Raw genomic sequence first — 72,089 nt, forward strand, 5'->3', positions numbered from 1 at the left:
TGGTAACCGAAATCGAAATCGAAAAATACCGAAAAAGTTGGTTTGGTTTTGGTAAATACCGAATTTACCGAAATGCTAGGGTTATATATATATATATATAATTATGTAGTCATTTATTTTAATATGTATGAATATGATACATTGATATGGAAGATATATTTAATTTGACAAAGTATGTATTTAGTTTTATAATGAAAGATTGTAATCTGTTTTGTGATATTTTAATATCATATGATTTATTTAATTTGTCAGTTTTAATTTTAATAAACTACATTTCTTAATAAGATTTTTAATTTTTTAGTTAATTGAAATTAAATCATATACATTTTATTTATATTTTTAATTGATTTGGACGTTTATATCATTTTAAGTTACTGTGTTTCTAAGGGTAACAAAACTGCAATGATTTTTCTCCCCCAAATTTTCTACCCAGGTAAACGTATATTGATCCCATGAGAGGGTAGGGGTGAACCTTGTCCTTGGTAGGATTTGTGATAGATTGACTACTGGTATTTTAGTTGTAAAGGTAATAACGCCATTACAATTGACCATGTAGATCGAGGTTAATACGAAGATGAAATCGGCTTATATTTTTACCATAGGCGTATCTTATCCCCCCATTCTTTATATCCACCAGTCGGTTATCCAATGTATTGATTTTTTCACTTGTTGGTTTTGATAGGTATACATTTCTACATAACCGATGAATATGGTAGACAACACTAGTAGACATATAAACATTTCGTGCGAGCTGATAAATAAAAAAAGTCTGATGGTAAATATGACTTCATCCACGTATTCATAGCATAGTAATAGACATGATATGAAATAATCTGTCTCGTTTGTCGTCGTTTCGGTCTCGGTCAATGCAGTCAATCTTCTTTTATAGTCATTTACCAAAATATCCTTTTCGCAAATTTGGCCTTAATAATTCTTTCTCAAATCCGATTTTTGTGCCCTTTGAAACCACAGGCTCATACAGACGAGCTCCATCTACCAATGTGAAAAGTTGCAACTCAAAATCTTGTTTCAGTGTGGTTACCCTTTAAGAACTCTAATTAATAACTATATGGACAAAAACGACTATTGTTAGTGATCATATGGATTGAAGTCGAAATGAGGACGAAAATGATCAAATTTTTAACTGTATGTTTAAAATATTTAATCATCAAATCCAATCAACGTAGGAAATTAGCATAAATTAGCATTTTTAACTCTATATAGAAGACTAAATTAGCATTTTTGTACCTTGGAGGTAGCTTTTGTTTATATCAGAAAGAACCAGGGATGCTCATATTTAGAAAGAACTTAGTATCCTCATTTCAGCAGCAGAAGCTGATCCTTTTGTATTTTGGAAAGTAGAGTTGCACAAAGATCTCTAGCTATGTATTTAAGGACAATATCTTTTGTATATGTTAGTTATGAGACTCTAGATATAAGAGTGTTATTCAGTTTCGGTAAAGTCGTATTGTTTGATTCTAATTTATATTTTGAAAATATATTTGTTGTAAAGTTTGGTAATACCGAAAACCGAAATACCGAATTTGGTAAAAATAATTAATAACCGAAAGTTTTGGTTGGTAATTGGTAAGTCAATTTCAAAACCGAAAGCTTTGGTTTTGAAGTTGGTAATGCCCATAACCGATTCGAACCGACCGAGTGGCAGGCCTACGTCAGGCACAAAGCACCAATGCTTGTCTTCTTTTGGAAACCAACTTAATTGTATAGCTATTGCGTATAGTACACATATGTCAATATATAAAGAGATTCGCTCACCTACCTTATAGGCAATTGACAGGGCGTCATGCCGTCATCTATGACCACACACTTATACTACATATTCATGTCGTTCACTTTAGGCAGAGTCATTTAGAATCCAAGTATCCAACTATCCAAGCATGCCGCTTATTCTTCCAATAAGAATAAGTCAAGACTCTCATGAATGCTTCTGTCCCATGCTTAAATGATCTGTCTAATCCACTTTCCAATATTTGACATTCATAATACATGTCTATCCATGGGCTCCAATTAGGGCTGGCCTCGGGTAGGTGTTACCATTTCCACTTAAGGAATAGAAACCGAAACCGATTATTGCATCTCGGTTCGGGTTTGGCAATTTTCAGTTTTAGAACCGAGATGAAACCAAACTGAAACCGAAACAGATTATTGCATATCGGTTCGGATTTGGAAATTTTCAGTTTTAGAACCGAGATGAAACCGAACCGATTCCTCGGTTTCTCGGGTTAATTTTCTCATTTCCAGAACACCAGAAGCATAGTAGAACTGAGCTGGTTTCTGGGTTTCTTTCCTGCTTTCTGCAATCGCTAAATTAGTACAATACCAGCCTTCATGCTTTCCCAGACACAACAACTATCAAACTGATCAAATATGCACTAACAATCCACAAAATATTCTCAATGTTACCAATGAAACTAAAAACTGAAAATGAAAACTACATTACCCAGTACTTCATTGAACACAACATTTCAACACCAAAAATTATCAAACTGTCAATTGTCAAAGCATGAACTTTCCCAGCAACACCAACTCACAAACTGACCAAATAACACTAACAATCCACAAAATATTCACAGTGTTACCAATGAGACTAAAAACTTAAAATGAGAACTGCATTATGTATTACTACATTCAACACAACATTTCAACAAAAAACTGAAAATGAAAACTGCATTATGCATTAATGCATTCAACACAAAATTTCAACATTAAAAACTGTCAAACTCTCAAAGCATCAATCACAAAGCTTATTTCCAGCAATTCAGTCCAACTGATAGTGAAACAGAATAACAATATCTAAGCAATTAAATTTGGTCAAATATGGCAATCTTCCAGAACCACAACACCACAATTCAACCAAGTGTCAATTTAAATTAGAAAAACTAGAAGAAAAAAAAATAAAACAATTCCATCAGCAATGGCTCCAAGCCTCCATTGCAGCAATGAATGAACTGCATTAAATCAGCAAATCCATCCCCAAAGCTCAACTCCATCACCAAATCGGCAAATCTGTATTAAAAAAAAACAAAGCAATTCATGAACACTTGAATTCTATCAAAACAAAGCAAAGCTTTGAAACTGATCAGACCTTTCCAAAAGACCAAAACTCATTTTTTCTGTTTTCTCTATTTTTTCTTCTTGGATGTAGAAACTGTAGCAGCAGAAGCCTCAGAACTTTTGGTGGTTCGGGGACTTGGTGCAAAAATAGATGCAGTAGTAGCTTTGTTTCTGGCCTTCTCAGCTCTCTCTCTCTCTGTCCTCTTTTTCATGTTCTGCAAAAATCAAAAACACAACACAAAACTCAGATGGTATGATTTAAGGAACAAAAACACAAAAACACAACATAAAGTCACAAACCAAAAACAAAATTTTGAAAACACATACCAGCTTCAATGTTTTCATAGGACTCAATCTCCTCTATAGTAGGAATGTACTCCAACCCCATAATAGCATCATATTTCAACCAATTTTGAAGACATATAAGCTTTTCAACAGTTTTGGGATTTAAGGAGCTTCTATGTGGATCTATCACTCTTTTTCCGGTGCTGAAACTCGACTCACTTGCAACTATGGACACTTGTATGGCTAATACATCTCTAGCCAATGCTTGCAAGTTGGGATATTTACCTCCATTCAGCTTCCACCAATCCAAAATCTTCCAATCATCTTGTTGAAGTAGTTTTTCTATAGGGTCCAGTAAATACCTATCCACCTCATGTCCCACAACAGCTTCATTATTTTGTTCTAGCTGCCGGTTCCATTCTTCTTGCATAACTGCCCTCTTCCCACTGAGAGGTTTTGATCTACTTCTAGACTTGCTAGTTGCTGTATCACTATTTGGTGCACATTTAGACTTGTTCTGCCCACTGCTTGCACCATTTTGCTTACCATACAAGTCATAAAGATCGACAAAAAGTTGTTTCACTTCATCACATTTCTTCTTGATCTCCCAACTACTCAAATTCAACATTGTTTCACTCACATGAGCAATGTTTCTTAATTTATACCTAGGATCTAAGACTAAGGCAACTAGGAAAAGTTTATTTATTTCATCCAAGGAACCAAAATACTTTGAATACTTTGCCTTCATTTTAACTGCCATGTTGTACAACACTTTGTCTGCTTCGGTTGAATCAGGGCCTATACCACCAGAATTGAGTTCTTCAAGCTCTGCTTCGATGCCAACAATATCATAGTTAAGCTTTCAAGTGGACGTAGTCTCTTGCTAAGGCGGGAGACGAACCACTATACTGCTTGTGTCATGCTCTCTCTCTCTCCCTCTCTCTAAAGCTAACTAGAGCCTTCAGTTCTAACGTTAACATAGAGATACTCCTCTTTTCTGCAAAAAATCTTATGATATGACCTGCTCCCTTGAATTATAATGCAGTATTTAAAAGTGTTATTTCATTATCTGCATTTCTTCTTCTATTACTTTCTTAAACACCTCCCTTTCTTCAACTTTTCACTCATCACTTCATTCCATTTCACACATCTATCTTGTTTCTTCTTCTCCTCTTTCTTTTCTTTCATATATCTTTTTCTTTCTTTCTTATTCAGGTGTAACTCTTATTTCTTCTTCTAGTTCTTTTACATATTATTTACATGTGTTTAATTCATTTCGTCCGAGTCTATCTTTAGTTTCGATCAATCGAACAAATTCTTTTGTTCGCTGTAGTCCTCCTTTGATTTAGATCGATCATTTTTTTTTGTCGTATTTCTAGTCTGCCTTAGGTTTAGATCAATCAAAATTTCTTCTTTCATATATACCTCAAATATGGAATCGAATGAGGTGTTGATTTACCTTCGTCATAGTGTCGAGTACAAAGGTTTGATCTCAAATTTGCGTACCTACTATGGGTGTAATATATTCAGATGTCATTCATGTTTATATTCCTTTGGAGAAGGTAGAATAGTAATACTGAGAGAACGTAATATATTCTGCCGACCGCATAGATAATCTGACATCTTCCATTACTTAGTACAATAGTATGTCATCATGATTTTTGTTTTTGTTTTTTGTTTTCCATACGTTTCAGTTAGGAACAATAGAGCTTGATTCTAGATGGGTGTGTTGCTTGAATTTTCATGGTGGTTTCATTGTCTAAAGATTCATTAGATGTATGTCACTTGAATTTTTCTTGTTTTTATTAATAATTTGTTTTCTTCCTATGATATAGATATATTAAATTGTTTGAAATGATGAAAGCTTTCAAAATTGTTGACATTTGCCGAAGGTATGTTGTCTGTTATATTAGCTGCTTTATAGGGATTTAAAATTTAAAATTCAAAAAGTGCATAAGTTAATGGATTTTAATTTTTTTTTTCCCCTTATTTATCTCGATGGGCAAAATAGACAGACAAAAAAAAAAGTAATGCAATTAGCAAAGAAAATGTGAACGGACTGCATCAACTATTGATATATCAAAATGAACTTTGATCAAAATTTCTCAATATCCTTATAGCATGTATGTGGAGCATATACACTTTGTAGATGATCGATCTAAATATCCAGTCCAAAATTGCCAATGTGGTGAAGATGGAAAGGCCTAGCTAGTACACTATATAGAGTAACTGAGAGTTTACATTGCCCATACATCGATAATGTCTTTCTAGTAACTACATAAGCGAGATTAAGATATATACACTTGATTATTTCAATTTTCGAATAGTGCTTTGAGATTGTAAGGGGCAGTGGAATTGGGAGTTCCACTCCAGAATAGCCTAGCAAATTGCTGATTGACCCTTTCTGTTGGATGGGCAGAGTCAAAGAAGACATATTTACTTGCATTAGGGCACAAATAATACTCTTTGATACCTCTTTCGCCTCCGCAGCTTAAAATTCCTCTATATGGACCACTTCCACAACATGCCACCTTCCCCTCCTCAAAACCTTAATGTGCCAAAAAGAAGTACAGTGAGTTCAACCTCCTAAAAAAAAGAGGTCTAAAGACCTTTAATATGATGGTAATTAGATAGACACTAGACCCCAATAACTGTAAGTGTCAATATGCATATCAAAAACTTAACACACACACACACGCTGTGTAAATATGTAACCAAGAAAATGAAAATGTACCATATTTAGAAGGGTGATTCATCCTATCTCTCAGAAACTCATTATAGTCAGAAAGTGAATATCTGAATCCCTTGAGTTTAGTCTCTAGCTTCTGAAGGAGTTTTGGAAGTGCTTTGTTGTGGAGTTTTACATACGGCGTAATTTCTTCAAAGCATCCATGACCTTTTTGTTCCTGCTCAACAGCTCTTGCGAACGGTAAACAACCAAGAGGATCAAGGCTAAGAAACCCAAAATTTCTTCCTCCTTTCTTGTATATTTCCTGGTGCATTGAAATTATTGACTTTATTATTATCAATTATCATTAGCAAGTACCATATGTATAAAAAGAGAACCTAAGCTATTTATTTGGAGTACTAAAAGCTTACTTCGATTGCTGCAGTTATGTTGCCTAGAACTGTTCCTACAAATTCCCTATGAGAGTAGGTTCGAAGGATGCTGGAGTTTGTACCAAATATGTATGAGTAATCGTTGCCTCCGACACTAAACAAGTAAATAGCTCTTGATATCAGAGTCTTAGCTTCTTCATCCCCTAAATTCTTCCTCAATGACTTACGAACTTGCTCAAAATATGAAAGCTGGGAAGTAAGGTCTATCACCTGAAACAAGGTTCAGAGACCAAAGAAATAGTTTTTTAACAAGCTGAGTCGAGCATAGACAAGTCTTATCAAATTTTATATAGCCTTCTACACGTACGCATGGCTTTCTTAATGGCAATTAATTAAGATCATTTACATGATTATAGAACTAGTTAACTGGTGAACCAAATAAATAGGTGCAAAATCAGACGCCACATACCAAACCTTGGCTAGTTTCAACTAGAGCACCAGCTCCTGCAGATGCAAAGTTTGCACCATATGTAAATTGATGGTTGCCGGGTTGTAGATATGGTGGAATAATAGGTAGTTTTGCATACTCAGCTATAACAACAAAATATTAGGGTAAAGTTATTTTCAATTCCAATTGTATCCCTAAACTCTTATATGTAATTGTAAAGTATATTGATCTTACCTATAAAATCTGAAATTAAACGACCATTCGAAAATCTTCCCGTTGGATATTTAAAAAAGACATCACCATATGGCCGAAAATTTGCCCGCAAACTAGTGTTGATGTAGTTATTGTTTCCAGCATCAAATATTGAATCCCCGAAGATGAAAATAGGTGCATGTTCCTTCTTCGACGACCCACGCTCGCTGTGGCTAAGGGTTGTGATGATGAGAAGGCTTGTACAGAAACCAAAGATAAAGTTATGGAAGCTGGTGTTTGCCATTTTAGATGCAATGATCTTCACCAATAATATATAGTAGTTTCAGTTGCTATTTATAAAGGCATGCATTTGGGGGCAGGTGCAACAGAAACTAAAACAAATCAAGCAGATGAGCTTTTGGAAAGTCAAACAACCATTATCAAGCTGGTGTTTGCCAGTTTAGATGCAATGATCTTCACCAACTTCAGTTTCAGTTGCTATTTATAAAGACATGCATTTGTTGGCAGGTGCAACTGAAACAGATCAAGCATATGAGCTTTTGAAAAGTCAAACAACCATTATCAATAAAAAGTCCAAACCAAAACAATTGAACATCATGGTCTTTTATATTAATTTCATCGTTCATTAACTTGTTAGTGGATATTTAAGTGGCCATACATTTAATTATTCTTGAAAATTCTAATATTTTTACTTTTAATATTATTAAGATAAATATATATGAGTAGAATCTGGATTGCTTGTAACATTGAATGTGTTCGTGCGAATAAACTTTCACTAGTAGACACTTACATAATTGTAATGAAGTAACCTCTTCCAGAAGCAAAGACATATTCTTTTCGGCAAAGAGATGACCAAGTAATGGATGCTTAAGAATGAAAAGTTCAATATGCATGAGTTCAATCAAAATTAGAAAATCTATATTCTCCGACTTTAGAATATATAACCGCTGGATCATAATGTTGATTACTAATATAAAAGGCTCATAAAAGAATGTGCAAGAGCATCCTCCTCTTTTATTTAAAGATCAAAATTAGCTTCAAAGATGTGGCGAAGCTTCTATATACAGTGGTTCGCAATTTACCCTAGCCTCGACGGCACACGCAGATGTGTACCCATTCAACAACATGAAACTTGTTGTTGCATATATTTATATATAGACAGATCCATTGACGAATTCTGAATGTGGTTGACAATTTGTCGTTTCAATCCCTCTATTAGATAGGGTTTATTTTTGGAGTTGTACCAATCCTATCGTAACTTAATACTTGCTTTCGAACAGTGCTTTCAAATTGTAAGGTGCGGTGGAATTGGCAGGTACTCCGCTCCAGAATTGCTTGGCAAATTGCTGATAGAGCCTTTCTGTTGCATGACCTGAGTCAAAGAAGACATACTCGGTAACATTGTCACATAATTCATACTCAGTAACACCTCTTTTCCCTCCACAGCTTAGAATTCCTCGATAAGGACCGCTTCCACAGCATGGCACATACCCTTTCTCAAAACCTTTGCCAAAAAATAATGTATCAACAAAGAAGTGTAAAGTTAGTATGTGGAACTTATGAAGTGACACCCTGTTCAAAGTCATTAAGAATAAAGACGAAGATTGCACCAAGTATGCACACACCATATTTCGAAGGGTAGTCCATTCTTTCTATAAGAAAATCATGGAATTCTGAAAATGAGTATTTGAATCCCTGCAGTTCCTTCTCTAGATTTTCCAAGAGTTTTGGAAATGCTATGTTGTGTAGTGTGACATATGGTGTAATTTGATCCAAGAATGCACCACTTTGTCCCACTTTGAGTATTCTGGCGTAAGGTACACAAGCGAGGGCCCAAATGCTGAAAAACCCAAAATTTCTTCCTCCTTTTTTATATAATTCCCATCATATCAAAATTCACAAATCTGATTTGTTATCCATCGCATGACCAACTAATAATCGGCAAATGTTTATCCATAACCAACAATATATGGACTGGATAATCTGACATGTGAATATATACACTCGTTTGTTGTAAAAAAGAAGATAAAAGAATTTGAGAGAGAGAGAGAGAGAGTTTAGACGCAAAGAATGGAGTGTGTCTATTCATCTCACTATGACGTTTATATAGGGCAACATCTTGTGTACAAAGGTAAAACTTAATAGTTACACCAATCACTCATACGATTACGATTCTGTCAATTGCTAATTAGAAGTATGTCAATCACCAATCAATAGTGATCGCACACATCAAGCAATACCCATTGCATGAATAGCCATTATCATTTACAACACTCCCCCTTGGATATTCCATGTCAATAGTGTTGCCTATGCTGTGCGTTTCTAAGTTGCTTTGTCAAAAAACCTTGCCGAGTAATAAAAATCCTGTGGGAAAAAAACAACCTTGGTCGAAGGAGAAAAACAACACAACGCGCATGAGTGTGGAGTAGTTGTATCAGAACTTCAAAGATGGATGAAGTCTTGTCATTAGGATCATAAGTAGGTAGTGTGTCTATGAGAGGGATGCATTAGAGTTACGTACAGCACCAAAACCTTGCCCGATAAACCCAGTGGGAGAAACCCTTGGTCGAAAGGAAAAGATGAGCATATGCATATATGTCGAATCAAAACATCTTCAGAATGTACTATAATTGGGGTGACCATGCTAAAAATGTGCCTCGTTAAAACCTTGTCAGGTAACAAAACCCAATGGGACAAAATAACCCTAGATGAAGGATAAAAAGAGCACACGATGGTCAAGTGGGTATGCTTCAGGACACTCCCCCCGATTTCAACTCCCTCTGAAAATTACATGTTAGGTAATTCAAATAGTTTACATAGACCAATACCTTGGACATGCTTTTGGAATGTAGACTTTGGTAGTGACTTGGTGAAGAGGTCTACAAGATTGTCTTCATATCAAATCTGTTTATCTTCAATCTTCTGATGCTCCTGTTGTTGCTGGTTGAAGGAGAACTTCAGTGCAATCTGTTTGGTGTCGTCTCTTTTGATGAAACTCATCTTTATCTACTCTATGTAAGTAGCATTATCCTCGTAGATAATGGTTGGTTCATCAATGGTGGAATGCAGTCCATATGTGCTTCGAACATGCTTTTGTGATGGCTCTCAACCATATACATTCATGTACTGCTTGGTGAAGAGCTAGAGTTCCAGCATGATTCAAAGAGGTAGCAACAAGGGTATGTTTCATAGACCTCTAATGAATTGTAGTATTCCCAATGGTAAAGACATAACCAGTTTGGGAATACGCCTTGTGCGGGTTTGGTAGATAGCCCGTGTTAGCATATCAACAAGGCGAGCATCATTCTGAGGACCAATAAGGTTTGATCCATTCCTTGATGCATATGGATAGAATAAGCCCATATCCTTTGTAACCCTAAGGTAGCAAAAAATGTCTTTTATGTCATTCAGTGGCGGCGTGTTGGCGCAGAACTATATCTAGCGAACAAGTTCACATCGAATGAGATCTCTGGTCTAGGGCATTGAACCAAGTACAATAATGCATCCATTGCACTTAGATATGGGACTTCTGGCGCCAATATCTCTTTATTATCATCTGCAGGACGATACGGTTCTCTCTAGAATTCGGACGACCATGGGTGTGCTTGCTTTTATCCTCATTAAAGCATCTTAACATCTTCTGAATATAATTTATGGACCAAAAATTCATCTACACTATGCTCGGCCTCCAAGTCAAGACAATAATTTGTTCTCCCAAGGCCTTTCATTTCAAATTCTGACTTTAGATGCTTTACGGTTTCCTTGATCTCTTCAAGAGTATCTATCAAATTCATGTCATTGACAAAGACTGCCATAATTGTAAAATCGAAACTTGTTTCCTTAATAAACACTCATGGGCGTAGTTTATTATTCACATCTCTCATCCCGATCAAATATTCACTTAGACGGTTATACCACCTCCGTCTAGATTGTTTTAATCCATAAAGTGAATGCCTCAAAACTAATGAAGAGCGTGTTCCGTGGTCTAGAACTATTTGTATCGGGTATCTTATGTCCTTCAGAAACTTTCATGTATATCTCTATATCATGATCCCCATAGAGATAAGTTGTGACCACATTCATAAGCTGCATATTCAACTTTTTAGAAACTACCAAACTGATAAGGTAGCGGAACATTATTACGTCCATTATAGGATAATACGTCTCCTCGTAATCAATCATAGGGCGTTGAGAAAATCCTTACGCCACTAGACGAGGCTTGTACATCACAATTTCGTTTTTCTCATTACGTTTCCTTACAAATACCTATTTAAATCCTACAGGTTTAACATGGGGAGGTGTAGGAATAACAGACCCAAACACCTTTCTCTTTGTGAAGGAATCTAATTCGACTTAGATTGCTTATTTCCTTTTTGGCCAGTCGTCTCTTTGTTGATATTCATCAACAAAGCAAGGTTCGAGGTCATCACTTATTATAGTTTCAGTGGCCACCGCAAATACAAACATATCATCGATGATAATCTCATTCCGATTTCAAATCTCACTAAATTTACCTAGATTTCTCTATTCTCGAGAGTGGGTTCAAATGTTGGAACGTCCCCTAACATGGTCTCTTTTAAGATATACCCATAATCCGGATTTATCTCGTGAGCGCTGTAGATGAGGTCGAGCCTCAATTGTGTTGCCCGCCTATTTTTTTAGCCAAAACTTAAATTTCCCACTTTTTTTGTTTTTGTTTTTTGTTTGTATTTTTGTCCATTTATCCATTCAGTGTTCATGATCTCTTGAAGAGATTCTCTTCTCTCAGACACCAACACTTGCAGCTCCCCATCTCTCTCGCGAAATCTCCCTCTTTTTACCCACATGGCTAAAAGCACCAGTCGATGTCGAAGTGAAAGCCTATCCTCTAACAATTCAGATGGGTAGATACTTCTCTCTCATCTGCACACCAAATTGGGGTTTCTTTACATTTCACCTTTTAAGATTTCTTTCAGATTGGGGATGAACATGCTTCGCTTTGGTATGCCAATTCTATTATTGGGCTTTTGATATTCATAGTTTTCTAATGGTTATTGAGCAGCTCAGGCTGTCGATTTGAAGGAGCAGAATCCTGACACTCTCGCACCATCATCGATTGTTAGTTGGCTGCACAATCTGTAATTTCAAGCATGAACTGCTTATATTTACAGCGACATTCTACTCATGGCATCCAATGGTGTCCCAGGACTTCCAAGTATGTTTCTACTAGCTAGTTGTTGTTTCCACCAAACATTTAGCCTTGTTTCTATGGTGAAAAAAGTCTGATACTTTTATATGGGATTTGTTTTAACACTGACAAGTTTGTAGGGAAAAATCTAAGCAACCACGGGTTTGGGAAGATGTTCTTCACATAGATGGGTAAGTACCAGGATACGCGTTCAATGTAATTGATAGTTTGGTACAACAATGTTAAAATTTTTTCTTCAAATAGGTCCATGGATTTGTACTGTCCTGCAATATTAACGTATATGATAAAATGGATATAAAGTTCCATTGCTTTTGCTAGGTGAGGATCCTTTAGATTACGATGTTAAACTCTCACATAGATTTAATACTATTAGACTAATATTGAAGAAGGATGTTACTTCTCAGTATTAAACATTAACTAAGACTGCTGTGGTGAATTGAGACTCTAGTTTTTCTTTTCTTTCTATGCCTGTAGTTTACTTAATTACTTTGTATGCTGTGGTGATAGTACTAGAAAAATGCCCTCAGACATCGGCCAAAAACCGATGAAAAAAAGAATCTCGACCAATGTCTTAGTGGGTGATGAGAAAGATCCGGAAAATTCAGACATCAGTTTTTTGCCGATGTCTAGTAACATTATACACATCGGTTTCTCATTATAAATCGATGTAAATACGTTTAAATGATAATAAATTTGTATGTTTATATATTGTCAAACCCTCATTTTATTGCCTTTAATGATTAAAGAAATATAGATCCGGCCTACAGCATAACTATGCATTTTAACATCGTTATTCATTTAAAAAACGATGACTGATACTATTTCACACATCGGTTTTCTAGTCTTCATCGATGACAATACTTAAACTAGACATCGATCTCTATCTAAAACACGATGTGCACTAGTTTGTGGCACATCGGTTCCAACATAATAATTCGATCTCTTGTGGTTAATAGGACATCGATTTTCATTTTGAGATTGATGTATCTCAATGAACATCAGTCTTTATGGTTATAACTGATTTAAACTTTATGTATAGACATCATGTTCTTTAGATGAGGATGATGTCTGCAAATTTACGAAGCACAAGAAAGTACAACAGAAGATATATATATATATATATATATATCATCTATATATATATATATATATATATATGACTTCTTGTTTTGAAGGACTGGAGTATTCAGATTCCGTCACTTCCGATGAGGCAGTAGATGACATGGAACTGCTAGCAATTGCTCCATTGCTTATGCTCTTTGATGCTACTGCAGGGTTTCTTTGAGGATTGTTATCCGCAGTAGCTGCTGCCCCTTCATATGCTAATCTCTTTATCATGTTCATGATAGTTAGCACCAACTTGGTGGACGAAGAGAGAAGGTCTCGGAAGCTGTAGCCACATTAGCCAACAATTATTAGGGCAACTCTGGTAAAACATTTTACAATTTCTCATATTTGAGAACCTATAACCCGAGTCCATTCTCAAACAATTAACTAAATATCATTAAGCCAACTATTACGGTTAACTACTTCAGCATGATAAATTGGATCCATAGTGCTTTAAAGAGTAAAAAGCCAACGAAGATGACCAGCAGATATAAAGAAAGAGTAAAAAGCCAACAAAGATGACCAGCAGATACAAAGAAAGAGTAAAAAGCCAATGAAGATGACCAGCAGATACAAATGATTTCTGCCATTAAGATACAAAAATAGATAAGTACAGATAAACACCAACAACTTCATCTATCCTTGGTAAAAGAAAAGTATATACCTTCTTTTCATAAAAAAGAATCTCTTCTGAATTTCCACCCAAGGAATTCTCAACTTCCTTCTGCTCCTCTGCCAGCATTCTAGACTTGTCAGACTTTTATATGCAGACAATCAATGTAAGTCTGTAATCAAAAGAAAAAGATCACTGTATGCATTATAGCTAGGCAGCCACCTCAATGACAAGCGCTTGACCTTTAACAGAGTATAAAAAGAGATACATAAACTATTCATCAAAAAGTTGAATATAATCTGGACATCGAAAACCATAGAAAATTGCACAGTATAGCCAAAATTTACCTGGACGGAAGATGATTGACTTAAGCTACTCCCTGAAACAAAACAAATAGCCAAATTAAAGTAAGTTTTCAAATTTGAGTGATGCTAGATCATAATTCTCTTCAAAAATAGTCACCAGAAACCAATCAACAATTCCGTTCAAGAGAACAGAGAAAAAAAAAAGTTGCATTGGTATATGAGAACAACTCATCTCCAGATAAGTTTTATAATACCTCATAGCAAGGTTTAACTCCATCCCTCTAGAATATAATCATCTAGTTTAGGGAAAACTCATAAAAAGTACTTAGATGCAGAAGAGGCTTACCTAATTTCCTCTTCTTTTCTTTATCATTCAGCACTTGAGACAAAATGGAGTCTATTTCAAATTACTTCTTTAGGATGGTTTCCATCAATCTGTGTATTCAAGAGATAAAGTGCAAGCTGCTTTCACATATTCATATAGGAAAAATAAAAGGAAAAATGAGAACAGTAACTAAGTTACCCTTTTCATTATGTTTGAGTAAGTGGATAAGATCGCATCTGCATTTTTCTTTTATATTTCAAGACGTGACTTTACCTAGATGAAAAACGGAAATTGAATTACATGAACCAAATGTAAGAACTAATGATGGATTGATAATGAATTCGATTTTGCAATGAAGCCATACATATGCATATGAGAGAATGACCTATGACAACTTGTATAAAGAACATGAGAGTAAATGTAAGATGCCAAATTACTTTTTCCTCAGTGTTATCAGGCCGGGTAGTCAGTCTTGCTTTAATTTCCTCAGTCTCTGGTGGGAAATTTTTGACATGGAAATTTCCTCAGTCTAGCCTCCTTCCAACATATCTGTCGATTAGAATTTCATCAGGAACCTGAGTATTAAGAAATAACATCTGTGTAATTAAAGATCAACTCTTTCTGAAGCAATTTGGATGTAATCACAAAACTATGAAATGCTTATAGTTCTACCAGGATATACTTCTGTACAAAAGTTCTAATCTACTTCCCAAATGGAAATTTGGGTAGAACTGTAATACCAATTAGAAACCATAAATTTAATTCTCTTTAAAGGCACTATAAAAATATGTTCATTGTGTCTAAAGAAAGTCAGCCAAGTAGATAAAACTCACATACATCTAAGACAATTTAAACATCTGGTATGATCTTCAAACTCTGCAAACTTTGTGCTTGGCTAAAACTTCGCGGATATCCATCCAGAATCCACCCATTTTCTTTTGCATCTTCTCGTGATAATCGTGACGTCACCATCTACACAATAGATTATGTTACCAATTAGATAACGGAGTCGTGAAAAATGTAATATGAAATGTAAATGCATAGAATACATACAGCTGTGACGATTTCATCAGGAACCAACTTGCCAGCATTCATGAACTCTTTGGCTTTGTTTCCAATATCAGTCCCAGATGACACTTCAGCTCTTACAAGGTCCCCTGTTGATATGTGCACCAATCCAAACTGAAGAACCAAGATAAATGATGCATATATCAATCCTAGCAATGAAAATGTAAACTACTTAGTTCCCCAGTCTCCAATTACAATCCCTATGAAAATGGTTACCTTCTTGACAATCAATTCACACTGAGTTCCTTTCCCAGAAGCCAGTGCACCGAAAATCATAACCTTCAAAAACAGCATCAGCTTACAGAACAAAAGTTAACCCCGGAACTGAACCCAAAATTCATGTATTAGCTTATTTCCTGCAATCAAAATTCATTTGGATTCTAAAAACAAATCAGAATTCACAAACCCAAATCAAATTTCTCAAACTAGCTATATTAAACCAAGCTAACCAAACAACCAAGCGGAAGCAAATCCAATTCTGAGAAAACCCAGAAACAAGTTGGCTACAGCTCACAAGCCGATCCTGCTCTAAGGTGATAACTAGATACATCCAAAGATATACAGCCAACCCAACCAAGCCCACCAACAATTAATTCGATTCCAACAATGCTCTGGTGGATCAATCACAAACCCATTAACACAAATCAAATGTTGGAATCATTTGTTTATCTCGGATCTCAAAAAACCAGCCCCAGAGACCAAACAACAACCTAAATAATCTTTTTATAGCCCAATCACTCAAAAAAGGATCAATTCAATCTGAAATTCGTAAGATACTAAGTTTAAATGTTACCTCCGTGGTGAAATTGATCTTGAACGTGACCGGGCTGAGCTCCGGCGTTGTCGAGCTGAGCTCAGTCTGTCTATGACATGATATTTACTTGGTTTTTGGGGATCTGCAAAGTGGATATCGGAGATTTTGGAGGGAAGGACGGAGGAAAGTCGAGCTGAGCTTCCCGACAAGCCCAACAAACAGAAGAAGAAGAAGAAAACGATGAATTTGAGAAAAGATTAATTAGTGATTGTATTGGTGAAGAGAATAGAGAGAATGACCTCGAGGCGGCTCGGGTTGGAGAACAAGCTCGATACGGCTCAGGTCGGAGAATGAGCTCGAGGTCAGGTTGGAGAACGAGCTGGAGGAGGCGATGGTTGGAGAATGAGCTCAGGTCGGAGAATGAGCTGGAGGAGGCGATGGTCGGAGAAGGAGCTCAGGTCGGAGAACGACCTCGGGGCGGGTCAGGTTGGAGAACAAGGTCGCCAAGGTGAAGGAGGTGCTGAAGCCAAGAGCACGAGTTATTACGGTTCGAAAGCTTCAGACAAAGTGAAAAAAATAGAAGTGTTGGGGGAATGAAATAATTGGTCCCCGCGTTTCTTAAAAATTTCAAATTTAGTCCCTCCGCGTTTTTTCAAAATTTTTAAACGAGACTTTACACATCGGTTAATTTAACGACCGATGTTTATAATCATAATGGAAATCGATATTTCATAAACTGATGTTAGGATGTATTTTTTACATCGCGTGCAATTCTGACAGATTTAATAGTGGTGATGTCTGATGTCATAATTCTAGTAGTGTGAATTAAGACTGCTGTGTTTGAGGACTAATTTGATTAGATCCTAAAATACTCTCAGCTACAACTTCGTGCCACTATATGGTGCTCATGGAGACTCCTCCACAAGAGGTCATTTCCAAACAAGAAGTATTGAATACTATATTTAAACTGTTCAAAGAGTTTTGGGCAAGTGGGTATGCTTTAATTTTGTTTGCCACTGTGGAACTGCTTAGGCTCTCAAGCTTAATTAACTATGCTTCAATGTTGGTTTCTACAGTGAGAAGGATGCTCATATGTGTATAGATGATACTTTTTGGGATACTCATTTTGGCTTTTGCTGTGATGTTAATGATGGAACTTCCTAGAAGCTTGCACGTAAAATTCTATCATTTTTACCCATCTTCAGTTCAATTGCTTGTTGCTAGACACTAAATCTGTGGGTGTGCTATTTTGTGGTAGTCACAAATTGAGTGCTTCAGAGATTTTCTTGTTTGAACAGACGATGAAGTTTCTCTGAGATTTGGTTGTTCATTAATGTCAATGTTGAATTGCTGCTACTATGCTCCAGAAATGAACCATTTAGTTTGTTCTTTTATGCATGGTAATCTCTAAAGTTTCTTCAAAGTTCTCATCAGTATAAGTTGGAGTTAAAAAAGTTGAGACAAGAAATATTAATAGACAGTGATGGTGAAAATGAAAGTGACAATGTATAGATAGAAATTTGGTAGCTAGTGCAAGTCTTTTCTTGTTAGATTCTTATAGGGCCCCTTCAGTGTTTTGACTGCTATGTCTATATGAATGAATGGGAAGCTCTGACTCTGAAGACCAACACTTCACAGGCTCCAGCCCATTCTTTCAGGCCGTACCAGTTTTGGTTCTTTATGCCATTGAGATTTTATGTCATGATCATAATAATTCATACCACTCAGTTCTAAAATTTTCAATCACAAGATTCACAAATGAATAATGCAATGCATGCAAGTTCTCATTATGTTTGTGGGCCATTTGGATCTTGGCCACCCCAAATTATTTTGAATGATTTTCCAAGATCAATAGGGACACAATTTGTGAAGTCACCTCAAAAAGAATTACAGCTATTGTAGTTGGAGTATAGGTAAAACTACCAGATTAACTATAACTTATCACAAAATTTCAAACTAGTATTAACTGGTACATCTATCTCTTGTTTAGGTTTCAAATCATTCTATTGTTTACTAGTGCAGGTGTTCCTGGTGTTTTATCTCTTCAGCCAAACAAGAGTTATGACTCAGATAATAAAAACTATTGAGGTTTTACTCTTTCTTAGCTTGGATATTACAGTTCATTCGTTAAAACTGTCTAGTTATATTTGCAATTTTAGATGATTTTGTATCGTGTCATTGCTGGATCAGAACTTTGCTTCTCAATTTAAATACCTTTTGAACCCATTTGCACCTATATTTACCAACTTGATGTCATGGAATGTCTTTCTTTTGGGATATAAGTAATACTAGAGTAGCACTCTGTGTCTTGGTTTTGCATATCTCTGTCAGTGTCAGAGAGCAACTACACCATACCCTCCCAAGTAATTATGTTCATAGATTGAATACAATAAAAATTTTGCTGAAACAATTTTTAATGTATCATTGAACACTAGAGCAAGGAAGTAGAAGATAAGTGCAAAATGGTGACAGATGACTTTTTTCTCTGTCTACAATGTGAAGGGGAGTGTTAGGGTACTGGCCCTAACTAGAGAATTCTACAGAGAGTACTAAAGGAAGTCTAGAGAAAAAGAAAGAGATATTTCATTGCATAATTATCAAGTACAGAATGAGAGGCTAAATAGCACTGAGCTAGCTAGACACGTGTCTCAAAACTAGCGGTGACCCCAACAATTCTGACAGCTAAGAGATTCTTACTCGAGGCAGCGAAACGCTGCGTATTGGTTTCTCATCTAATTAAACGGTGCGTTCTACTATTCCTAAGTCAAACAAGAAAGTCATATCAGCTGACATCTTAACATCCCTCCTCCCTTCAAGACAAACTTGACCACAAGTTAATCTTCAGCCAACCACTACAGACTCACTGTCTTGAAACGTCAACCTCACTACTCCCATTACTCACATCAACATTGAAGCTGGGGTATCTCATTAGGATGTCTTCTGCATCCTCCCAGGTAGCTTCTTCTGGTGTAGTACCAAGCCAATGAATCAGCCACTGATTAGCAGCAGCAGTACCCCTTTTCTTGAGGATTCTTTTTTCCAATACAGCCATAGGTTCCCACTTTAGGTTCTCTGGATCCAAGATATGAGGTAGATTGGGTTCAATTGTGGTCGTGTTTCCCACTTTTTTCTTAAGCAAAGACACATGGAACACATTATGAATTCTTGCATAGATTGGAAGCTCCAACCTGTAAGCCACTTTTCCCACCTTCTCAATGATCTGAAATGGGCCGTAATACCTCTGTGAGAGTTTGTCAAACTCACTTTTGTGCGTTGAGTTCTGTGAGGATGGTAAGCTGAAGACTTACTAAGCTTGGTTCCTTGTAGCTGAAAGAAAGATTTCCAAAACAAGCTCAAAAACACTAGATCCCTGTCAGAGATTATTGTGTCTGGCATTCCATGCAACCTAAAAATTTCATGAACAAACAATTTGGCTACAGAAGCAGCTGAGTATGGGTGAGACATAGGTATGAACTGGCCAAACTTAGTGAATCTGTCCACCACAACCCAAATGACAGTTTTTCCCTCAAAATTAGGTAAACCATCTATAAAATCCATTGATATATCAGACCAAGCCCTTTCTGGTATGCTATTAGGTTGAAGTAACCCTGGAGGTTTCACTGTTTCATAATGGTTAACCTGGAAAGTGTGGCATTCAGCTATGAAATTTTTGATGTCTGTCAACATACCTGGCCAAGCAAAGGTTCTATTGATTCTTTTGTAAGTTCTCAACCAGCCAGCATGTCCACCTGTATACCCATCATGTAATTCAGTTATGATCTTCTTCCTCCAGTTGCTAATTTTTGGCACAAAGACCCTATCCTTGTAATATAGTTGTAAACTGACCAAGCTGTAGTGTTTCCAGTTTCCACTGCCTTGCTGCAAATCTTGTATCACCTTTGAGGCTTCAACATCTTTCAAACAATCCTGCTGCATATCCTCCACAAACTGGTGCACCGGCTGTGATGTCCCAGTTAACATAGATAGTTCAAGCTTCCTTGATAAACCATCAGGCACAACATTATTTTTCCTAGCTTTATAATGTATGGAATAACATACCGCATAAGTTTGATGAGCCACTTCTGCTGAGCTGGAGTAGTAATTCTCTGCTTCAAGAAATGCTATATGGTTCTATGATCAGTGAAGATCTTAAAATGATGACCAAGAAGATAGGTCCTCCAATGCTCCACTGCAAACACTATTGCCAACATTTCCTTATCATAAATAGATATAATAGAGTGTTTTGGAGCTAGGGCTTTGCTAAGAAAAGCAATTGGGTGACCTCCTTGAGACAACACAGCCCCAATTCCTCTATCTGATGCATCACATTCAACCAGGAATTCCTTGGTGAAATCCAGTGTAGCTAAGACTGGGCTAGTTACCATAGCCTCCTTGAGTTTTTCAAAAGCCAATTCTGATTCTTCACGCCATTTAAAACCCTCTTTCTTGAGCATGTCAGTTAGGGGCTTAGCAATAACCCCAAAATGCCTTACGTACTTCCTGTAATAACCAGCTAGTCCCAAGAACCCTCTAAGACCCTTAACAGTCTTTGGTTTTGGCCAATTTTTGATACTCTCAATTTTGGCAGGATCCACAGCAACTCCTTCTGCACTAATGACATGGCCTAGATACTCCACCCGCTTTACTTCAAAGTTGCATTTACTCTTTTTAACCTTGAGAGCATTTTGCTGTAACTTATCAAAAACCATCTGCAAATGTGTTAAGTGACTTTCCAAGTTGGCACTGTAGATGAGTATATCATCAAAGAAGACCAACACAAACTTTCTCAAATATTCTCTAAGCACATCATTCATAACTGATTGAAAGGTGGATGGGGCATTTGTCAAACCAAACGGCATTACCAGAAATTCATAATGTCCTGTGTGAGTTCGGTATGCAGTCTTATGAATATCACTCTCGTGCATCCTAATCTGATGGTAGCCAGCCCTGAGATCAGGTTTAGTGAATATAGTAGCTCCATCGACCTCATCAATTAGCTCATCCACTACAGGTATAGGGTACTTGTCCTTGATAGTGGTTGAGTTGAAGGATCTATAATCTACACACATCCTCCAGGTACCATCTTTTTTCTTGGCTAAAATTATTGGAGAAGAGAAGGGTGACACGCTTGGTCTGATTATTCCATTGTCCAACATTTCCTGCACTATCTTTTCAATCTCTGATTTTCTGAAAGTAGAGGTACCTGTAGGGTCTAACATTAATGGCAGGGGTGTTAGGCAACAGTTCAATTCTGTGGTCTTTAGGCCTTGCAGGTGGCAAAGTAGTTGGTGCACTACTAGAATTTTTGCCTTTTACATCGGCCAAAAACCGATGTTAAAAAAAAATCATCCGATGTCTTAGTGGGTGATGTTAAAGATCACGAACAAAAAGACATCGGTCAAAAACCGATGTCCAGATCCACAATAGACATCGAATAAGCTTATGGAACCGATGTAAAACAGTTATTATGATAACATATTAGTGTGTTTAGATATTGTTAAACCTTCATATTTTGGCATTTAATGCTTAATGAAGTATAGGTCCAATAGCATAAATATTCATTTTAACATCGTTACTCATATTAGAAACGATGTTTATTATGGTATCAGACATCAGATTATTTTCATTTTGCCTGCCGTTTATGAGGTTCACATATATTTTCCATATATCCTACTATTTAAGATTCAATCTACATTCCTTAATATATAATAAACGATGTGCATTATTATAATAAACATCGTTTCCTTTTATGCAGCGATGTCCACTTTACTATTAGACATCGTTTCCCAAATTGTAAATCGATGTCTAGATTGATTCTGCACATCGTTTCTCAAATTGTGAATCGATGTCCACATTGATTCCGGACATCATTTCCCAAATTGTGAATCGATGTCCGCATTGATTCCAGACATCGTTTCCGAAATTGTGAATCGATGTCCACATTAATTCCAGACATCGTTTCCTAAATTGTAAATCGATGTCAACATTGATTCCATACATCGTTCCCTGTAGTTTACATCGACGTCGATTAGTTTTTTAAACATCGCTTCTTACTCAATACGTCGTTATCCATGAAAAATGAGACATCGATTTTAGTTTCGAAACTGATGTATTATCTCTTTCTAGACATCGTTTTGTAGTTTAACACTGATTTGAAACAGGTGTATATACATCATATCTTTTATATGAGATGATGTCCAAGAAATTAATTATAGTTGCTAAAATGCTTGTAATCCACATTCAACAACATGACATTTTGAATTAATTGAATATGGGGCATTGCATTAATTTCTGTCGAACAGCATAATTGTTAATAGTTTCAAAAATAGGCAAAAACACCCCAACCTACATCAAGGCTAGCCCAAAATAGACCATTGCAATAACTATATGCAGTTTAGTTCACCTGCAACTGTACAACGTTCTACTTCAAAATGATTCTACAAAATCTAGCTAGCCTTACTCAAAATCACTTTGGTAGAGTCAGCATCTATAGCAAAGTCTGCAAATAGTCAGCTACTTCAATGCGGACCTCGTCAAGTTCATCTTGGGTGTATACTTTCCGAGTCTTCGCTGCCCACTACGAATATATTCAATAACTTAAGTCATAATCTGCCCACTATAAACGCACTACAAAATCTGCCCACTATAATGAAACCAAAGTTTCCATCAAACTATAATGCATATACCTTCCCGAACACATGTAAATAACTTGTTTCATGATTGTTGTGGCATAGCAATGCCTTCCCGAACACATATAGATAACTTCAAACATTTTGGCATTATCTCAAACTGCGATGAGTGATAAACTAAAGATATGTGGGAGGACAATCAGAAGCCTAACATGCCATTCATTAAATGTAATGACCACTTTCTCTTTGCACTTCTCATATAAATGCTTTGCATATGCAACCATAAGGAGTGCAAAAAGTGACTTTACCATCGCAAGCTCATACGCTCCAATTGGTCTGCCTTCCCGCCCACCGGAAGATGTTAGTATACCATAAGAAAAACCTTGAAATGGAAACATGTCAAAGCAAACATCTCAAGTTCAGTTGCATTAAATAAATAAACAAATAAAATAAAAGAAGAAGAAGAAGAAGCAGAAGCTGATTGGCTCATTCAACAATGGCATTATTTAATGCATACGTTGAAAGCACAGAAATAACTGCTTACATAATATAGGTTAAACTGGATTTGTTACTCTTAAAGTCTTGAACTTTACATCATTTTGATTTTTAACATACACTCTGCGAGGATCAATGCTTACAACCACAGCCTGAAACATACAATAAACGTAGAAAAAAATAAATCTAGTTTCCTGTAAAAATAGAGAGTTTGGCAGATTGAACATTTTAAGCCGTCCAGAAAAAGATAAAGATCACAAGCAATAGTAAAGTCTGAGATCCTCAATAAATGCTCATGAGTAAGAAAGTGAAAACACAAAAGTTGGAAATTTCAAGGCCACAGTTAAGCAAATAAAGATCTTTTTATTTTACTCTACTTTCCAAGTGATGTTACTAGAACTAGCATGAGATCTCAAAATAGTATAGCAACCAGAAGCCAGGTAACGATCAACGAGGAAACCAATGAATATAAATTGAACAAAAAATGAACTATTATGATTAATTGGAACCACCAAATGTTACCATGTTGTGAAAGTGTGCAGTTCATCTCAACAGAATATAAATGAACTGAAGCATTATGGGCAAGCATGCATTTACAACTAGACAGAGATATTACCTGATTTCCGTAAACTCTGGATATCTGCTCTAAGCTGCTTTTTCCACTTTTCACCTAAAAAAAATAGTTGAGAACTGTGAGTCGTCCCACAGATTTGTGGATACATGCAAATCTGAATATAAAAAGATGAAAAAGAAGAACAAACTTATAAAATCCATGTCCATACCAGTGTACCACGCTACATTTGACTGGTCATAAAAATTTTGAGTGGAAGCTAATCAAGCTATATAATTATCACCTGGAGAATTACAATGATAGATAGTTGCAAACATGTAAACCAAAACTGGTCAAACAAATTAGAGCATCCATGACAATTACCTGCCAGTTGCATCGGTAAAATCTCTAATGCCATCTCCAGTAGAAATTGAAAACTTTAGGTTAAACATTTACGAATATAAACCTATAGCATAGGCAAGTCACCCAAAGGGAAGTCCTGGAAACCGGTAATATTCAGATTAGCAAAAATAGGTTTGAATGCCTATCAAAGATTCTGATTAGCAAAAATAGGTTTGTGCTACATTCATGGCACAATGAATGACTTGAACCATATCAGACTATAACAGATGTCCAACAATGTGGACTGGGAAAATATATGTCAACATTTAAGACTATACTGTGTACACCAATGTAACTAATAAATTTCTAGTGTGTGGGATTTCTGGTTATTAAGCACCAATAGAATCGACAAAATAAAATTTTATTATCCCTAAAATAGAAATCCTTTTTTACATGGACATGAAAATGAAGGAATTATGATGACTTTCTACATCAGATGAGATTTGCTAATTAATGATGTAACTTGAAAGCACCTTTGTTTCTGCAAAGTTCAGACCCAAATAGAAAAACAGTAAATATAATATGCACACACACGAGTTATTAACAAAAATTACAGGGTAGGTAACTTGGGACTGAAATAATCAAATTTGAGGGAGAAAAATGTTCTAAAATAATTGAGCCGGTTAAAATAATTGAGCCGGTTGAAATTGTGATTACGAAAAACCTACCATTGATTAAAAAAAAAAATTGTTATTACAAAGACTGTTATGAACCTTCCCTTACAAATTGGATTAACCAATTGATGAGTGTAGATAGAAATCACAGAATACCCTTTAACCCAGCCCTTAACCTCTTAAGATAAAATATCAAGTCGACTATGAAAGCAACATGATACCAAAGAGCTAGAGATAGAGACACTCCAATCGAAATGAAATGAAAACAAAATGAAATTTAAAATCCTGTAGAAGGCTTTTTGCAGAAGTTGAAATATAGGGAGAGAAGCACACCCTAAAATAGAAGACTTCTTCCCCACTAAATGAAGAAACACAAAAATATCAGCATCGAAGAAGAAACACCTTGGTGCATTAATATAAAGATTTATGCCAAACTGGCTTTGGGTTTTCGATTTCATTTCACTGACAGGAAACTTGTCTTCAGGTTGCTTTCGCCACATATAATTTGCTGCTCTGCCATCTTCCACGGGTGATGATTATCAGCCTGGACTTTTGAAGGAATTATACGGCTGAACACAACTTTGCACCCCTTCAAGACTTCCTTCCTAACAGTTTTCAGAACCTACAAGAATACCGATATCCTATTAATATCATTGTCAGAACTGAAAGTAATAGAGGCAAAGCTCTCCAATAATATATATCAAACATAAGAAAGGAAGGAAAGAGGTGAAGTTTTAGTTAACGCAATATTCACCTGCCTTACGTCTCTATATAAAAGATTGCCTCCCAATTCCTACAAGATAGTTCACCAACAATGGATTAGTATACACAACAGCACCACATACTTTAATCAATATAGAGACAGCAAGATGTACTTACATAAAAGAAAATCTTGTGGATTCGCTTCAGAAGGTCAAGAACATTTGCAAGAGCTCCTTCAGGCTCACTCTCATCACTCTTCAACTCTGAAAGAGACTCACAAGTGAACCCAAATTGGGAACAACTAGATCTAAAAAAATGATATATTTCCATCAAAATTAGATTGTCCTTGTGCTTTATCCATGCCTACAATAACAGATAGCAACATTGAGAACCTATCAGAAGATTAACAAATTCACACATCATTAAACTGATAGCTAGTGTATCCAAAACATAATTTACTTGTATAAAATTCATTTTAACATATTCTATCATACGGCTCGAGAAAGAATTGTTTAAGATAAAACATGTAGAGATCATTAATTTGTGACTGTATCCAAACCTAAAATCTATCATAAGAAGTTTATTTTCTAAACATTTTTTTTTAAATATATATTGTTATAACTTTAAGCAGTTAAGCTATTTCAATGAGAGGTAATATGACTAGCTGGGCAACCCATGGGTGGAAGATGCTATTCTGACAATTTCAAACAAAGTTCTTCAAAGGAAATTCTGTTTAAACCACAAAAATTAGCTCTCCTTTAACAAGGTTAACTGGTTATGAATGCACTTTAAAATTTGCAGTATTAACAAGGAAAAACTTACATTTTCTGTATCATCCGGTATCAAAACAGCACTTTCTTGCCAAAGCATTCACTAAGAACCTAGCAGCAATTCAAGAAGATGAAGGAAAGGTGGAAAATGGGAATAATTATTTTCTTATAAAGGAGTCAAAAAAGGTTGGAGCAGCTGCAGCTGGGAAAAATGGAGACGTTAATCGAGTAAGGAAACAAGTCCAATCTTCAAACAAGCAACCCAAGAGAAAAGAGGGGACAAACTCAACTAACGAGAGCTCTCTCCAGACTCAAAAAAAGGTCACTGGCCTGCAAAAAATGGGTAAAATTGGGAAGTTTCTAGCACCTATGAAGCTGAAAGTGTATGCAAGGAAAAAACAGAAGAGTAAGAACAGCCTTGATAAAAAAGCCAACAAGGATTGGACAAATATGCAGTTGAATGTCATAGCTGAGATGGGAGAATCCAAGACGTTTAAATGAAGATTCTCAGTTGGAACGTAAGAGGATTGGGGAGTAAGAACAAAAGAAGGGTGATTAAAAATCTGTTGATTGGAAGTGGGGCTGATATAGTAATCTTACAGCATGCACGTAAAGAAAGAAAATCATATTTCGATAACAAAGCTGCCATGATATAAACATCATTAATATATATGTAGCTTTGTTGAAGCAACCAAAACTTTAGAAGGAGAGCAAGACTACCAATATGGTTTCTCATGTGCACCTTAAAATTTCCAGCAATCAAAAATCAAGAGCTAGTTTTGTAACAATGTAAATTAAAGACCAAGGAAAGTACATAATCAATTAGCAATAGCTCCTACTAGTTTGTAGGAATTACTGATCCTTCAAGATTACTTATTGAAAAGCAAGAAGTAATGGTCAAGGAGAGCAAACACTGGTCACTTTGGAAAAGCTGCAAACCTTGAATATATAAAAGATCAAGAAGGGAATGAAGAACAAAGCCATCAGCATATGTAAAATGATTCTTCAGTCCTCGGGCCTGTAGCCACCAAGAAACAAAATATAACAACAAAGCTACATAAACACAGCACAATAAAATCCACAAAGTAAATCTCCCCACTTGAAGACTACAATTATACCACACGCCCATCAAAATTAAAAATGACAGCATGATACTATAAGCACTTGACAACAATGCAAAAAGTTGTTTTAGATTTCCCACCAACAATAACAATCTGTATGGTTTAGCAATTTTATTACTTCAACAAGCTGAAATTTTTAGAACCATAAAGAGCAGCAGAGCTAGGTTCGTAAGATTTGTTCCATCCAAGTACATAGAAAACTAGCTTGAGCAAGTAGTATGAGCTAAACTTGGATTGACAATGGTACATAAATCAAAGAGAAAAACGAAAGGAATACATATGGCAAGAGAACCCATTTGAATGTAAGATATGAAATGAAAGACGAACCAATTTCTGAGCTTGATCTCCCGCCGACGGCCAACCCTCATTTTGACGAGCAAGGAAGATGGTTTGGTTTGGTCTATTAAGGAGTAAGAGTAGAAATAGCCGCCCATATCATCGTTCCTCCACAGTTCTTGATTTATTCTCCCCTACAGAACCACCAAGATCGACCACCGTATTAAAGAAACCACAACGAAACCCAGAAACTGGAGGACTCACCGATGAGATAGACAAAAGCACAGACGAGAGAAAGTAGATCTGGAAGACTCTCTCTCCTCCGTCATCGATCTCCGACCACCGGGGTGGACTCACCGCAGCCACCATCCTCTTTGCCTTTCTTCGACGGTGAGAGAAAGATAGAGAGAGAGAGAGAGAGAGAGAGAGAGAGAGAGAGGGGTGAGGTGAAGGACGAGAGGGATAGGGTATCGGGGAAGAGTAAGAGTATGCGTGTGAATGTTGGAGATAAAGTGAGTGAGGTAAAGTGGAAAATTTGGTTTCCCGCTTGTATGAAATTTTTTAACTTAGTATTTTCCGCGTTTTTGAAAATTTTAGAATCAAAATATAGACATCGGTCAACAGTAATAAACGATGTTAATTATATACATAGAAATCGGTTTTTCAGAAATCGATGTTAGAATATATTTTTCACATCACGTGTTTTCTGAACCGATTTAAATGACGTGATGTCTAAGGCCAAAATTCTAGTAGTGGTGGCTGGAATATGGCAGTGTATTGCTGAACCAGAGTGTTAATAGCAGGATGTGTCGCAGTCGTGGGACCCTGCAAGTTAACTGGACTGAGTTGGACCATAACTGCTTCTCTTTCTTTCAGTAGAAGTCTAGTCATTGCCTTACAGGTAATTACATCAGCTTGTGATTTAGTCTCACCTTGTAGGGTATACTTGATTTGCCCACTGTGGAATTGCATTTTCATGGTTTCAAAGTTCCAAGTAATGTCTCCTAATGTTTTCAACCAAGCAGCACCTAACAGCACTTCACAACCAGAAAGTGGCAGAATATAAAAATCAGTGGAGAAAATGTACTGTTGCAGTTGTATTTCAACACTTACCTGACCCCTGGTCTGCATTAAAGCCCCACTAGCAAGCCGGACCTTAAGTGGTTTAATGTTTACCACCTTGGTTCTCATCTTCCTCAACAAATGGGGGTGTATAAAATTGTGAGATGCTCCAGTATCAATCAAAACGTGTACTGTTTTGTTGTTTAGCAAGCGCTTTAATTGCATGGTATCAGTAGTGTTCTGTGCTCCCATAACATGTAACTGGATTTCAGGTTCTTCCACTTCATCTATGACCAAGGTTTCATCAGCTGCTTCATTGATCACAGGCCCTAGAAGTGTTTCTTCTTGTATCACTTCCATCACCATGACCTGCCCTTTTCTACAGTTATGGCCTGGTCTGAACAACTCATCACAAAATAAGCACTAATTTTTTGCCCTTCTTTCTTGGTACTCCGCCTGAGTAAGCCTCCTGCTCCCCGGAGTGTTATGAAGTGGTTGTGTTGCTGGTACCCTTGTGTTGAAGGTTGGAGGTCTAATTGCTTGGTTTCCAGTAGTAGCAGGAGGGTTCAACCTGCCAACAGCAAGTGTGTTATTCACAGGTTGGTTTCTTCCACTTGGCCAAGCCTTGTGTTGATTTCTGTATCCCATGTCCCTTTCCTTATAGATTTAAGGCCAGTTCACATGCTTCATAAATGGATTTTGGCTTTTGGGCTTTGACATCAGCTCGGATTTCACTCTTCAAGCCCCCCAAAAAACATGATAACAATACTTGCTGAGAAAACCCTAGAGCCCTCCTGGATAATTTGGTGAATTGCTCCATGTACTGTTGTACACTCCCAGTCTGGCTCATTCTAGCCAAAGCAGCCTGATAATCTACCACATTGTGACCACTAAATTCCCTCATTAGCAGATCGGCTAAGCCTAACCATGTAGGAGGAAATTCATGTTTAAACATGTACCATCGATCTAAGGCTTTGTCACTTAGATGCATGGTAGCAATGGCCAGTTTTTTATCTTCAGGTATTTGGTAAAACTCAAAGAACTGTTCTGCCTTGTTAAGCCACTCTACAGGATCTCCTCCACTAAACACCCCAAATTCCAGTCTCATTTGTCTCATTGTAGGTAAATTAGGATCTGTGGGACATTGATATGGGTGTGGAATAGTTGCATTGTAGAACTGAGGTGGTGTATTTGGTTGATAATACTGAGCTGGAGGATGCTGTAACACATGCTGAGTAGGGATGGCAGTATACATATAAGGTTGATGGTTCATGGTATGGTGATGTAATGGAAAGACATATCCCATTTGCGCTGTGACCTATGAATTAACATAAGTAGGCACTGCAAAGGGTACTGTAGGCTGCAACTATGATGCAAAGCTGATGGGAGGATGTGAATAGGGTCCAGAGTAACTCATAGTGAAAGGCCCAGTGTCACTTAGGTGAGAAGTAGGTGCACAGCCATAGAATGGTTGACCCTCACCATAACCATGAGCAACAAAAGGACTCGCAAAATAATTGAACGGTTGTGTCCCAAAATTAGAATGCTGGACAAATTGTGTTTTCCACTGATTTGAGGAGCTGTTTCCTTTGTTAGAGTCAACCTGTGCATTTTTCAAACCATCCCCAGACACAGAGCTAACAAGTATAACAGTAGTAAATTGCTCCACATCAGAGACTTGCATCATTATGGAATAAACTTCACTAGTAAACCCCAAGATCACATCATTATCACCTAGACTGAGGGGTGAACCATTTTGAGGGTTAGTAGAATTACCCATTTCCATCGTTTGAGCTGAAGACAGAGTTGCCCTCGTTGATTGACCAGAATCCTCCTTACTAGTACTAGAAGTCGTGCCCCTAGTTGGAATACTGGTAGAAGGGGGTAACGAGCCAAAACTAATAAGGGGTGGGGGTTGTGGTGCTTGAGCCTTGCTTGCCTCCAGAAGCATGGCACGCATCTGCTCCATCATTTTAGCACACATGGCTGTGAAAGAGTCTTGCAGCGTACCGATTTGAGCCTTCATTTCATCTTTGTGGATTTGGAGCTCAAATTCCACATGACTGAGCTAGCCGGAAGTGAGTGACGGCCCTCCACCGCCCTTCTGTTTGACCATCACATGGCGCTGATACCAGATGTTAGGGTACTGGCCTTAACTAGAGAATTCTACAGAGAGTACTAAAGGAAGTCTAGAGAAAAAGAAAGAGATATTTCATTGCATAATTATCCAGTACAGAATGAGAGGCTAAATAGCACTGAGCTAGCTAGACACGTGTCTCAAAACTAGCGGTGACCCCAACAACTCTGACAGCTAAGAGATTCTTACTCGAGGCAGCGAAAACGTTGCGTATTGGTTTCTCATCTAATTAAACAGTGCATTCGACTATTCCTAAGTCAAACAAGAAAGTCATATCAGCTGACATCATAACAGGGAGTTGGCAAGATTGTGACTTTTTCTTCAAAAATACAAATTTACTGAAGTTTGATGGTGGCAGAAAAAGGTGTAAACGAGTAAGTTGAAAGCACAAGGAAATGAGCCAAAAAAATATTTAGCTGAGAGCATTTTAGAATCTTCAAAAGTTGCACCCTAAAACTTCTCCATCTATACATAGTATAAATGCTAAACTCTATAGATATATAAGTTCTCCATTATATGCAACGTGAAATTTTGAGTTCATTTATGTGATTGGGGTGATGATTTAAAGTATGTTGATAGAAGTTGCTTGTTTCTAGTTGACAGGTTAGATGCAAGCTCAATACTAGCTATCAGTTGAGTGACAAGAATAAAAGCTCAGCAGGGAAGTGGACATGATAATTGAAGCATAAGCATATTGAAAGGAAACCAGAGGGAGCTATAGTATAACAGTGAATTAGCTTAAATTCCTTATTTGTAGTTGGGTAACTTCAAATATTTGTTTTAATGAGTTCTACTAATAAATTTCCATTTCCATTTGCTTAGTAAATGAAATTAACTATAGTGAGGGTAATATGAGTATGACATTTGAGCAAAAAGAATATATTTTTTTGTTTGAACAGACCTCATTTACGGCGCGCAGTGTGTGCCTTAAATAGACGTTTAGTCACTCTTTTATTGCTTGTGCAATGTGCGCCTTTAATAGGAGGTCATTTACGGCATTCAATGTAGGCTGAAAATGACCTAAATGACATTTATGGAACCACTTTTATGGCATGCTAAATTATTCTTTTACGATGCTTTTTTGCACGCCGTAAAAGACTACAGCGTGAGCTTTTTACGGCATGTTTTTGTACACCGTAAAAGACCATTTTTTGGTGTATGCGGGCTTCAGTTTTACGGCGCTCATGGTGGGCCGTAAAAGACTATTTTTGGAGTAGTGCGGGCTTCAGATATGGTTGAATAAGTGGCAACTACGCACACTCAGCTGCAAATAGTAGACTTGTCAATAATTACCTTTAGTAGATAACTAATATTTCAATTGTAGAAAAGTATATTACATCATACCAATGAAATTTGGGATTATGCGACCAGCTGAAAATCTACCAGTCGGGTACTTAGGCCTTCTCCAACCCCTCTTCCTAAAGTGCTAAAGTGCCAAAATAAAAGCCCTTTTGGACTCCAACCCAAAAACTTAAGGGTCAAAAGGCCAAATTGGAGGGCTAAATATAGCCTTTTGAGTAGCACTTTGGCCCTTGAAAAAAATGGATTAGATTAATGGTGGCCCACGGGCTTTAGTGGATGCTGATGTTAACTAGCCGTTGGTTTTTTTTTTTTTAGCCGTTGGTTTGAAATTTTTTTTTGTTAACCTTTGGTTAGAGCTGTTGGAATTTTTTTTTTTTTTACTTTTACACTAGAAATACATATGACTTCAACATTCTTTTTCACATCTTCCTTCTACTTCCCCATATATATCTCTCTATTCTAAATCTTTTATTTTCTCCCTATTCTTAATCTCTCATTTATTTTACTTTTATCGAAAATGGCTAGTTCGTCGAAAAGAAATGTGAATTGGTCACCGTTGGAAGATGAAGTACTCACCGTTGCTTTCGTGAATGGTACAAGTCAATCGGAAGATGGTGTTTGGGTCCAAGTCCAACAAAAATTCATGGAGATCCAAAATACTATTTTCGTACAAAGGACGTGGGAGAGTTGCAAATCTCGGTGGCAAAAACACATTTTTCCTCAAATGAACAAATGGCACTCTTGCATCAAACATGCCGAGACGAGGAACCAAAGTGGAGGCAATCTTCAAGATCAAGTGAGTATTTTTTCAAAGAAAAATTTATTTTAAAATACAATGTGATTTTTTAAATTTGGTATCATATTGTTATGTAGATTATATTTAATTGTGCTCATAATTTACAACATACATTTTATAGCAATGCCAAGCCGAAGAGTATTTTCAGGACGACAATAGAGGAAAAAATTTTAATTTTCTCAATTGTTACAAATTGGCCAAAGAATGTAATTGGACGACTTTTGAAGATACACCAAAAGTTATTTACAACACAACAACATCACAACAAAATTCTCCATTCTCATTAGATGATGATATTGAACCTATCATCACAAGTTCCACCCATTCTCCACCAACAACTTTTCCAACCGAAAATCCTAGGCCAATTGGGCGAAATGCTGCAAGAAGAAGACTTGCCAAGAGAAAAGAAGCCGAAAGCAACGTTGGAGAAGAAATGATGGCACACCTAAATCAACTAAGAGAAGATCTCAAGAAATCAAAGGAGGAAAAGGCAAGAAGAGATCAACTCAAGAAAGAAAGAAGAGAACGTGATAGGGAAGAAGCTATTTTAGCAAGAGAAAATGTTACAAATAGTACCCAAACTAAGGCTCATTCTTAACTTCAGTACCCAACTATGCAAAACTATCACTTTGGTACCCCAAGTTTGAAATCCGACCCAAGAATGGTACACGTCGTCCATCACGGCGTTAACTAGCTAACCACGTGGCATATTTTGAGGGCCCTCATGGTTTGCCACGTAGCAAAGACTTAACGCTGTGATGGACGGCATGTACCATTCTTAGGTCGAGCTTCAAACTTGGGGTACCAAAGTGATAGTTTTTCATAGTCGGGTACTGAAGTTAGGAGTCGGCCTTAGTTCGGCTACTGTTTGAAATATTTTCTCTTTTAGCAATGCAAACCATCAATTTTACTCCTTTGAGTAAAGACTACTATGACGGAAAGAAAAGGGAGATAATGGAGAAAATTCAGTGCTGTGAGCTGTTTCCGTCATCCGATTCAACGTCGAATGAGTACCGCCCGAAAATGTCATTTAATGACTCGGGTGAGTAATTAATGTTACCCAAATAAATTGTTATAATCTATTAAATTTTCCTTGTAACTTTTATTACAAATATGATTCCAGTTTTATTCCATTTCAAAATGGACGATACTTCGCTGACCAGGGTTGGTCAGCTAATGCTAACCGTGGCTATCGTGGCTCTCTCAAAGCCCAACACGTGTTTTTTTTCCCTCCATCTAAATGGAGTGAATTCCTTCTCTTCCTCCAGCTCTCTGCTTCCTTCTCAAATCTTAAGGAAAATCCACAATTTCTATCCAAACCCGAACACTCTACTCCAAGGCCAGCCTCGGAATCCAAACTAGAAATGAAGAAAGAAGGCAAAAATTCGGCCCGCAGCAAGCACCGACAGCGAAGAAACTATTCAAGGTGGCCGGAGTCGAAGAAACTAACACCGAAACAGAAACTGTGTCGTTTTTACCAGTTCGGTTACTTGAGTTTTCATTGCCGGAACCGTTTCGGAACTGGAACCGTTTTTGTCGGTTCGGTTATGCATCATTTTCGGTTCCTATACACAGCATGTCAAAGCCTCAGTTTTGCAGTTTTTCAGGCCTAATTCCACACTCCAACAAATATACAAAAGCAATAAAGCAGTACATATACAAAAGTAGAGAATTAATGAAGTAGCTCCACCAGTACCATAAAAAAAAATTTCAACTACAGTTTGGGTTTGAAAGGGAGGAGATGAGGGTTTAGACGGAGAAAGGTAGGAAGGGATCATTTGATTATATAGAAAGGAGGTGGAGGAGGACACTGATGGCAGAACCCTTTATGCTTCTTCTTTCTTGTTTGATCTCTTCCCCTTTGCTTGTTTCTTTGCCCACAGACCCTTGTGATTATGATCATCACCGTCCATTGATTTTGGATTTGGGATTTGATGAGGGACAAAGGAAGAATGGATCTGATATTCTGATGGCCGAGGAAGAAAATAAGGAATTCAGTTGTTTGTGTTGTTGTGGTTTTTGTGTGTTTGGTTAGGACGGGCTGACCAGGGCTGGTCAGCCAAGTATTATCCTTTCAAAATTAGTTAAAGATATTTTTTAATTTCTTTTTTTTTTAAATACAACCAAAAAATTAATTTTATCATAAAAATTATTGAAATTACTATAAGTCAATTGACTTTAAAAAATAAGAACACACACACACATATATATATATATATACAATCCGTCTCAGGTGCGGACGTCCGTACTGAGCAGACGGTGCGGATTTCCTGTTTTCGACCACTTTCCAGCCACATTTTTACATCTTAACCGTTCAGTTTTTAGGTCCTAGTGTATAGATCACCTCTACAAAATTTCAGCCAATTTGGTGATCGTTAAGGCATCCAAAACTGCAATTTACCATTATAAATACGAACGGTTCCGGTTCGACAGATCCGGTCCGTTCGTGTAAAATGCAGTTTTGGATACCTTAACGATCACCAAATTGGCTGAAATTTTGCAGAGGTGATCTATACACTAGGACCTAAAACCTGAACGGTTAAGATGTAAAAATGTGGCCGGAAAGTGGTCAAAAACAGGAAATCCGTACCGAAAATTCGGTACGGACGTCCGCACCTGAGAAAATTCCTATATATATATATATATAACATATCCAAAATGTTAAAATATATTTTAGAGCTATAATTTAGCCCATTGGGTTGGAGACGGAAGCTGTCAGATCAATTAATAGTACAGAATTCAGGGCTAAAATTGAGCCCCAAGGCTATTTTAGCCCTTTGGGTTGGAGATGGCCTTAAAGAAGGTACGTTTCACCATACGGCCAATAATTTACCTTCGCTGTTGTGTTGATGCCAGCATCATATATTGAATCCCTGAATATGAAAAGGGGTACATGTTTTTTGGAGAACCCGATATGGCCATGGCTTTGGGTTGTGATGATGAGAAGATTTATGCAGAGAGAGAAAACAAGCATTTGAAAGCGTAACTTCGCCATATTAATTGATTTGTCTACTACTAGCATATGTAACTTCTTCACCTTATCTAGCTTAGTGCGTACCTTATCTAGTAGTTTCATTGCTATTTATATGAAAAGCCGGAGGGAAATCTACATAAAAATTAAACGGTTGCATATGTAGACAATAGATCGAATAGTTGTTGAAGGATGTCGACATAATGTGTGCCTCTAAAAAATAGGGTTTAGAGTTGTAATAGGAAAAGGTTATAGGTATTCAATTGTATTCAGATTCTTACCTTTTGTGTACATTGTAACTCCCTATATAAGGGCTCCTATTATCAATAATAAACACACAATTACAATTCTCTACAACACGTTATCAGCACGAGCTCTAACCCTAGCCGAAAAAAAAGAAGACAAAAAAAAACTAAAAACCCTAATCACCCAAAACTGTCGCAAGCTTGTAGCCCTCCTACAGCATACCTGCAGCCTCTGCTGCCCCAGCCTACTGCCCCACGCTGCCCTCCTGCCACTAGCCCTGAAGTCCCTAGCCGCACATACTGCTGCTCCCTGCTGCAGCCTCCCTGCCGCAGCTTCCCTGCAGTTTTCTGCCGCAAGCCGCAAGCATTGTAGCCCCCTGCACACCTGCGCATTAGTCCACTCACCAGCCGACACACACCTGCTGCCGCACCTGCACACCACGCAGCCACACCTTGCTGCTGCTTCCTTGCGCTGCTACCTACCACATCATGCTGCCACCAAAAATCCTTGTTGCTGCCAACTGTCGCTGCCACCTCTAGTTCCTGCTACTGCCGCCACTAGTTATTACATCCGCTGCCAATTGTTGCTTCACCCGCTGCCAATTGTTGCTGCAGTTTATTACAAACACGCGCCTGTTCTCAAGCCCAAACCATCACGTAAGTTTAGTGATTAAAGTTGTTGCTTTCTTGTATTTTAAATTCCTTTTAATTTCTGCAGAATGTTGGAATATATGTTGCCAAATGATTTTGAGTATTCAACAAGTGGAATTGTGGGGATTCACGCTTAACGAATTAAGAGCGTTCGTATGAACTAAGAGTGCTCATAATTAAACGAACTAAGAGTGTTCATAATGCTTGGACTAAGAGCGTCCGTAAGCATCAAATTGTGACCATATTATAATACTATTGTTTAGTCTAATCCAAAAGAGATTCTTGGAAATTAATTTCTTGGTAGCATAGCTAGGAAATCTTATTATTTTAGTTTTCGTGGAAGTTTAGCTCCGAAACTAATATATCTTCTCTTCTTATTTTCAGGATATCGAATGAACCTAGACTGGACTTTCCCATGCTTGACTCAACAGGCTCGGATTACCATAATTGGGTAACCGATGTTGAGAACCATCGCACTTCAAAGGGAATATTACCCATAATCCAGGCACCTAACCCGAATCTTGTGTTCTTCCGAATACCTACAAAGCATGCTCAAGCAGTTATGTTGATGTGACGTCATATGGACAAAGCACTCAGATTGGAGTATATGTCGATCAATGATGCAAGAGAGCTATGGGTAGCGCTAGAAGAGCGCTTTGGCAATGTCCAAGATTCCCTCCTCCCTGACTTAAAGGTTCAATTGAACAATCTGCGCTTTGCTGACTTCAAGTCTGTTACTGAATACAATTCAGAAGCTCTTCTCTTACAATCCATGTTGAGATTTTGTGGACAACTTGTCACAGAGCAAGAGCTAATTGAGAAAACTCTCTCCATCTTCCTCGTTTCAGCCATTGTGGTATCAAAGCAGTATCGTACTGAGGTCAATGCTGGACGGATCACGAGGTTTTATCAGCTTATCAATATCATATCTGTAGCTGAGAAACATGATAACATACTCATGAGGAATTATAATTCAAGTCCCATTGAAACTAAGAGCGTTCATGAGGTGAATTATAATGCACCCAATGGAGGGCGCAAGGAGCGGAACCCTAATAAGGGACGTATGGGTCCATATAACCGCCCTAACAAGGAAGGAAACCACAAGTTTGGTGCGAATATACGTGGTGGCAATGCCACACGTGAGAGAGGTGGTCGTGGTATCCCTAGTTATGGTGGTGGCACCATGGCTCGTGGTGGAGGCTCCATAAGTTGTGGTTGTGGCACCAACCCTCCTAAGGAACACCCACAACGTGCACCTCAATTAAAGGGAGGCAACCACAATGACATGTGGCATCGATGTGGATCAAGTGAGCATTGGTTCAAGCAATGTAAGGCAAGTGAGCAACTGGCTTCAAGATACAGGGCATACAGGGACCTGAGGGAGCAAAAAGTATACCTTGCAGAAGAAGAAGAAGAAAATGGTGGAGACGTTAATCTCACCATAGAGGACTTCAAAGCTAAAGATGAAGTGCACAAGGATGCCGCAGACTTTGATTAGATCAGTCCTTTTATTTTCCAAGAATTCTTGTAATGGCAATATGCCTTAGTCAATAAATGACAATTGTATTAACTCTTTCTTATGTGGCGGACCCAATAAAATGTGATTTCTAGGAAAATAATTGAGATTATTGGTACTTAAGAGAGTCTCGTTCCACCAACATCTCTCTCTACTTTCCTAGTTATATTTGATTGGAGTTACCAAACGGATAGAGTGACTACAATGTGTCTTAGTTTGATTTTATTTTGGATTAGACTTTTTGGGACCTTTGATGTAATCATTGGCTATCTTTATTAATAAAGTATCGTATTATTATTCGATGTCATGGACATGTTTTAATGACACAAGTATTAATGTCACCGAAGCTCTATATGCTCCTAGGGCTGGAAAGACCCTATTGAGTTTTAAAAATATAAGAGCCAATGGTTTTCATGTGGAAACACATTGTGAGAATGGACAAGTGTTCATTTGCATCACCTCTAATGACTACAGACATAAACGAGTATTAGAGAAACTTACGTGTCGATCTAGTGGGTTGCATGCAACCACTATTAGAATTATTGAATCCAACCATGTCATGACAGATGACTTATGGGATTCTGACACATATAGGCTTTGGCATGATCATTTGGGACACTCAGGTCTTGGTATGATGATCCATATATTAAAGACTTCACACGGACATTCATTTTTCAAAACGAAAAGAAGTCAGAACCAAAATTCAGTCCAAGATATGGCTGGCGCCGCCTACCCCTCGCTGCCCAAAAGTGGTATTGACCCCTCCTTGGTTACTTTTTCTACTTCTAAAGTCAATTGTGACTTCGTGGCTCAACCAGATACTTCTCTGGTTGCTTCTAAAGCCCATCTTTCGTTTTGCAAAGCCTACTCTTTTGCAAAATTAGGATTGAGGCCATCCTATGCAAATGACACTAAGGAAAATATTTCAATCTTACAAAGAATCCAAGATGATATGTGTGGACCTATTCAACCAACTTGCGGACCATTTAGATATTTATGATGTTGGTTGATGCATCGACACGCTGGTTACATGTCATGCTATTGTCCACAAGAAATGTTGCATTTGCTAAACTCCTAGCACAATGATAGGAGCACAAAGTGTGACGTTTTTAATATGTATTTTCCCTCATTTGGTTAAGTTATTCTCTTAAAATTAATAATTATAACATAATTTCTGTTTTTAGGTACTTCAAGGATAGAAATGGAGAAAACAGGCGAAAAAGAGCAGAAATGAGCGTAAATTAAGGACAAGTCATTTTAGAAACTTTCCTCTTTCATTTTAAGAAATATTTCTTATTTTGTTTTAAGGAAACTTTCTTCATTTAAACTTTCCTATTGCTGATTTTCTTGTTTTAAAGAGAGAATTTAGGAGTCCATCAAATTAAGAACTCTTGAGTGATGAATTCAAGGAAAACTTAAAACAAAAATCATGAAGAATTCAAGGAGATAAAAAGGGAGTGTTTATAATCAATATTTATTCTTGATTATCTTATTTACTATTGATTATAACACTAATTAAATTCTTATTTTTCTTGATTGTAGGAGTTCATTATGTGCACAATTGGAAGAAGATATTAGTGCAATTTAAAGGAGAGGAATAAGGGATGTATCTGGTCACTATTCAAGAAATATACAATGAGTCATTAAGGGGAAAAGAGATCAGAAAAATCAAGACTTTGTCATGAGAAAATCAAGCAAATTTGGAGAATAAATCACGTCAAGATGATTGGCCATGATTGCATCACAAGAGATGAGAATTCCACTATAAATAGCAGCCATTCTCTACTCCAAAATCATCAGTTCTTCATACAAAATTCAGTTCATTAGCTTAGCTCTCTTCTCTCCAAAACCCTCTCCAAACTTCAGAAAAAGCCTCTTGTCGTGAAGAGTTTTAGGACTTCTCCAAGGCTGTTCGTGTTCTTGAAGGCCAAGCCTTGTGTTCTCTTGACTCTCTCCAAGCTTCCTTGAAGATCAAAAAGTGTAATCCATGGCCCTTATTTCTGTTTTCGTACTCTTTAGTATTGAATTTTAGATTTTGATTATGAACTTTGTTATTGGAGTTGGATTTTTGTTGAGAATGAGTTTATGTTAGTAATTTTCAGATTCATTTCTTTATGTTCTTGAGTTGTTTATGATATCTTTATAATCTGATTTTGTGTCATCTTTTTATATCTTTAAGCATATGATTTTGGTTGAATAATGATGTTAATCTATAGGTTACTAAAGCCAAATTTGTGTTCTAATTCACCTAATCGTTTTGGGGCATAAATTGAAGTGGTAAAGGCTATGTACAATGGTCAAAATTATATGCTACATGCTTGTGCGTTTGTAACTTCTTATGGATGCATGCATGTTTGGATTCAGAATTCTAACTGCACTTAATGATTCATATTTAATGTTGATGGATGCTCTTCAGTATTAACGTGATGTTTTATATGAAATATTTTAAGTTATGGACTTTTCCTAACTTAGGAGATTAAAAAAGAATTAAAGTGGTACTCGATCTCTTCAAACTTGTACTTCAAATTCATTTCTGATATTTAGTGTTGGCATGATTTTAGATTGTTTAGATTGAAATAATTCAATGCATGTTGATATGGTTTGGAAATTCTGACTTGAGTGTGAAGAAGTCGATCACATGTATATAATTATCTTTTTGTTTTATTTCGTAGGAACTTAGAAACCAAAAGTTGAATCCCCCCCCCCCTTTTTATGATTGTTTCTTGTGTAAATTTGTAGATAAATGCCTGTTAATACTTGTTTTATTAATTACTAATTTAAATTGACGTTTTTGTTTAGGTGTACCCTACAATCCCTGGACTGAACAATCCCTGTTTATCCTATACTAACAACTACATTTTGCAGGGTTAAATTGTGAGGCTATTTTAGCCCCATTACACAAATCATTAAATTAAGGGCTCACCACTCTGATCATCCAATTAAGTCAATTCGTCTTGACAATGCTGGAGAGTTTACATCAAAAACGTTTGATGACTATTGCATGTCCATTGGGATTGAGGTTGAACACCATGTTCCTCATGTTCACACCCAAAATGGTCTCGTGGAAGCTGCCATTAAAAGACTTCAAATGGTCTCTAGAGCATTGGTTATGCGCACCAATCTCCCTATTTCTACTTGGGGCTATACAATATTGCATGCAGCTGTGCTCATTAGTCTGAGGCCTACTTCCACTCAACCTTTTTCTGCGTCCCATATGGTTATTGGATATGAGCCTGATGTCTCACACTTAATCATGTTTGGGTGTGCAGTTTATGTGCCAATTGCGTTTCCACAGCTCACCAAAATGGGTACTCAAAGACGATTAGGCATTTATGTTGGATATGACTCTCCAACCAATATCTGTTACTTAGAACCCTTGACAGGCGATCTATTTACCTCTAAATTTGCGGATTGTCACTTTGATGAGACAGTCTTCCCGTCGTTAGGGGGAGATAAGAACAATAATGTTCAACAGGAACGACAGGAATTGTCGTGGTCTGTCCCCACTTTGTCTCATCTTGATCCCCGAACCGCACATTCCGAAATTGAAGTGCGGAGAATTCTCGATCTTCAAAACGTAGCAAATTCTATGCCTAATGCATTTTCTAATATCACTAAAGTGACAAGATCACATAAACTTGCTACAAACGTGTTTGCAAGGATTGATGTCTCTAAAAATCATGGACATTGCGCCACCCCTAGGGGTATTGGGTATGGTGCCGCGCGCCACCACTAATGGTGATGGCAATGTGACTCAGGCCGGGCTCCCAGCAAGGAAACGTGGGAGGCCCAAAGATTTGATGGATTCTCGCCCGAGAAAGAAAGCGGGTTTGGCACAAAGAGATCCATTAACCATCGACATAAATAACCCGTCTCATGAAGATATTCCGGATTATGATTATGTCCAAGAGACATCATTGGGGGACGCTGATACGCTTAGAGCAAGCGCATAATTTAACCCTGAAAATATCGTTAGTAGTATAAGCAAATAGGGATCGTTCTATTCCGGGGATTGAGGGTACACCTGTAATTGTGTAACAAATAAAGAAAAGTATTATTTACAAAAATAAAATAAAGAATAAATATATACAAGTAAACATAAATAAGGGGGGGATTAGGATTCTTAAAATTAAAATTAAAATAAATAAAATAAAGAAAACGTAAAAACATATATACAAGGGTGGAACGCAAGGAACAAAGATCAAAATCAATTCCATGTAATCAAATTCGATTCAAACCCTATAATTGTTCTTCCAAGTCATGAGAGAGGAGTTGATCATGTAAAACATTCGAAAGCAAATGATTTCCCATATTTTACTTTTCAATGCTAATTAACCTAAGCGAAAACACCTAGATTAATCCTATCAAACATGCAATCAAGCCCTATAAAGCTAGTCAATCATGACATGTTCAACGCATTAGACATAGAGAAAGGCTATCAACTCAAGTGTACAACTTAGTTATGGAAAAGTCCACCTAATTGCAATCCTCTTCAATTAAATTCAATTCTTGTCCAGAACCTTTACTACTTTTGATTCAAGTTACACAAAACGAAAAGTCGATTTCATGTTCTTAAACCTAGCACCAATTACATGCAAATCCTATAAGTGTCGACCCAAATAAGATAAACATATAAAAGTTTTCTGTAAAGCAAATTTAATCGAACAAACTCACATAAGCAACTTAGAATCACAATTATAGAATTCGAAAACTTTATTTAAACATAGAAATTGGGCTTAAACTTTGCCCTAAACGTTAGGTTAACTAGAAACAAGTTCATACGAAATCAAACAAGGAAACCAAAAAGGTTACAAGGAAAAGGAACGAATTACACCGTGAGTGGAGATGGAGATGGAGAGCTAGATGGTTGGATCTTGAATCTTGGAAGCAAGCCTTCAAGGTGGATGATGGAGGATATGATCTTCACGGCTCCTTCTTCTTCCTCTCCTTGCTTGAAAATGCAGAAACTTAAAACTAGAGAATGGAGAAGGAAATGGAGAGACAAAGAAGATGGAATGGATGAAGGAATGTGTGTTATGGATTCAGAAATTGGTGCTTGAGAGTGAGAGAAGAAGGTGTTTAAATAGGGAAGAAAAAGAAGAGTGAAATGATGAGATGAAGAAAAATAATGAAAGTGGAGTATGAGAGTGGTTTGTAAAATATGTAAAAGATGAGGTAATGATGAAAGCAAAGCATGAAGGTGAAGAAATGTGGAAGTGATGATGATCTTTTAGGGTAGAAAAAATGTATCCAAGGAAAAAGAAATGTTTTCTTCATATGGGTGGGAAACATGAATATGTGGTGTTGAGCTGTTTTCAGGTCAGTTTCTTCCCCTTTATTCCTTCAATTATTTCTCCATCAAAACTTCAGAATGAGCCTTCGACTTCTTCATAAAAAATGTTCCACTATGAGTGTAGATCATCGTGACAAATTTTCAGAGCTTTATTCCATGTGGTTGGGCCGGAAATGCTGCTGGACCTCTTACAGGTCCAGTTTTCCGGTTTTGCTTCTGTAGAAAATTGGGCTGATTGTTTGAAGGCCTTCCACTCATATTTTTCTCTGGCACTCTTCATAAGAAATGATCCTTTGGGTGTCTAGAATGGATTTGGAGAGTTTCAGCTCATTTCGAGTTCATTTGGTCAGGTGGCCGCTCCTTCTTCCTTGCTTGGCTCTGATTCTCCTAGCCGGAGTAAGAAAATATTCAAGGTTGACTTTTTAGTGCATTTTCATTCTTCTCCATCATTTCTAGGTAATTATGGACGTAACACTCATTTCTTCTTCATCTACTCCAATGTACCTAAAAATAGAAATTAAGTTAAAAATCAATTCGTTAAGGAATAACTAAGCAAAATGTGAGGAATTAACATTTAAAATATCACATTAAAATGCGCCTATCAGACGCTTCAATGTTAGAACCAATTCCAGGGAATAGGGAGATCTCCATGAATTACACTAGTGTACATGAGACGTTGAATCGAGATTCTATTATCCTTGATGATGTGTTTGCATATTCTATCGCTCAAGTGATTATAGAACACGATGATATCGAACCTCACTCCATTAAAGAATGTCAACGAAGAGCAGACTTGCCCAAATGGAAAGATGTGATCCAGGTTGAATTGGATTCACTAACAAAGAGACAGGTATTTGGGCCCATAACACTAACACCCCCAAGTATAAAGTCTATTGGCCATAAATGGGTCTTTGTTAGAAAGCGTAATAAGAAAAATGAGGTTGTTAGATACAAAAGTTTCTCACAATGCCCTAGAATCGACTACGAGGAGACATATTCTCCCGTAATGGACGTTATAACGTTCCGCTACCTTGTCAATTTGGTAGTTTCTGAAAAACTTGACATGCAGCTTATGGATGTGGTTACAGCATATCTCTATGGGGATCTAGATTCAGAGAGAGAGAGAGAGAGAGAGAGAGAGATATATATATATATATATATATATATATATATATATGAAGGTTCCATATGGACTTCAATTACCCAAGTCAAGAGGCTCTAAACCACGGAGCGCGTTTTCAATAAGATTGAGACGCTCACTATATGGATTGAAATAATCCGGACGGATGTGGCATCCATCATGCTGAGGAGTTCGTGTCCGGCGGTTGCATCGACCAGCTGATCGATACGAGGTAGCGGGAAACTATCTTTTGGGCATGCCTTGTTTAGGTTTTTGAAGTCGACGCACATCCGCCACTTGCCGCTGGGCTTCTTCACCATTACCAGATTTGAGATCCATTGGGGGTAGATGACCTGGCGGATGAATCCAATGTCCCGTAGTTTGGCGACCTCTTGTCCGATTGCCCGGTATTTTTCCTCATCAAAGGCCCTCCGCTTCTGCTTGATAGGATAGAAAGAGGGTTTGATGGTCAGTTTATGGGTGATTATTTCAGTGGAGATGCCAGGCATGTCTGCATAGGACCATGCAAAGACGGTGGCGTTGTCACGTAAGAACTGAGTGAGTTCTGCCTCCACTTCTGGGTCTAGCTGGGAGCCTATGCGGACTGTCCTCTCAGGATGCTCGTCTGAGATGCAGACGGCCTTCAGTGACGTGTCCGGGTTGACCGGCTCCTTCATTACATATTTCTTCTCTTCATCTCTAGGATCCTCAAAGATATTCGGTGGTGGTGGGTCATTACCCACTGCCAGGATTTCATGGCGGCGCGTTGACTGCGCTACAGATGTTGAATAGCATTCTCGTGCCAGCTGTTGGCTTCCCCTCACACAGCCTGTGCCATTGGGCGTGGGGAACTTCATGAGAAGCATGTATCCGGCAATGATGCACTTGAGCTTATTAAGCGCTGGTCGACCAATGATGGCGTTGTACGAACTGGGACAGTCGACGATAATGAATTCCGTGTGCACCTCCGCCATACAGGGACTAGTGCCAATAACTAGTCGCATGTAATCCGACCCTAGTGGTTGTGTGATGTCTCCGGAGAAGCTGAGCAGCGGCTCATGATCCTGGAGTAGTTTCTTGTTCCGCTTGAGGTGGTCGTAGCAGCCACTGAAGATGACGTTGACAGCGGATCCGCTATCTACCAAGATTCTCCCCACCGAGAATTTGCCAAGAATGGCATCGACTAAGAATGGGTCGTCATGGGGTAAATGTACTCCGCGCTCCTCCTCCTCTGAAAAGGTGATAGGTTCCCATCCTGACTTCGGGAGTTTAGCGGATCTTTCATAGCGGATGTTGCAAACCTCCTTTGGGTGGTTAGCGCGTGCATAGCGCTTTCTTGCCCTGTGAGACATGCTGGTGATTGGAGCACCGCCATCGATGGTGTTGATGCGGCCCAAGGTCTCTACGTTGGCAATTACTGGCGGTGGTTGGCGTACCTTGAACTGCTCCAACTTGCCGTCACGGTATAAAGTCTCAATGGCTGTTTTGAGGGCGTTACAGCTGTTTGTATTGTGGCCGCTGTCCGCGTGGTATTTGCACCACTTGCCGGTGTTCCTGGGTTTGCCCGTTTTTGGGTACTTTGGAGGGGGTGGCGGTGGGATCTGATCCTTGCACTGACTATAGATATCTTCATATGAGGCCGTTAGGACCGTGAAAACTGCATACCGCTGTGAGGACTCCGTCTGCTTGTTGTTGTTGTCATGAGTTGGGCGGTTTCCCTTATAAAAATGTTGTCCCTTCTGCCGCTTGGTTTGGTGGCCGCCCTGCTGCCACTCTCTTTTCTTGTCAACTGGCGGAGCTGAGGGGGGCTTATCAGCGGCTTCCTGGTGATTGGAAGATGGTTGTGCTGATTTTGCTGGCGTTGCTGGTGGTGGTGTTTCTCCATATGTGATGAATTCCGCCTGGGCGTGAATGACCGCCTCACTCATGACGTGGTCGTACGTTGCATTGGGATGGTTGTAATTGAGGTGATAGAGGAACGGTCCCTTGAGGAGTCCCTTCCTGAAGGCTGCCGACGCCATAGTTTTGTCCAGGTCGCGGCACTGAGATGCTGCCGCTCGCCATCTTGTGACAAAGGCCTTCAATGACTCGTCCTCCCCCTGTTTGACGCTGAACAGCTGACTTGTGTTGTGATGTCCGGCAGACAATAGGATGAAGCGGGAGAGGAAAGCATGCGACAGTGCATGGAATGAGCCGACCGATCCTGGCGGACATTCAAAAAACCAGTTCATTGCTTCGCCGTCCAATGTTTCGCTGAACAGATGGCACAGGGTGGCGTCGTCGAATCCCTTGTTGTTGGTGACCTTCTTGAAGGTGTCCATGTGGACAAAGGGATCGGTCATTCCGCCATATGGCGACATTTTTGGGGTCTTTGCATATGTTGGCCTGACGGCCTGTAGGATCGCGGCGGAAAAGGGGCCGGGTCTGGAAGTGAACAGCGGGTTCCGAGTTGATGTCGGGACGCCCGTCTCCGCCCGGATTAACCTCTGCTCCAGTTGGTGCATCCTTTCCAATAACTGGGCGGTTGCATCGCCGGCGGAATCGGCCTGACTCCCCCGCCGAGTTGGCTTGCGCCTAGGTATGGGCGGATCATTCTCAGTCCTTGCCCTGACATTCAAGCTGTTGGCGTGCGGAAGGGATTCCGCCGTATGTTCTAACATTAGTTGGGGTATGGGCGGTGGTCCCATTCCTGACAACCCTGGTGGGTTCAGCGGTACGTGCGTTTGTATGACTGGCCCTGGCGCTGCCGTGCCGGCGCTGGGTCGACTACGCCTGGTACTGCGTGACTGTTCGCTCTGTGCCTGGCGGTCGGTGGCCGCCAAAGTGTTTTTTAGTTCCTCAAAACGTGTCATGAGCGCAGCCACCTGTCTTTGGGCGTCGGCCTTCTCTCTACGCTCCTCCTCACGCTCCCTGTTTGCCTTATGAAGATCCGCCAGTGCTATCTCGTACATGGTGACGAGATCCTGGCCTGACGGGCGGCTGCTGCCTGGGTTTTCCTCACCACCGGGATTGGCCGGGGTTGTGAATAGTGCGCGGTTAACGCCGATCGCGGGGTCGGAGGGCTGGGGAATGGCGGGGAGCTCCGCCTGCTCTTCAGCGTTTCCCCCGCTGTCGTTAGTCATGATGATTGTAGCGGGATGACCTTTAGTTCAAGGATTCCCACAGACGGCGCCAATGTTAATGTCTGAAAGTCTAGCGGTGGCCAAACCTTAGTTAACGCTGATCCGGTGGGCGGATCGATACTTGTACTTATGTTGTGATTCCTGTTACCTGTCAAGTAAAATACAACGGGCGTCAGAGGGAGACCGCGCTGGGCGGTCTTCAACTCTCCGATGCCTAAGTTAGTCAATGTATTTATGTTGACTAAATAACCGTAGGTAAGTACTGAATGCGTGATTAATGAGGAGAGAGGAGAGAACCTTTTATAGGTGAGGAAGAGACTGATCTTGTCTTTGTTTTCGATGTGGGACTGATATGCTTCAGTTCTTAGTTTCAGAAGCTTCTGATGCTTAACTTGGCGCGGCGCGTGGCGGCGCGTGGGTGGCGATCTGGAGGCGGTCCGACGCCGAGGCTGTAGCCCGCCTGGCAGTGTGTTCGCATGTCATTCCTTTGGTTGGAATTAGTACCTTTGGCGGTACAATGAGCATGGCCCATTATAGCTAATTATGTTTGCAAATGTACACGTATGTACAACCGTCTAAGTGACTACTTGACTGGGAAGGGATATTTAAATAATGAAATATGCCCATTCATGTTTATTAAAAGGACAAGTTACGAATTTGCAATTGTAGCAGTTTATGTCAATGACATGAACCTAATTGGAACTCTAGATGAGTTAAAAAAAAACTGCTAAGTACTTGAAATCCAAATTTCAGATGAAAAATCTTGGGAAAACAAGGTTTTGCCTGGGACTAGAACTCGAGCACCGTAGTGATGAGATTATGATCCATCAGTCAACATATACTCAAAAATTATTAAGGCGCTTTAATGAAGATAAAGCAAAGCCTGTGAGTACTCCCATGATCGGCCATAGTCTGGAGCCCGGAAAAGATCCGTTTCGTCCAAGGGTTGAGGACGAAGACTTATTAGAGGCTGAAGTGCCCTATCTAAGTGCAGTAGGCTCATTATTGTACTTAGCTCAATGCACAAGATCGGTTATCTCATTTCAAGTGAACTTGTTAGCTCGACATAGTTCTATGCCAACAAACCGTCATTGGATTGGTATAAAGACAATCTTTCGATACTTGAGAGGTACGATTGATATGGGCTTGTTTTATCCCTACAGAGAGAAAAGAAATGACGAAAGTGTGGGATCGAACCCCACAAGGCAAAGTACCACATTCCGTGCTCCTCCTCCCTTCCATCAAAATGACAACGATGTCTTGATGGGTTTTGCTGATGCAGGGTATCTCTCTTACCCTCACAAAAGTCGCTCCCAAACAGGTTATGTCTTTACCATGGGAAGCACAGCGATATCTTGGAGGTGTACAAAGCAGACCCTTGTTGTTAGTTCCTCAAATCATGCAAAGATTATTGCTCTACATGAAGCCGTGTGAAAATGCATATGGCTAAGGTCTATAGTTAGACACATTCGAGGAACTTTTGGTTTGAAGCCTACCACAGATGAACCTACATGCATTTATGAAGATAATGCAGCTTGTATTGAGCAAATGAAGTTAGGTTTCATCAAGGGAGACAACACCAAACATATATCGCCTAAATTCTTTCACAATCAGCAACAACAAGCACTTCTAAATATTGAAGTGAACCAAATCCGATCAGAGGATAATGTAGCGGACTTATTTACTAAGTCGTTACCAAAATCCACCTTCGAGAAACATGTGAAGAGCATCAGATTGATAAAGTTATCCGAACTCCCATGATTGTAGCAATCAGGGGGAGATATTGACATCAGGGGGAGGTATGATATCTACATGTTCGATCTCGTAGAGTGAATGACGTGTTGTGCTCTTTTTGCCCTTCAACCAGCGTTATTTTTGTCCTACAGGGTTTTTGTTAGCTGGCAAGGTTTTTAGTGAGGCAACGATCAAAGCGTCATCACCAAGTTTGAGCGGAATAAGGGGGAGTGTTGAAGGATGTTGACATAATGTGTGCCTCTACAAACTAGGGTTTAGAGTTGTAATAGGAAAATATTCTAGGTATTCAATTGTATTCGGATTCTTACCTTTTGTATACCTTGCAACTCCCTATATAAGGGCTCCTATTATCAATAATAAACACATGATTACAATTCTCTACAACAATAGTAAAATTAATCTGGTGAGCTTAATTAATTTTTCCACTACATTCAGTCTTAATCATGATTACAATTCTTCCAGTTGAAAGCAAGAACTGATCGCTCTGCTACTATATTCCTATTTCTATAAACATATTAATTTGTACCTTGAACTTCAAAGTTTGGGAGCTGGACTAAATTATTTAATGTCTGCAAGACATATCTCACTACTGGGGATCAGATGTAAGATAACTTCAATTCTTCAATTTTAAGCTCTTTAATCGTTTACAAGTCACCAGATAAAAGTATATAAAACACTATTTATATCTATAAATCTCTGAAGAGATCCTTCAGATTGTATAGACCCAAGGGCTTAGAGTCATCTTCCCCACTCCACATTTGATAAGCCAATTGGCTATAAACTTTTTCAGTCAGATGGAAAGAGTCCCAAAACAGATATTCATTAGGGTTTTCGCACAACTCAAACTCCTTCACGATTCTTTTCCCTCCACAGCTGAACACCCCTCGAAACTGACCTGTTCCGCAGCATGCTGATTTTCCTTCTTTAAAACCTTCATCATATGTACACACAATATATCCATTAATTAAATTTATCCAGATCACGAATTCACGATTAATCATCTTAATTAACCACCAAATTTAAAATCTAATAAAAAGTTAAGATGGTAAAGCAATTTTTGATTTGATTTTTTGTAAAGATAATGTTCAAAAGTATTCCGATCATGAAAATAGAATGTAACATGAGAGATGTAGAAGAAAAATGTAGATAGTATTCCTCTAGGCATACACTATGAAGAAAATAGATTTGCACCTCATAAAATAAATAAAAAACTGCATTATCATGTGTGCATTCTATAGAAAGTGACTATCCCTAATGCTAAATTCGCGTAAAGCCATGCCAGGACTTCTTTCTTTCTTTTTTTTGGCAATAGAAACGTTTTTTTGTTTTTTTTTTAGCAGTGAAAGAAGCTCGGTGAAGAAAACAAAAATGAAGTAAGCCAAGTTTATCCCAATGACAAAGGTCTATAAGGATTGGGGAATTGAGTCCCAATAAACCAAACCTGAAGAAGTTAAACCAACGTTTGCTAAAGCATCTGCAACTTGATTTTTTTCTCAGAATATATGAGAATCAACGAAATTACATTTGAGAAACATGAAACATATAATTATCTGATGCCACACTAAGTCTCCATGGAACAAGATAGAATTGACAGTTATTAATTATTTGATAATTAATTGGTACGTGATTACTGTACATCGGGTGCGTACCATATTTAGAAGGATGTCTGGTTCTCTGTCTAAAGTTGTGGTTCAAGTCGTAGAGTGAATATTTAAAACCCTTCAACTGACTTCCTAGTTTCCTGAGAACTTTGGAGAGAGCTTGGTTATGTAATCTGGCAAGTGATGAAACTTCTTCTAAGCAGCTCCCATTGTTTTCTTGTTTGATTATTCTCAAGCCCGGAAGACAACCTAATCTCAACAAGTTGATGAACCCAAATTTTCGACCCCCTCCTGCATAAATCTCCTGCCAAATTAGCTTTACCAGTCAGTTTAAATAACATAAAATTTTTAGAAATATTCTCTTATCAACAATTTGAAAAATGTTATATTATTGTCATACTGTTGTAGTAAATAGGTAAAATGTCTATATCATGGAGTATGCACTTAAGAAGTGGAGAATGTGTGGTTTGTATGGAATGCACATTGAGAGGTAGAGAAATTGTGTAGCAAATATACTAATGTATGTAGGGCAAATTTACACTACTTTGTAACCCTATATAAACCCCCTCAATATGAGAAGAAGACTCACCAATTCACTCTTCAGTTTCTCTGAAACACGTTATCAGCACGATATTGCTCTAGAATTAGAATCGAAATCGATTAGAGTAGTGAAAGTTCATGATCCGAACTAGGTCATTTTTACCAACCTTACAAGAAACCCCCAAATCCTATCACATATCAAAGCCCTTGATCCCAGAAGCTCAGAACCGGTTTCAGAACCCCCAGAACCGGCCGGAAACCTGCCGAACCGGCTGCCGGAAGTTCTGAACCGCTGTCCGAGTGCTGCCGAGCCCCTGCCGAGTGCTGCCGAGCCCCTGCCGAAGTGCTGCCGACAGCCCCTGCCTACCCCCTGCAGACCCCCTGCCGAGTGCTGCCGAGCCCCTGCCGAAGTGCTGCCGACAGCCCCTGCATACCCCCCTGCACACCACCTGCCGAGACCTGCCGAGCACCTGCCGACAGCTGCCGAGACCCCTGCCGAGCACCTGCCGACAGCCTGCCGAGCACCTGCCGAGCACCTGCCGACAGATCTGCCGAGACATTTTCCGGCAACTTTTCCGGTCACTTTTCCGGCAACTTTTCCGGCCACTTTCCGGCAACTTTTCCGGCCACTTTTCGGACACTTTTTCCGGTCAATTCTTAAGTTAAACTTTTCTAAAAGTTCCCGTTTTTGAAGTTTTTATTACTTTTCTCTTCTTTTCACGGGGACTTCCAACATCCCTTATTCTACCCCCCTTTCTTCTTCATAGGGGAGACCAAAAAGGCCGAACTGTGGGGGTTCGTGCTCACTCCAAGCTTGGAGCTTGTAGAGTCCTCCAAACTTAGAGTTTGTTGAGAAGAAAACAATCGACCACATACATCATTGTTTCGATTTAATCCAAAACCCCTCTTGGAATCAAGATTTTCTTGGAAGCGACTACGCTCAGAAAATCCCTAATTTCTTGAAAGCGATTACGCTCAGAAAGTTTATAGTTTTTCGTGGTAGCCTTTTTCGCTCCGAAACTAACCCTATTTTCTTGTTGTTCTTCAGGATGAGTAACCTGAACAAGTTGAGCTTCAACCCACTAGGGACAACAGGCGCAGGATACCACAGGTGGATCCGTGATATGCGCCAGCATCTTAAGGCTGATGGGATCCTGAGTACGATCCAAGAGCCGAGTCAGGACGTGCTTACTCCTCAACAAGCTCTTGCTTTTGAAGCAAATAGAGCGAAGAGAGAGGCTAATGAAGCAAAAGCCATCATTCTCATGACAAGGCACATGAATGACGCGCTCCAAAATGAGTACCTCAATGAGGAAGACCCAAGAAAGCTATGGGTAGAACTCGAGCAGCGTTTTGGCAACGTCCGTGATTCCCTGCTTCCCGACTTAGAAGAGAGATGGCAAAGCCTCCGCTTCTGTGATTTCAAGACAGTTCTTGACTACAATTCGGAAGCACTTCGTATCAAGTCTATGATGGAATTCTGTGGACATCAAATCACTGATACGATGTTGATCGAGAAAACTCTCTCTACCTTCCCTGTCTCTGCATTAATGATAGCTAAAAACTATCGAATTGATATCAATGCTAGAAGCATCACAAGATTTCATGAGCTAATTGGTGTCATGAACGTAGCTGAAAAGCACGACAACATACTTGTGAAGAACTATAACTCTAGACCCGTGGGAACCAAGTCAATTCCGGAGTCTAATTATAGTCGCACCTCCAAGGGAGGACGCAAGGAGCGAAACCCTAAAAGAAGGGATAATTATGGACGTTCAGGTCCATATTCTCGCCCTAAAGAGGAAGGAAACCGCCAAGATAGGCGTGAACGGAACCGTGGAGGTAAACGTGTGAAGAGAGAGCGAGGCCAAGCCTCCGGTTATGGTGATAACACCACCAATGGAAACAACCGTTTTCAAAGTGCTCCTAAAGCACCTCGATCAAGGGAACCTGACCATAATGATGCTTGTCTCCGATGTGGACTACCTGGACATTGGGCAAGGGCATGTAAAGCATCCCAGAATGTTGCAAACGCGTACAAAATGTATCGTGAAGCAAGGGAGGCAAATTACATGGAACAAGAAGATCAAGATGGCAATCTCGATCTAAGGGTGGAAGACGACAAAAATCAAAACCCAGAAACTGGCGATTTTGATTAAGTCTTTCATTTTCCAAGAGATGTAGGCAATCGCCACATTATCCTATAGTAGATGCCAATGGGATTAATCTTTCTTCAAAAGTAGGCGTACTCAATGTAATTGTGATGTCTAGGAAGGTTTTGAGATAATTGGTACTTAAGCGAGCCTTTGCTCCACCAACATCTCTCTACTCACCTGGTCACCTTTGCATTGGAATTACCGAAAGAAGTTAGACGACTACCATTGCTTTGCATTAACTAAGTTTATTGGATTACGCTTTCTTTGATGAAATAAATGATGATGTAATTCCGTTTGGCTTATTAATAAAAGTTGAGTTCTTTCCTTTATGACTCCTTTTTAATTACGAGCTTTTCTCTTAAGGAATGGATGAACTACAATGTCTCGCTGATAGTGCGACTACGCACACCATTCTACGGCATAGGCAATTATTCTTGGAGATGTTGCCTACATATTCCACTATGACTACGATGGCTGGGCCATCAGGTTTAGTTCAAGGACATGGAATGGCCCAATTCCTATTGCCAAATGGCACCTTGATTAAAGTCACTGAAGCTCTCTATGCTCCTAAGGCAAATCGAACCTTATTGAGCTTTAAAGATTTAAGAGCCAACGGATTCCATGCGGAAACACATACTGAGAACGGAAAAGAGTTCCTTTGCATTACCTCTAATGATTGCGGACGAAAGCGCATCTTAGAGAAACTTATGTGTCAATCTAGTGGACTTTATGTCACTACAATTCGACCAATTGAATCCAATAATGTCATAAGAGAAGATCTCTTGGATTCTGACACATATTGGCTTTGGCATGACCGACTAGGGCACCCAGGTCGTGATATGATGCTCCGTATACTAAAGACTTCACACGGACATCCATTCTTCAGAGTGAGAAGAAGCAAGAATCGAGAATTGATTCCTGGACTTAACAAGACCGCAACAATTGCAGCATCTGGTGCTGCAGCCGTCTTGGGGCGCCATAAGGTTGGCCAAGTCCCATGTGATGACACCAACCATGAGCATAACGCCATGATTGTTCCTCCAAATGGCTACAATGCCATAGAAGGAGATGTAGTCACACATTTTGCTTCTAATAGCGTTACAGACGCTCAGGCCCAACCAAAATCCTCATTGGTTGCTTCTAAGGCCCCTCGCTCATTTTGCAAAGCCTGTTCCTTCGGGAAATTAGGACCGAGACCATCCTACGCAAAGGATCCTAAAATACTCATTCCGTTCTTACAGAGAATCCAAGGGGATATCTGTGGACCAATTCAACCATCATGCGGACCTTTCAAATACTTTATGGTATTGGTTGATGCGTCGACACGCTGGTCACATGTCGCGCTGTTGTCCACTCGAAATGCTACTTATGCTAAACTCCTCGCCCAGATTATCCGTCTACGGGCTCACTACCCTGACCATCCAATTAAGTCAATTCGACTTGATAATGCTGGGGAGTTTACATCGAAAACATTCGATGACTATTGCATGTCACTGGGGATTGATGTAGAACATCCAGTTCCCCATGTTCATACCCAAAATGGTCTCGCAGAAGCTGCTATCAAACGACTACAAATGATAGCACGGACATTGGTAATGCACACTAATCTTCCTGTTTCTGCTTGGGGATATGCAATATTACATGCAGCGACGCTAATTCGTCTACGACCCACTGCAACCCAATCTTACTCTGCGTTACAGCTAGTGACTGGGTACGAGCCTAATATCTCGCACTTACGCATTTTTGGGTGTACTATTTATGTGCCTATTACGCCGCCACAGCGTACTAAGATGGGTCCACAACGACGAATGAGCATTTATGTTGGATATGAATCTCCAACTATCGTCCGCTATCTTGAACCCTTGACAGGCGATCTCTTTACCGCTAGATTTGCGGATTGTCACTTTGATGAGACAGTTTTCCCATCATTAGGGGGAGATAAGAACACAAATGTTCAACAGGAACGACAGGAATTGTCGTGGTCTGTCCCCACTATGTCTCATCTCGATCCCCATACCGCACAGTCCGAACTTGAAGTGAGAAAAATAATCGAGCTCCAGAACGTAGCAGACACTCTGCCTGATGCGTTTTCTGATATTGCTAAAGTGACGAGATCACACATACCTGCTGCAAACGTGCCTGCAAGGATTGATGTCCCGAATAATGGACATAACGCCACTCCTATAACGCCAGGAGATGGCACCATTGCTCAACATGGCAATAATGTGGCATCTATGGCTGCAGGTCCCGCAAGGAAGCGCGGTAGACCGATTGGTTCGAAGGATACTCGCCCTAGAAAAAGAGCGAATGAGGCACAAATAAATCCTTTGATCATCGATACTCAAAATCCGTCCCATGAGAATGTTCCGGATTATGGTTATGTCCAAGAGACATCATTGGGGGACGCCTCAGTGTCAGAACCTATCCATGAGAACATAGAGATCTCTGTAAATTACACTAGTGTACATGGGACGTGGGAAAGAAACTCCATCATCATTGATGATGTATTCGCGTATTCAGTGGCGCGTGAGATTATTGAGACCGATGACATCGAACCACGCTCCGTTGATGAATGTCAACGTAGAGCTGATTGGCCAAAATGGAAAGATGCGATCCAGGCAGAACTTGATTCTCTAACGAAAAGAAAGGTATTTGGCAAAATTGTACCAATACCACCCAACACCAAACCAGTTGGTCACAAATGGGTATTCGTTAGAAAGCGTAATGAGAAAAACGAGATTGTAAGATACAAAGCTCGTCTCGTGGCGCAAGGCTTCTCACAACGCCCTGGAATCGACTACGAGGAGACCTACTCTCCCGTAATGGACGTTATTACGTTCCGCTACCTTGTCAGTTTGGTAGTTTCCGAAAAACTGAACATGCAGCTTATGGATGTGGTTACTGCATATCTATATGGGGATCTAGATACGGAGATATACATGAATATTCCAGATGGAATTCAACTACCCAAATCAAGTGGCTCTAATCCACGGAGCGCGTTTGCAATTAGATTGAAACGCTCACTATATGGATTAAAACAATCCGGACGGATGTGGTATAACCGTCTAAGTGACTACTTGATTGGTAAGGGATATGTCAATAACGAACTATGCCCATGTGTGTTCATAAAAAGGACAAGTTCCGGATTTTCAATAGTAGCGGTTTATGTCGATGACATGAACATAATTGGCACCCTTAAAGAGTTAAGGGAAACCGCTGAACACTTGAAATCCGAGTTTGAGATGAAAGATCTTGGGAAAACACGGTTTTGCCTCGGTTTAGAACTTGAGCACCGTAGAGATGGTATCCTGATTCATCAATCAGCTTATACCCAAAAGATGCTTAGGCGTTTCAACACTGACAAAATTAAGCCTTCAAGCACCCCAATGGTCGTCCGTAGTCTTGATCCAAAGAATGATCCATTTCGTCCAAAAGATGACGATGAAGAAGTGCTAGAGGCAGAAGTGCCCTACCTAAGTGCAATAGGTGCATTATTGTACTTAGCACAATGCACGAGACCAGACATCTCATTCGCTGTGAACTTGCTAGCTAGATATAGCTCTGCGCCAACACGACGCCATTGGACTGGTGTTAAAGATATCTTTCGATACCTAAGTAGTACGATCGATATGGGCTTGTTCTATCCCTACAGAAAGAAGATGGATTCGGACCCATCAAGTGTCAGGAACGCCACACATGGTGGATTGCGTTCCCTCTCCCCATCCCAAAACGATATAAGTGTTTTGGAAGGTTTTGCTGATGCTGGGTACCTCTCTGACCCACACAAAGGTCGCTCCCAAACTGGTTATGTTTTCACCATGGGAAAAACCGCGATATCTTGGAGGTCTACAAAGCAGACCCTAGTCGCTACCTCTTCAAATCATGCAGAGATTATTGCTCTTCACGAAGCAGTTCGTGAATGTATATGGCTTCGATCCATAGTTACGCATGTTCGAAGCAATTGTGGTTTGAAGTCTACCACAGATGAGCCAACGAGCATTTATGAAGATAATGCTGCTTGCATTGAACAAATGAAGCAAGGTTACATCAAAGGCGACAACACCAAGCACATATCGCCCAAATTCTTCTACAATCAGCAACAACAGAAGCTCCTCAAGATCAAAGTGAACCAGGTTCGATCTGAGGACAATGTGGCAGACTTGTTCACTAAGTCATTGCCTAAATCCACGTTCGAGAAACATGTGGCAAGAATTGGCTTGCGGAAATTATCTGAACTCCCATGATCGTTGTCATCAGGGGGAGGCACAGACATCAGGGGGAGATGTCTACATGTTCGTCTCAAAAGCGTGAAGGGTGTGTTGTGCTCTTTTTCCCTTTCGACCGAGGTTATTTTTATCCCACTGGGTTTTTGTTACTCGGCAAGGTTTTTAATGAGGCAACAAGAGAAGCACCATGTTATCCAGAAACAAACTCCACACTCAACGCGCGTTGTGCTCTTTTTCTCCTTCGACCAAGGTTGTTTTTCCCACAGGGTTTTATTACTTGGCAAGGTTTTTAACGAGGCAAATTAGAAGCGCACCTCCAAGACAATACTACTGACATGATATATCCAAGGGGGAGTGTTGTAGTAAATAGGTAAAATGTCTATATCATGGAGTATGCACTTAAGAAGTGGAGAATGTGTGGTTTGTATGGAATGCACATTGAGAGGTAGAGAAATTGTGTAGCAAATATACTAATGTATGTAGGGCAAATTTACACTACTTTGTAACCCTATATAAACCCCCTCAATATGAGAAGAAGACTCACCAATTCACTCTTCAGTTTCTCTGAAACACATACTAGTTTTTAGTCTCCGATCACATTAGAATCATAAGTAACTATAAACAAAGAGTCAGAATAACAACATATCATGTTATTTGACAAGAAAAGATTACTCTATAAAATATAGTAAAATAGTGATTCATACTTGGATGATGGTTGTCAAATTGCCAATGACCATTCCAACGTATTCTGAGTGAGAGTGGGACTTGAAAATGGGGGAGTCGATCAAGAAAGGGCTCATGTAATCGTTGGTTCCGATGTTAAACAAGTAGACGGCTCTTGACAGTGCCATTTTGGCTTCAGCATCGCCCAACTTGTGTCTGAACCAGGTCTCTACCTTCTTGTAATTTCTTAGTTGTGTTTTCAGATCAATCACCTGCCAAAGGAGAATATGAAGTGGTCCATGTACATGCAAGCTAGTCTTTTGCACTTTTCAAGTTAATTAAAATATAGGATTAATTTCAGTTTACCCCCCTGAAGTTAGGGGTCGTCATCATGTTAGTCCCTCGAGTTTCAATTTAATCAGTAACACCCTTGTACTCTCCAAATTCATCACCCGTGTCCAATTTCTACTATTCCGTCCAATTTTGACCGTTAAGTTTGACTTTTGAGGGCTAAAATGGTCATTTCAAGACAAAAAAAAAACAAAAAACAAAAAGAATTTTTTTTCTTTTTTCGTTTTTATTTTTTTGCATTTTTTTTCTGTTTTTTTTCTTTCATTTTTCTTTTCTTTTTCTTCGCTTATTATTATTATTATTATTATTTTTTTTTTTTAAAATAATTTTGCCTTCAACCTATACACCACAAGTTATAATAGGTTTATAAAAACAAAAACAAAAACTCTAGGTGGTCAAAAAGCAGCTCGCTGGTCTACGATATTTGTGATATATCTCCGATAAAGCAACGAATTTTAGGATATATCCCCAATAAAGTGAAGAAATATCTATAAAATATGATTAAAAAAATAAATACATATATCTTCATTTTATTGGGGATATATCCTAAAATTCTTCGCTTTATCGGAGATGTTCCACAAATATCGTAAACCAGCGAGCGAAGAATTTTAGGATATATCCCCAATAAAGTGAAGAAATATCTGTATTTAATTATATTTTACAAATATTTCTTCACTTTATTGGGGATATATCCTATTATTCTTCACTTTATAAACCTATTATATTTTATAGATATATTTTACAAATATATCCTAAAATTTTTCGCTGGCTGGTTACAAATAAACCCTATAATAGGTTTATAAAAACAAAAACAAAAATACTCTAGGTGGTCAAAAAGTCGCTCGCTGGTCTACGATATTTGTGATATATCTCCGATAAAGCGAAAAATTTTAGGATATATTTGTAAAATAAATCTATAAAATATAATAGGTGTAAAATATATCCTATAATAGGTTTAAAATATAGGTTTAAAATATAATAGGTTTAAATATAATAGGTTTAAAATATAAAATAGGTTTAAACCTGATAGGAGCATTTTAATGCGACGTTTTACTTGTTTTTCCCTACATTTCTTGCGTTATTTCCTTATTAAAACCCTGTTTAGGAAAGTTTTCATTCTTTGATTGGGAAAGTTCCTATTTGTAGAAAGTTTCTATTTATCATTTTTAGTAAGTTGCCATTTTTCATTTTAAGAAAGTTTCTATTTTTCTTATTAGTTTCTATTTTTAGGACCTCCAAGCAAGTGGAAAATCTTGAGGAGGAAAATCAAAGTTGCAACCAAGTGGAAAATCTTGAGGAGGAAAATCAAAGTTGCAACTAAGTGGAAAATCTTGAGGAGGAAAATCAAAGTTGCAACTAAGTGGAAAATCTTGAGGAGGAAAATCAAAGTTGCAACCAAGTGGAAAATCTTGAGGAGGAAAATCAAAGTTGCAACCAAGTGGAAAATCTTGAGGAGGAAAATCAATTCAAGTTGAACAAGTGATAAACAAGTGGGAAGATATTTTTTACAAATTTGTCTAACATATCTAGCCCTTCATTTATGTTCATCTCCACCCTCCATTCATCATTTTTTGTGCTATAAATACACTTCTCCTCTCACTCTCAAAATACCAATTCCTTCATCCATTCCATCTTCTTTGTCTCTCCATTTCCTTTCCATTTTCCCACCAATTCCTTCATCCATCTCATCTTCTTTGTCTCTCCATTTCCTTTTCATTTTTCTCTCCATTCTCTAGTTTTAAGTTTCTGCATTTTCAAGCAAGGAGAGGAAGAAGAAGAAGGAGCCGTGAAGATCATATCCTCCATCATCCACCTTGAAGGCTTGCTTCCAAGATTCAAGATCCAACCATCTAACTCTCCATCTCCATCTCCACTCATGGTGTAATTCGTTCCTTTTCCTTGTAACCTTTTTGGTTTCCTTGTTTGATTTCGTATGAACTTGTTTCTAGTTAACAATAATGTTTAGGGCAAAGTTTAAGCCCAATTTCTATGTTTAAATAAAGTTTTCGAATTCTATAATTGTGATTCTAAGTTGCTTATGTGAGTTTGTTCGATTAAATTTGCTTTACAGAAAACTTTTATATGTTTATCTTATTTGGGTCGACACTTATAGGATTTGCATGTAATTGGTGCTAGGTTTAAGAACATGAAATCGACTTTTCGTTTTGTGTAACTTGAATCAAAAGTAGTAAAGGTTCTGGACAAGAATCGAATTTAATTGAAGAGGATTGCAATTAGGTGGACTTTTCCATAACTAAGTTGTACACTTGAGTTGATAGCCTTTCTCTATGTCTAATGCGTTGAACATGTCATGATTGACTAGCTTTCTAGGGCTTGATTGCATGTTTGATAGGATTAATCTAGGTGCTTTCGCTTAGGTTAATTAGCATTGAAAAGTAAAATATGGGAAATCATTTTCTTTCGAATGTTTCACATGATCAACTCCTCTCTCATGACTTGGAAGAACAATTATAGGGTTTGAATCGAATTTGATTACATGGAATTGATTTTGATCTTTGTTCCTTACGTTCCACCCTTGTATATATGTTTTTACATTTTCTTTATTTTATTTATCTTAATTTTCAATTCTATAATTCTTAAACCCCCCCCCTTTTTATTTTGTTACTTGTATATATTTCTATTCTTTATTTTATTTTTGTAAATAATACTTTATTATTTTAATTCTTTATTTGTTTATACAATTGTATATATTTATATTCTTTATTTTATTTTTGTAAATAATACTTTTCTTTATTTGTTTCACAATGACAGGTGTACCCTCAATCCCCGGAATAGAACGATCCCTATTTGCTTATACTACTAACGACATTTCAGGGTTAAATTGTGCGCTTGCTTTGAGCGCATCAATTTTTGGCGCCGTTGCCGGGGATTGAAAAATCACTTGTTAAATTGTGTCATTTATTGTATATATTTGTTGTTTAAAAATTGTTTGAAACTTAGTTTAAATTAACTAGGATGTTATTTATATTATTGAACACGAATTTTAATTGTAGGTTGTAAATTGAGAGGAATAGGTGAAGTCTCTTTTGTTAATATTGGCCTAAACCCCTTATTGGTACCTAGCTCAGGTCCCTTAAGGTTGAGGGCGGCCTTTATTAACACTTGTTGAACTGTCTTCACACTTATGAACTTTTTCATCTTAGTAAGCATAGCCTATGTGGAATGGTGTCTAGGAAGGGGACAACGTTCATGACGGGTTTTTGAATCCAGAAGTGCTTGCAAATGGGCCTAAACCACTATGTGGGAGTAGCTCATGCCAAAATGGATTTTTCCTCTCGTGTTCGTCCTCCCCCACCTGGCCATTTCAGTAAGGTTGCCCAACGATTTGAAAGGGAGTTTGTGTCTAGGCGACTATACTTGGGCCGCACGTCCACTTGATTTACCGCTTGGAATTTGATTCGATATCAATAATGTTTATAATAAAAGAAATACTTGTGAATACTCTATATGTGTAAATTATTTTGTTGTTTCACACTTTAAACTTGTAAAAATACTTTTCACGTTTTATACTCACTTGTGTACTTAACTTGTGTCTTATGTACAATATACTTGTTAATTATACTTGTAGTTTGTAATTAATAGTTATACTTGTTTTTATTTTGTATTTCTTTGTTAATTATAGTTACTAACTTTATTTAATGTAGGTACCGTCTGGCTGCAAGACGTAAAATACAAGCGCTACTTGGGAGGCAACCCAATTCAGAATATAATCAGATTTGCTTTCTCTTTCCCTATTTCTTTTTATTTTTCTCTATTGTTTTTATTTTAGGATTTGTTTTCGTAAATGTCTTCTATCTATGCTTACTTATTTCATTGCATGCTTTTAATTGATTACATTGAAGATAATGCAATATTTAAGTGTGGGGGAAGAGATTTATATAATTGTCTTTCATTTTGAGTCCTATAAATATAACTGTCTTTCATTTTGAGTCCTATAAATATTTTTGTCTTTCATTTTGAGTCCTATATATATTTATATTTGTCTTTTATTTTTTGAGTCCTTTATATATATAAAAAAAAAACTGCATTCATTCAGTCTTATTAAATTCAGCTATTTACAAAAAAAAAAAAAAAAATAATAATAATAATAATAATAATAATAATAAAAATACTCTATACTAAACCATGTCTGCATCTCCGTAGGAGTTGAGGCTGAGCTCAAGGGAAATGCGAGAGTCACCGCCATAGCCGCTACCTCCCTCGGAAGTAGTCTTCATGTTGCCAAAGATGTCCTCACCATGCATGGGGAATAGTGGAAGGGTTTCAATCTCCTGGTGATCTCCTCCTCGTTGTTCCATGAAAGATTGTCCTCCAGTTGTGCCAAAGGAGGTAGTACTGGTATTAGTGTTGAAGGGTGAGGAGGAATATGGGTCAACACCATAGCCGACACGTGACCCAAAGTTTAGATCAATGGATCTACCATCATCAGTAGAACTAGTGGATCCAAAATTGAGATCGAGAGATCCACCAACCGGAACGTTCCGAAATTCCTTCAACTTCTGCCTCTCACGAGCCTTGAGGTTCTGGAACCAAAAGAAGACGTTTTTGTCCTCGATCTGCCCATACTGTTTCAGATGAAGGCAGATCTCTTGAATCTGCTCTGGAGTTGGGTACTTAAAACCCTTATCATAGTAAAGGCCCTTGAGGATTCTTAGTTGAGGCGGTGTGGGAGCCCACCGGTTATTAGTCCCGGCTGCTTGGTTGTTTCCTCCATCCTCGATTTGTTGCTGGGTCTGTTGCTCCATTAGTTGCAGAGTTCGTGGTTCCATGTTGATGAAGAAAGGATTTGAGTTTCGAAAGAAAGGCTGAAGGGTTGAGAGAGAAAGGCTGGAACTCGGAAGAATTTTCTTTTGGAGTGAATAGTCGCTCCCTCAGAATGCACCTATTTATAGAACGAGTGAGCGGATCTCCACCGTTGGATGGACGATCTCTGAGATTAAATCTACGCGTTGGATTAAAGTCACCCGAAAACACGGAAAAGCTGTTGGCGCGTGGAGGACACGTGAGGGAACCAAATGAATCTCGAGGAGCTGTGACAGACAAGCTACAGCAGAAAGCAGGTTTAATTGCCGTGAATCAAGGAAAAGAAAGGACGCGTGGGGGAATCAAACGAATCTCGAGGATCCGTGACTGACAAGCTATAGCCGAAAGCATGCCATAAATCCAGGAAAAGAAAGGAATATTTACACGTGGGGGAGTTTCTTGGGCCGTGAACTATCATAACTCTTCTCCTTCCCGGAGAAGCTTTGTTCAAACTGTGTGTTTGTTGAGATTTCTACCCTATTTTGTGCTTCATATATACATCTTTTTTTGTCTCCTCCAGATTTTACTAAGGTTTGTCTAAACGTGCAGTTTCAAATTCCTTCTACTTCCTCATGGCTCGAACCAAGGTTACCCCTCGCAGGGGCGTCAATCAACGCCGTGTTCTCTCTTTGGAAGAAGAAGGTCGTCAAGCGGCCACTAGAGCTGGGCTTACTCGTCCATGGGACCATCGTCCTATCCGTGAGCGTACCCGCAGTCCCCCTCCTCTGCCTCGTCGCTCTCCCAGACTGCATCCCGGAGAGTCTTCTTCATCACCAGCTGCTCGTGCTCCTCGCCCTGTGGCCACCCTGGAAAGCTTGTCGGATTCGATTGATGATTTGCGTTCCTCTCTCCGCGATGGTATTATGGTGACAGATTGGAGAGTCAATTGCATGATCGATTACATCTCTGAGATGAACTGCTCTTTGATCCGCTGTCACACTGCAATAAACAAGCTTGCTCAGGAAGTCAATAACTTGCAGAGTTATCCTCCTGGGTTTCCTCGCAAGGACGCTACTGCATCACAACATGAGGACCCGCCTCCGAAGGCTGAAACCAGCAAGAGGGCTGCCACTCGCCCGCATACCGCTCCTCCAAAGGAGTAAATGGAGGTACAAGTCTAGGCTGAAAGACTTTAAACATTAAGCGCTGCATGGGAGGCAACCCATTTCAACTGTAGCTGTGGAGGAGACATCAAACGCAGATTTGCTTTCTTGAACTCTTCCTTCTATTTTATTTTCATGAATTTTAAGCTGTTTTAGGTTTCGTTGTGTTAACTTTCTCTTCTATGCTTGATTTATGCTTTGCATGATTTATATTTGTTTATACATTGAGGACAATGCATGAATTAAGTATGGGGGAAGGGTTATTGCTTTATTGTGTTTTTAGTAGTTAGTATATAAAAAAAAAAATGAAAAATAGTTGGTGTTGGATTGTGTTTTTTGTGTTTTTAATTGATGTTGTGATACACTAAGGTATATTGGATTAAACATAGTCTTGAAAAAGGGTAGCTGTTTCAGTCCCATTGCACATCGAGACTCCCTGTTCCCGTACCTAAGTGTTGAAATTAAATTAATTTAAAAAAAAAAAAAATTGGTTACTTTTGTTTTTGTTTTTGAGTCTTAGAATGCCCTTTCAACTGTCTAGGATGATTCTATATCTCTGAAATCATGATTAAAAGAGGATCACAAAATTGAGATGATTTTTAAAATGGTATTCTTTGGTTAATTGAGATATATGAAAAATGCATGCATGTGTAGTGGATATGGATTTCGTAACCTTGGTACAGAATATGAGCATGTTAGGATGAGTTTTGATTCATAAAAGCCCATGTGAGATATTTGAGCCATGTCCCTTTTTCTTGGAGTGATAATTGAAAAATATATTCTTAATTTCTTGGCGATGTTTTGATGATCTCATTATTCTTTCATTTGATTGATTGCTTGCCATAGATTAAGTTTGATGGACTAGAAAATGCTAGAATTCGCTCTTGTGCTTGTTGAGACGTTTGTCAATACATGGCCCTGATTCTGGAAGGGATAGAGGCAACCTAGGAATTACCACCATTGCTAAATAAGCATGTGTCCCTATTTGTGCCCGTCGTGGGACTCCCTTAGATAAACCCCTTTGAGCTTACATTAAGCCTTTTTTTTCATCACCCTTAAATCCTTAACCCTGAACCTTAGTATAGCTACACTCCTACCCTTTGTTCTAAAAACTTAGCGGAGCTATATTTTGGGACTTTACTTGAAGATTTGGCATTGAGAAGAGGTGAAAGTTCAAGTGTGGGGTTAGACTTGTCCATGAAAAAAAAAAAAAAAATTATGTGAAAGCCGTGAAAAAGAAATGAAAAAGAAAAAAAAATGTGTACGGCTAGAAAATGAAAAGAAAGAAAAGAAAAAAAATGTATATGGATCTTAGTCCTCCATACTTAGTGAGTTTGGAGTTTGTTTTGAATTGAAGGCCCACTATTGGAAATTTTGGTCTTTGTCCAATTCACTAGTTCGAGGGAAGTTTAGAGTGAAGATTTGGCCCAACATGAAGACATTTGGCCCTTTCATAAAACCTCTATGGGATGTGACGTTTTGATATATCTTGATGGATTTCTAGAAGTCTCTACATCTACATGAGCTCTGCTAGGTTTTTAGGACACTTTGTGAAATTCCTTACCTTTCGTTTCTTAAAACCTTGAGCCTTGGCCCCATTACAACCCTTAATAAGACCTTCTTGATCCTTAAGATGGGACAGCCCTTGATGTGGAGATGAGTTACAAGAGTTGAACCTATGGCTTGGGTCCATCCGTGCAAGTAGTTGATATCCTTCATGAGATATTTTCAAAAAATTATATTCACAAAGTGCTTTTCGTTTCTTATATATGTGAGCTATTTGATTGCCTCAAAATATTTTCTCTCACATATAATTGAGTGATTATAAGCTTTTAAGCATGGTCTTGAATTCTGAGAGAAGAAAGAGTGGATATACCTTGTGAGGATATGAATCATACTTGTTCGAAGCATGCTTAACAGAAACCATCACCATTATTACAACCAAGTCCTACTTGTGTATGTGTGGATTATATGTTTTAATTAACTCTTGAATATCTACATATTGATTCTTGGTTGAGTGCTAATCTTGATGTTGTGAAAGTAGGAGATTTCTGAGACAAAAAGTTGAAGGGCAATAGAGTCATTGTTTTTGTAGAGTCTTTAATTTTCGTTAAGTCTTAGTGTGTGTCTTAGTATGATTTTGCTAAGGGACTAGCAAAAGCTAAGTGTGGGGGAATTTGATAGGAGCATTTTAATGCGACGTTTTACTTGTTTTTCCCTACATTTCTTGCGTTATTTCCTTATTAAAACCCTGTTTAGGAAAGTTTTCATTCTTTGATTGGGAAAGTTCCTATTTGTAGAAAGTTTCTATTTATCATTTTTAGTAAGTTGCCATTTTTCATTTTAAGAAAGTTTCTATTTTTCTTATTAGTTTCTATTTTTAGGACCTCCAAGCAAGTGGAAAATCTTGAGGAGGAAAATCAAAGTTGCAACCAAGTGGAAAATCTTGAGGAGGAAAATCAAAGTTGCAACTAAGTGGAAAATCTTGAGGAGGAAAATCAAAGTTGCAACTAAGTGGAGAATCTTGAGGAGGAAAATCAAAGTTGCAACCAAGTGGAAAATCTTGAGGAGGAAAATCAAAGTTGCAACCAAGTGGAAAATCTTGAGGAGGAAAATCAATTCAAGTTGAACAAGTGATAAACAAGTGGGAAGATATTTTTTACAAATTTGTCTAACATATCTAGCCCTTCATTTATGTTCATCTCCACCCTCCATTCATCATTTTTTGTGCTATAAATACACTTCTCCTCTCACTCTCAAAATACCAATTCCTTCATCCATTCCATCTTCTTTGTCTCTCCATTTCCTTTCCATTTTCCCACCAATTCCTTCATCCATCTCATCTTCTTTGTCTCTCCATTTCCTTTTCATTTTTCTCTCCATTCTCTAGTTTTAAGTTTCTGCATTTTCAAGCAAGGAGAGGAAGAAGAAGAAGGAGCCGTGAAGATCATATCCTCCATCATCCACCTTGAAGGCTTGCTTCCAAGATTCAAGATCCAACCATCTAACTCTCCATCTCCATCTCCACTCATGGTGTAATTCGTTCCTTTTCCTTGTAACCTTTTTGGTTTCCTTGTTTGATTTCGTATGAACTTGTTTCTAGTTAACAATAATGTTTAGGGCAAAGTTTAAGCCCAATTTCTATGTTTAAATAAAGTTTTCGAATTCTATAATTGTGATTCTAAGTTGCTTATGTGAGTTTGTTCGATTAAATTTGCTTTACAGAAAACTTTTATATGTTTATCTTATTTGGGTCGACACTTATAGGATTTGCATGTAATTGGTGCTAGGTTTAAGAACATGAAATCGACTTTTCGTTTTGTGTAACTTGAATCAAAAGTAGTAAAGGTTCTGGACAAGAATCGAATTTAATTGAAGAGGATTGCAATTAGGTGGACTTTTCCATAACTAAGTTGTACACTTGAGTTGATAGCCTTTCTCTATGTCTAATGCGTTGAACATGTCATGATTGACTAGCTTTCTAGGGCTTGATTGCATGTTTGATAGGATTAATCTAGGTGCTTTCGCTTAGGTTAATTAGCATTGAAAAGTAAAATATGGGAAATCATTTTCTTTCGAATGTTTCACATGATCAACTCCTCTCTCATGACTTGGAAGAACAATTATAGGGTTTGAATCGAATTTGATTACATGGAATTGATTTTGATCTTTGTTCCTTACGTTCCACCCTTGTATATATGTTTTTACATTTTCTTTATTTTATTTATCTTAATTTTCAATTCTATAATTCTTAAACCCCCCCCCTTTTTATTTTGTTACTTGTATATATTTCTATTCTTTATTTTATTTTTGTAAATAATACTTTATTATTTTAATTCTTTATTTGTTTATACAATTGTATATATTTATATTCTTTATTTTATTTTTGTAAATAATACTTTTCTTTATTTGTTTCACAATGACAGGTGTACCCTCAATCCCCGGAATAGAACGATCCCTATTTGCTTATACTACTAACGACATTTCAGGGTTAAATTGTGCGCTTGCTTTGAGCGCATCAAAACCCTATAATAGGTTTAAAATATAAAAAATTTCGCTTTATCGGAGATATATCACAATAAAGTGAAGAATTTTAGAATATATCCCCAATAAAGTGAAGAAATATATGTATTTATTTTTTTAATCATATTTTATAGATATTTCTTCACTTTATTGGGGATATATCCTAAAATTCTTCACTTTATAAACCTATTATATTTTACAGATATATCCTAAAATTCTTTGCTTTATCGGAGATATATTATAAATACCGTAGACCAGCGAGCGGCTTGTTGACCACCTAGAGTTTTTTTTTTTTTTTTTTATAAACCTATTATAACTTGTGGTGTATAAGTTGAAGACAAAATAAATAAATAAAATAATAATAATAATAATAATAAGCTAAGAAAAAAAAACAAGAAAATAAAAAAAATGGAAAAAAAAAGACAAAAAATGCAAAAAAAAAAAAAACAATTTTTTTTTGTTTTTATTTTTTTATTTTTTTTGTCTTGAAATGACAATTTTAACCCTCAAAAGTCAGACTTAACGGTCCAAATTGGACGGAATAGTAGAAATTGGACACGGCTGATGAATTTGGAGAGTATAAGGGTGTTACTGATTAAATTGAAACTCGAGGGACTAACATGATGACGACCCCTAACCTCAGGGGGGTAAACTGAAATTAATCCTAAAATATATATGATATTCTCTGGACACCAAGAACTTACCAAATATTTTGGCTCTATACACTTTCGCTTTATACATATTCTTTGGAAACAAAAAAACTGTGAGCTAGACCTAAAAGTCTAAGTGATTAACGGCTGATATATCAAATTGTGTCATTTTTATGCAAATTAGTTTTACTAAATTAGTAAACAAATTGGTACACCTAGTACTAATTTAGATAAAGTTAGCAGGTAAAAAAATTCTATTATGTTAACACAATATAACTAATTGATAATGAAATCCTCTATATGTAAACATTTAACATGAATTAATAGATTTATGAATAAACTTATTGTTAAATTCTAACAATAAATAAATTTTAACCGAAGAATTTACCTAAACACAACTAGATTTCTTAACCATACCTGAGAAATCATTGAGCATGTGAACATGACTGTTAATTATTATATTGAGACCTATAAATTTTATATATCTTAAGCAGCTGTGTGTCATTTCATCAGTGGTCTATTATACCATGCTGCATGATGGAGCTGTGCTACAATAGTTATATCTAAGACGTACTTGATTCATGTTTTTTAATACAAACTTGGGTGCATTCGGTCACCCATTCACCCTATAAAAGAAAGGTAAACATCTTGAAATGTCACCCCACTCTATACGTGATTTTCTCTACGATCAATAGCTAGCTACAATAACCATATATAGTCGATCATATACCAAACTCAATCATTGTAATTTCATATTCCCGAATGTGAAAACATATGCGTACCGAGCCTTGAAACGTCTCAACCAGAGCACCAGCTCCAGAAGATGCAAAATTCGCTCCGCCGGAATACTGGCGAAACCCCGGTTGCAGAAACGGCGGAATCAATGGCAGGTGAGCATACTCGGCTGTAGTACGTTGTGATAATGTTGTATATATGATTATAATATGCAGAATCAGACATCATGATTAGTTACAATCAAGCAGACAAGATATAAGTTAGCTAACCAAAAGTGGATTTGTACAACCAAGGACAACATTAAGAAAGATTTGCAAATCTCACCAATAAAGTCCGACATCAACCGCCCGTCGGAGAATCTTCCAGTTGGGAACTTGAAGTAGGTCTCTCCATAAGGCCTGAAATTGGCCTGGTCAAGAGTTGAAGTGTTGATGTAGTTGTTGTTGCCTGCATCCAAGTAAGAGTCTCCGAAGATGAAGAAAGCAACTTCATGATGATGATGAGGCTTCTCTGAATGCTGGGATTTGCTTAATCCAAAGCAACTACTTGAAAATATTAGTAGTACATGAAGAAAGAAAAGGAGGTAGACAAAGCTTTGCCTTGCCATATGTATTGTCAAATTTATATCTGACCCACAGGCACAGAAACTTTGTTTCTATTTACTTGGAATGGAATGAACAAAACAATAGCCGAGTATAAACATCATGTGTTTTTGGAAATGAAATGCATAGTGTTGGACAAGTTAATTAGTCTGCTCTAAATGAATTCTAAAGGGTTTATTTATTCTCAATCGAATTCTCAAGTAATATGAAACCAATCTGATCCTATCAATTATACGAATAAGAAAGACTTTGCCAACCACATGAGTTGCAAAAAGTCAAAATAATTTCAGAATTAGAAAAATCCGCATTTGTCAAAAAAATTTGGCTGAAACTTATATTTGGTGTTGAACTTCGAACCAAAAATTGTTTTTTCTAATGCCAAAAGAAACTTTTGTAGTTTTGTATATGTATTTTTCCCGAATTCAACATTTTTTTGGAACATTTTTTTGGGTTTTATGGAATGACTACAAAATTTTGACAAGCAAATGCCAGAAGAAAATACATGCACTATTGGCGGGTTGCTGGGGGTGTGAACGTGTTGAGTTGTACTGTTGTCCCCTAGAGATTAAGAGTAGTCAGTTTCTCTATAACAATACAAATATAAAAATAAAAAGAAACAAAAATAAAAACAAAAAAAATCAAACT

General features: G+C 38.1%; 3 protein-coding genes, 1 long non-coding RNA gene and 1 pseudogene across 23 annotated transcripts; 1 reads left to right on the plus strand and 4 right to left on the minus strand.

The window, feature by feature from the left end:
* Positions 1-5,477: 5,477 nt before the first annotated feature.
* LOC112189417 (GDSL esterase/lipase 1) lies at positions 5,478-7,575 on the minus strand. 2 transcript variants are annotated; one of them, XM_040515443.1, is made up of 5 exons: positions 7,103-7,575; positions 6,890-6,924; positions 6,460-6,690; positions 6,095-6,353; positions 5,478-5,908 (listed from the first exon to the last, which is right to left on the minus strand). In XM_040515443.1, exons 1-5 carry the CDS (start codon positions 7,362-7,364, stop codon positions 5,673-5,675), a joined length of 1,023 nt encoding a protein of 340 aa, XP_040371377.1. In that variant the 5' UTR covers positions 7,365-7,575; the 3' UTR covers positions 5,478-5,672. The 2 variants fall into 2 exon arrangements, with proteins under 2 accessions (XP_040371377.1, XP_024184520.1); XM_024328752.2 differs by having other exon boundaries at positions 6,890-7,011.
* Positions 7,576-13,093: 5,518 nt separating this feature from the next.
* LOC112190244 lies at positions 13,094-17,022 on the minus strand (annotated as a pseudogene).
* Positions 17,023-17,550: 528 nt separating this feature from the next.
* On the plus strand, positions 17,551-32,040 carry LOC112190247. The gene is made up of 3 exons (XR_002932319.2): positions 17,551-17,615; positions 18,464-18,529; positions 31,796-32,040. It is a non-coding gene; the product is annotated as an uncharacterized LOC112190247 (long non-coding RNA).
* On the minus strand, positions 22,703-28,499 carry LOC112190245 (RNA polymerase II C-terminal domain phosphatase-like 4). Of its 19 annotated transcripts, none has more exons than XR_005805981.1 (10): positions 26,656-28,495; positions 26,011-26,196; positions 25,886-25,924; positions 25,534-25,753; positions 24,500-24,614; positions 24,348-24,419; positions 24,182-24,235; positions 23,615-23,717; positions 23,379-23,452; positions 22,703-23,018 (listed from the first exon to the last, which is right to left on the minus strand). XR_005805981.1 is itself a non-coding variant. In XM_040514033.1 (4 exons), exons 1-4 carry the CDS (start codon positions 27,591-27,593, stop codon positions 25,586-25,588), a joined length of 444 nt encoding a protein of 147 aa, XP_040369967.1. In that variant the 5' UTR covers positions 27,594-28,495; the 3' UTR covers positions 24,812-25,585. The 19 variants fall into 19 exon arrangements, 1 of the variants encoding a protein (XP_040369967.1); XR_005805980.1 differs by having other exon boundaries at positions 25,465-25,753; XR_005805982.1 differs by having other exon boundaries at positions 24,182-25,753; positions 26,656-26,714; positions 27,543-27,621; positions 28,052-28,498.
* An 18,341-nt stretch (positions 32,041-50,381) lies between the features above and the next one.
* On the minus strand, positions 50,382-71,634 carry LOC112190818 (GDSL esterase/lipase 5). Its single transcript, XM_024330309.2, has 5 exons — positions 71,167-71,634; positions 70,890-71,011; positions 59,198-59,428; positions 51,620-51,875; positions 50,382-50,901 (listed from the first exon to the last, which is right to left on the minus strand). The coding sequence occupies exons 1-5, from the start codon at positions 71,447-71,449 to the stop codon at positions 50,657-50,659; spliced, it is 1,137 nt and encodes a 378-aa protein (XP_024186077.1). The 5' UTR covers positions 71,450-71,634; the 3' UTR covers positions 50,382-50,656.
* Between the last annotated feature and the right edge of the window lie 455 nt (positions 71,635-72,089).

This window comes from Rosa chinensis, chromosome 2 (genome assembly GCF_002994745.2).
Source record: "Rosa chinensis cultivar Old Blush chromosome 2, RchiOBHm-V2, whole genome shotgun sequence".
NCBI lineage: Eukaryota > Viridiplantae > Streptophyta > Magnoliopsida > Rosales > Rosaceae > Rosa > Rosa chinensis.

Excerpts from the sequence above, each read along its gene's own strand:
- LOC112190245 (XM_040514033.1), bottom strand. The coding sequence starts at position 27,593 with ATGCTGATGGCTTTGTTCTTCATTCCCTTCTTGATCTTTTATATATTC. Across the intron at positions 26,197-27,542 it reads TGATCTTTTATATATTCAAG|GCATGGATAAAGCACAAGGA; the intron begins GTTTGCAGCTTT and ends CTGTTATTGTAG. Across the intron at positions 25,754-25,885 it reads TATATAGAGACGTAAGGCAG|GTTCTGAAAACTGTTAGGAA; the intron begins GTGAATATTGCG and ends GTATTCTTGTAG.
- LOC112189417 (XM_024328752.2), bottom strand. The coding sequence starts at position 7,364 with ATGGCAAACACCAGCTTCCATAACTTTATCTTTGGTTTCTGTACAAGC. Across the intron at positions 7,012-7,102 it reads TTTAATTTCAGATTTTATAG|CTGAGTATGCAAAACTACCT; the intron begins GTAAGATCAATA and ends TTGTTGTTATAG. Across the intron at positions 6,691-6,889 it reads TTGAAACTAGCCAAGGTTTG|GTGATAGACCTTACTTCCCA; the intron begins GTATGTGGCGTC and ends ACCTTGTTTCAG.
- LOC112190818 (XM_024330309.2), bottom strand. The coding sequence starts at position 71,449 with ATGGCAAGGCAAAGCTTTGTCTACCTCCTTTTCTTTCTTCATGTACTA. Across the intron at positions 59,429-70,889 it reads TTGAGACGTTTCAAGGCTCG|GTGATTGATCTGAAAACACA; the intron begins GTACGCATATGT and ends CTCCTTTGGCAG. Across the intron at positions 51,876-59,197 it reads ATTTGACAACCATCATCCAA|GAGATTTATGCAGGAGGGGG; the intron begins GTATGAATCACT and ends CTAATTTGGCAG.